The 72,089-nt window shown below is 42.7% G+C and overlaps 1 pseudogene; it reads right to left on the bottom strand.

Moving 5' to 3' along the window:
* Positions 1-20,876: 20,876 nt before the first annotated feature.
* On the bottom strand, positions 20,877-56,895 carry LOC133386886 (arylacetamide deacetylase-like 4; annotated as a pseudogene).
* Between the last annotated feature and the right edge of the window lie 15,194 nt (positions 56,896-72,089).

Genomic DNA, 72,089 nt, shown 5'->3' with positions numbered 1-72,089 from the left:
GGTGCCTTCTTTTATCTTGCTGCAGTCTATGGAGTAACAAAATAAACACGATTCTATTCTAGTAATCAGTCTGCCTCCACCGATGTGTTCCTAGGATTGCCATATCTCACATGAGCCTCCCTGTGTATTAGGATTTTCCTCAGAGTCCCTTCTCCAGGTTACCACCAACGTGAGAGGTGAATGCTACAAGGGACAGGGCCTTCTCGGTGGTGGTAGGATAGCCATTCAGAATGTTGCCCAAAAGAAAAGAAGACACAGATTAGCATATAATTTGTATGTGCTAATTTATATATGTAGTTACAAATTACTGTAATTTAAATAGAAATACAGTACATCTTGCCATAGTGAGGAAGACAGTGACCAGGTGACCTGCTCAGTTTGCTGTCCAGGTGCTAACTGTTGATGGCAACATCAAGGCCCTTACTCTCCCTTCTTTGGGTTCTTTATATTTAAATCAGACTGGAGCTGGACAGCCTGTTCTATGAAAGGTTGGGCACATGGCCACCCTATGGCACCCCAGGTTTGGATTTCTCTCCCTAATAAAGTTCTTCTGGTGCTTTGACAACCTTCTGGCATCATGATACATTCTTTTTTCTTTAATTTCTCAGACCCTTTCTGTGTCTTTATTTTATTTCTACCTTACCTTGGTTCACTGTTTGCTATGCTGTGTTTTTTCTATTTATTTTTTGGGATTTATTTTATTTTCAACAAGAAATTATTATTATTAATAATAATGAATGGTTCCTATGAAGTCATTTCACAATGCAATAAAACAGACAACCGCATATAGAAAACCAATAAAAATAATTACATATATAAAACAGTTAATATATTAGGGATGGTATAGAATATTCGCAAAATTGTATTTGGTATCAAATTCTGGGATAATCCACAAGTTCATCTCATCGTTGAGCAGGCTGCCACTCTGTGTGCTTTCACGGCTGTTAGCAACACCATAATTTTTAAATCCGCAGCGAGACTTATGTAATTATTTATGTAATTATTTTTGTAATCTGCTACTGCTGTATACATTATATAAATATACAGCAGCATAAGGAATAACAGAGAAAATTATGTAATTTTTCAGAAAAAATAACAACAAAGAAAGGGAGAAGCGGAAATCGCAATAACTAGTGGAACACAATTTGTAGTGAATAGGAACTGATACCTCATCTGACAAATTGAAAAATGGAACAGAATCATATAGCAAACCCCATCCCTATAATATATAAAAACAATTTCTAATGTGGTTGAAAACCACAATATCATTGATAAAACAATACCTCATAGGAAAGGCACAGCAGTTAAAACACCAGGTTTTAAAATCACCACCTGCCTAGCAAGGGAAAAGCCTGTCAGAATAAAAATGTCTTCACAAATCAATGGAAGACTATCAGAGAGTGGGCCACTGAAGCCTTATGGGCAAGGTGTTCCTCAATATTGGTACAGCCACTGGAAATGCCACATCTCTTGTCACCACCAGCCATGTCCACCTTCCTTTGTCAGACACAGAGAAGAACCTCCTGCTCAATCTTAGGGAGCAAGCAGGCAGGAATAGAAGGAGACAGTCCATCAGGTATCCTACACTGAAGTCATTTATGGATTTAAGTGTAATCATCAAGTTTCTGAATGGTACAAGAGGCGACCTGGCAATCAGTGCAGACACATCAAGATAGGTGTAAATGCCTTGTCATGGATATGCGTGCACTAGCATCTCTGCAGCCTCATTCGAGACCAAGTGAAGTTTCCAAAGACTTTTCCAAGGCAAGCCCCGTCTACAGTGCAACGATCTGAAGCCTATTTTGGCATTAAGTACGCTTGCCTTGCTAGCTGCCTGACCCCAGTGACAGACTCTAGATTATGGAATGCATATATAAATGAATAAAAATAAAGAAAATCTTGCTATAGCAATGGTATGTGTTACCATAGCCGTGGCTGTGCTAGCTGGAGCTGACAGGAGCTGTAATCCAAAACATCTGGAGGGCACCAGGTTGGTGAAGGTTCTCAGAGTGAGTAGATTCCATTTTCCTGGGGCAGAGTGGGAGAAATGATGTTATTTCAGCACTATCCACCAGGGACAAGTTTACATATTCACCGGAAGATAAAAATCAGTGTTTCTAAAGATTGTGATGGTGGCTTCTCCTCCCCCTCCCCCACCCATTCCCAATCTTCCTTTCTTTGTTGCGTTCAGTTTTGTGACTTCTCTCCAGACACATTTGGTGCTGATATTCTCTCTTAACAATATCAAGACGACCGTCATTCTGAAGTGAAATCCAAACTGCAATGGCTTTCACAACAAGCCACAATCACTCTTGTTGTTTTCGCATGTTCTCACTCTTGCCGGCTTCAGTCACACTGTGAAGTCTCAGTTCCTCAGTCCTCTGCCTTGGGCTAATAGTTTATAATAAAGCTCAGTCTCTAATATGACAAACATAAATGGAGGAAGGGATGTCATAAAAGAAAAAGATGAAACCATTTCCCCCTCCCCCTCCTGCATTCCACACTCTGGAGTCTCCCTCTGGGGTCTGCTGATTTATCAAGCAGCATGCAGGCACCTCTATGTAGTTCTTCTCTAGCTACCATTTGCTTGCTCCAGCACAACTGAGGTACCATTCATCAAAGGAGGCTGGCTTCAGAACAATGTAGTGTCGATGCCAGTAATCGATCCAAGGAACCAAGTCACTTCATCACCATGGGCCTACTCACCGCTATAACTAACTAACTAACTAATCTGTATAGTGATGGGCCTGGACACCTTTCTGCTCTTATTGTCACAGCGTAGAGGGCTGAAACAAAATATAACAGGTTGCATGTGAAGAGTTGGCAGACATCTCCTTTCTAGGAGAGCTGAAAATGCCCCAAAATTCTCCTCAGAATTCTCTTCAGCAAATACTATCACCAATATTTGCTGCATTATGAAATATTTGCTGATTTTTTTAACCACATATTTGATATATTTTAATATATTTTCTCTTTAAGCCAGAGGTAGCCTATATGGTGCCCTTCAGATGTTGGTAGATTACAGGTGCCATTGTTCCAGATCATTGACCATGCTGGCTGGAACTGATGGGAGGTGTAGTACAGCAGCTGAAGGGCACCACATTGGCTAGCCCCCTTTTAAAGATGCCACAGAAATCTTTGTTGTTTTTGCTAAAGAAAGATTCACATGGCCACTCCTCTAGAACTGTCAGATATTTGGCTGCTGTATGATATTGGGTTTTATTATTTGCTGACAGTATTTGACAATTGGTATGCAACAACATTTAGTGTTTGATAATGCTTAATAGGTGAAATAAAGTAATATTCACTGCTTCATAGTAATTGATACCTGACATGCAACAGTATCTAACTGACAGTACTGGGTAGCTGATACGCAGTGGCAGTAGGGATGGAGGGATCTGCCAGCTTTTGTTCTCTTGGTTCTCATTGTCCCAAACTTAAATTTAGTTCTCCACATTTCTTCAGCAATTAGCAATTAAAAAAAATCCTCATGAATTTTTTTTAGCAGTTTAGTGCAAATTTCTCCTAATAAATGCATTTTTATATGTAGTCTTGACTAATGTACACATTTGTGCAAGCAGTTTCTCCTAATATAAAGCATTTTGTATGTTGTTCTCACGAATATATTATTTTAAATGCACTTTCCCTCCTAATATATGCATTTTTGTAAACACTGGTTGGAGGCATGGCAAAACTCAGATAAGTGCAAATTATGGAGGATGGCCGTGTTGCAGTTATCATATTGTTTCATAAAATCTGTATTTGACAGATTCAGCTTTAAATGTGAACTGAATTAAATTTCTTCTCCATTCCTAAATGGCAATTACTATTTGATAGCTGGCATGTAATAATATTTACCTCTCAATGCATTTGGCATTTCTGGGAGTCCTCCTTAACAACTGGCAGAAACCATTCCACCCACACACCAGGAGTCTCTAGAACACTGACAAGAAACAGTATCCTCATTCTGAATGGCTCCATGGAGTTGGGAGTTGGAGGCACTGCTTGGCAGTGGTTCCGTTCCTACTTGGCGGATCGTCACCAGAAGGTAGTACTTGGGGAACATTGCTCAACTCCTTGGACTCTCCATTGTGGAGTCCCTCAGGGGTCAGTTTTGTCCCCCATGCTTTTTAACATCTACATGCAGCCTCTGGGTGCCGTCATCAGGAGTTTTGGAGTGCGTTGCCACCAGTACGCTGATGACACGCAGCTCTATTTCTCCTTTTCATCTTCTACAGGTGAGTCTGTGGATGTGCTGAATCACTGCCTGACCGCGATAATGGACTGGATGAGAGCTAATAAACTGAGACTCAATCCTGACAAGACTGAGACACTGTTGGTGAATGCCTTCCCTGCCCAGATGGTGGATGCTTACCCTGTTCTAGATGGGGTTACACTCCCCTTGAAGGAACAGGTTCGTAGTCTTGGGGTTCTTTTCGATCCTTCCTTGTCTCTGGAGGCGCAAGTGGCCACGGTGGCAAGGAATGCATTCTACCACCTTCGGTTGGTAGCCCAGCTACGCCCCTATCTGGACAGGGATGACCTCGCCTCAGTTGTTCATGCTCTGGTAACTTCTAGGTTGGATTACTGTAATGAGCTCTACGTAGGGCTGCCCTTGAAGACAGTTTGGAAGCTTCAGCTAGTGCAAAACGCAGCAGCCAGACTGCTGACGAGGACCAACCGGTCAGCGCATATAACACCTGTTCTGGCCCGTTTGCACTGGCTACCTATTTGCTTCCGAGCCAGATTCAAGGTGCTGGTTTTGACCTATAAAGCCGTACACGGCGTGGGACTGCAGTATCTTGTGGAACGCCTCTCCCGCTATGAACCGACCCGGTCACTTCGCTCAGCGTCTAAGGCCCTCCTCCGGGTACCAACCCATCGGGAAGCCCGGAGGACAGTTACTCGATCTAGGGCCTTTTCTGTAGTGGCCCCCGAATTGTGGAATAGCCTCCCCGAAGAAATACGCCTGGCGCCGACGCTTCTATCTTTTCGGCGCCAGGTTAAGACCTGGCTATGCTCCCAGGCATTTTAAAGCGTTTAATGTTACAATTTTAAATCTCTTTGTTTCAGTTTATTTATTGTGATATTTTGTATTTCTGTACTTTTAATCTTTTGTACACTGCCCAGAGAGCTATTCGCTATGGGCGGTTTAAAAATGAAATTAAATAAATAAATAAAATAAATGATGATTTAGTGACGCCATGAAGCCAGAGTGGGGGAAATGCTTCCTGTCCTTGCTCTAAGGCAAGGTTCGAAGGACCGTTGGGAGGAGATGAGTGTCCGCCACCAGGATTCCTAGGAGCTCTGTTGCCACCAAGACCATGAAAGTAGCAGTGGCAGTAAAAATACCACTTGGGGATGGTTTTGGGAAACCTTTAGGCCCCGCTGAACACCCAGGTTTTGGGTTGGAGCCACAAATGTTGGATAATGATCTTTCAACTCAGCCTTAGTTTGAATTATGCTGCTGTTATTATATTGTCTTACTGCCTCTAAATAGTTTAGTTCAGTGAGTGTTAGCTACCTTGAGAGGTCATTTTGAAATGAATGAATTAATGCACAATAATAGCATCTCCAAGCCTAGTTTTACCACAAAGGGAATGTCCTATTCCCTTCCTCCTCATTCCAGTTTCTGGCACTGTAAGAATGCTTCTTCAGAACATGACTCTGAAGCCTTGATTTTACAACAGTAGTAATCCTTTAGCAGCAATGATACAAGGAAAAGTCTTGTTCTATGAGAGTTTGCTTCTATATTCTAAAAACAGTGATGCTCATGATAGTCACAACTGAACAGATATGTGGTGGAAACTCCTGGTTGAAAAATGCTGAGCAGACTATGAGTACCAGCCTTTACAAGGTTATGCAGGACATAATGTAAACATAATGTTCCTGTCCGCCCTTAGCAATGGCAATATAATTGTATGTTCTCCACAGTGGGTAATGCTTGGATAAATGAATGAAAGCACCAGTAAAGGCAGTGTCATTCTAATTTGTCTTGTGGTGACTTCCATTGCTACGTTACTTAAGGCAGCTTCACATCAAACAAGTATACATTTATATTTTTAAAATTAGGAAGCACGATATATGAAATCGTGTCACTTCTCACTTTTGTTTTTTAAAAGGAGTGGATATTAATACTTTGAAGCATGAGCCAGATCCCCCTTCCCCAGGTAGAGGGTTGTTGTAACTAGGGATGGAAGAATCCGTCAGTTTTGTTTCCTTCAGTTTTTCAGTCTTAAATTAAGTTTTCTGCATTTCTGCAGCAATTTGCATTTTTTAAACAAAAATCCTCATGAAAATTCTTTAGCATTGTAATGCAAATTTTGTTGGAAGTGGGGCAAGAGCAACTCCTGTTTTGTTCTTGTGCTTGTGTTCCAGAAGGGAGTTAGGGTCCTCCAGATGGATAGATTACCTTTACCTGTGATGCTCTGACTGACTTCCTTCCATTGGTAGACTGATACGTCTTAAGGAAGCTTATCTGCCCCTCCTCCTCCTTCCCTTTCCTCTCTTCTCTTCTCCGACTGTCTGGGAGAGAGAAGACACCCTTTGTCTCTGCTCTTTCTCCTAGCCATGAGGGTAACTCCCACACCTGGGCGTTATACCTCCAACTTAGTCAGTTAGTTAGAACTAGGTATTCCTTTCTATCTACTATGTATTTCTATAAATAAACTAGCTTTTATTATTTTACTAAGTCTCCGGTCTCAGTCATCCTGATGCAGGGTAAAAGCCTGCTTTCTTAGGTAAACGCACACACACGCTGGCACACTCGCATTTCAACATCAGCTGTTACTCTCCTGCTGTGCTGCTTTAAACCAAATTGAGCACACAAACACAGCAACAAATTTCTCCCAATAAACACATTTGTGTATGCAGTTTTGACTAATGTACACATTTTTGCAAGCAATTTCCTCTAATATAATGCATTTTCATATGTTGTTTTCACCAATATATTCATTTTTGTGCATACTTTCCCCTAATATATTTATTTTTGTAGATACTGGTTGGAGAACCACATAGCAAAATTTGGAGAAATGTGAATTTTGAAGGATGGTTGTGCTTTGGTTCTCATATTTCCCCCCCAGAAAGTATGAATTTGACAAATTCGACTTTATATGTGAACGGAATTGAATTTCTCTCCCATCTCTAGTTGTAGCAGAGTTTTATAGATGTTCTCTATCTGCCATAAAAGCAGGACGCTAGCTTCTTATGAAGAAAACAAATGGTTTATGGATGTGACATTACAGAAGCACATCTCACGCCAACAGGCATCCCAATAAGCTCTCTCACAGCTTCCTCCTTCCCAGGCTGCACTAGGATACAGATGGCCCCTCCTCTACATTTCAGCTCTTCATTCTTCATCAGTAGCTGTTGTACACTCTTTGCAAGGAGAAAGGCTAATGATGTGAAGACCTGGGGAAAATATGTAAACAGGGAGGGGGAAACAGTTTTTAAAAAAATTTCCCCAAAAGCCTTGTTTTGTTTCAATTTCTTTTAAAAATTTTGTTTAAAAAATTGATTCTGATATATTTTCTTTATGAATGATGAATAAAATGTTTAAGACAAGGTGTTAATATATTTACTAACCCTCAATGATTTCAAAAACCAAGTAACAGGAGGAATTTGAAGTAAGACTATGTACAGCATCAGATCATTACAATTTCTCTTTACTGAGAATATGGTGGGGAATTTTATATATACATACATGTATAGCTAATGGGGAATTCAATATACATAAACAATTAGCAAAATACATTCTTTTATAAAGCTATAAAGGTTCGTAACATTTTAATAGTTTAGTAGGAAGCCAGATCTTTTTCTCTTTGGACCTGTCTCCCTGACTGCTGATTTGTTTGGAACTATTTGTACTCTGAACAATTGATAACACTGAACAAACACTGAACATCCCTGTACTCTCCAAGACGTAGAAAGGATTGCATTAACTAAAATACTTAGCTCATAGGTGAAAATGTACTTTCATGTAAAGTACTGAACATTGCCAAATTCATTAGAACACCAAATTCACTAGAACACGATGCAGAGAAGTACAGTACCTATGCAATGCCTATGCAAATTAACTGTGTAATACTGTAATGCCTATGTCATTCTGATGTGTTAAAGTACAATGTACCTATGCAAATGCCTGTGGAATACTATTGTGTCTATGGCATTCTGATGTGTTAAATCCTGATTGGTAGATGCTAAAGTCTTTGTCCTGAAATGTATAAAAACCCCAGGCAACCAGTGCCATGAGGCAGTTCTCCACTCACTAAGAGGGAGACTGACCAAGTGTACACTTGTCATCCAATAAAGGCCTACCTTTTTGCTGCAAGCCTGTGTCTTCAAATGTTTTATTCAAGGACCCCCAGCAAAAGAACCCAAGGAGAAATACAAAATTCTCCAACATTTGGAGAACATGGAGGCGTGGGTTTTTATACAAACCGTTGATTGTACACTGATCAAATGCAAGCAAAACGCATTTCTGCCTCTAGAAGGCACTGCCACTGACACAAAAGAAGGATCTGGTGCCTTCTTCACTTGTGAGCTTTCCCTTGTTGGTGTAGTTGGTAAATCTGTTTCTGCCCTTTTGTCTGGGCCTCAATGAACCAGGAGTGGGAGAAAGTACAGAGCAACACAAAAAAGCAGAAAATAATTGCGATAAAGAAAATGAGTCTGATTAAATTTCATGTAGTATTCTGAGACTTGGTTCCCCTGCCTTCTTTTTATCAGCTCTTTCTGTGGAAATGAATGCTTTATGTCTGCTTGACACTGAGGACTGGAGGAGCTGTAATAATTTTCACAACACCTAATAATTTTCTTTTTTTTTACATTTTAAAAGATGTTTTTAGATATTTTATTGGTTGGGTTCCTTTGAGATGAAGGGCAGGATATACGTTTAATAAGTAAATAATTATAATATTGGTGGTTTCTTCCAGGGCTTGGTTGGTACTCCAAAACTTCGACTCCGACTCCTCTATTTTTCTACTGTCTGACTCCGACTCCAACTCCACCCAAAATTGCTTCCAACTTCACAGCCGTGCAAAGGGCTGTAAATGTCTTTTTAAATTGAAAGCTGTCATAGGAGCATTTTTATCGCTGCCTGAATATGCGCTGATCTTGGCATCACAGCATTTGTTTTCATCTGGGTCCTGTGTCATACACTGACACACAAAATGTTTTTCATCTTGAGTTATGGTGAAATGCTCAACTACAGCTGACTTCATGGGAAGCTTCTTTGACATTTTGAATTTATAATTTTAAAAAATTGTCAATCAAAATTTATTTTGAAGCCGGAGTCGGAGTCGGTACATTTCTACCGACTCCGACTCCACCCAAAATTGCTTCCGACTCTGACTCTGACTCCACCCAAAATTGCTTCCGACTCCGAATCCACGACTCCGACGTCACAGCCCTGGTTTCTTCTGTTTTTATTGTTTTTGGCCTGCTCCTCATAAAACTGGCAAAACCAAATAGATACCAGGTCCCCTATAGTTCAGCAGCTTGTAGCTCAATTTGTAACAAAAAAATGGAAAAGTAAATTCAATTTGTAATTATTGTCTGAATAAACTGTACTTTGAAGATCCCGAATGCAATTTTATGGGCAAACTAAGTTATACATAATACAATTGATGTTCCTAGAGCTACAAAGTGACTTTTAGTATGTAAAGGGTGCAAAAAAAATTGCATGTTTTTCCATTTTCCTCAAAATTTTAGGTGTTTCTACTAAAAACAAACAAACCCCACCCACACATGGGTTTTACCTCCCACGGCTTCAAATCTCTGTCAATTTTTCATTTCTAGGAAAGGCATAGAATAGGAGAACAGGAAGCCCTGGGCCTATGGTAGCTGGGGTTAGATTCATCTTGATGAGACACAAGTTGTGCAGGCCTGAATTACGAGTCAAAAGCTTCCCAGGGCATGAGATGGGAAGGAAGATGCATATGTAATGTAGAGTGGCACTGTCTCATAGTTTGGGCCTGGTCTTTCGGCAGAAAGCCATGGAACATAAGTGCTAAATGCGGGTAAGGAATAATATTTTATACATTGCTGCTGCTGTTGTTGTTGTTGTCATCATTAGTATTTTACCCAGCTTTTTAGCCCAAAACTCCCAGAGCTGCTTCATAATTCCGATAATGACTAGCTTTTATGGGAAAAGGTTTGGGGAGAGACAGTGCCATACTAAGCTGGTCTGTCAGCAGAGTCAATGGGTCAGCCTGTGAGTAGCTGCATTTGCTCACATTCATCCCTTGTTACTCTTCCACATCCTTTCTCACCTCTTGTTTCCCTCCCTGTCAAATTTTAGACTGTAGACTCCTTGGGGGCAGGGACCTGTCTTTTTTCTTCTGTTATTCTACACACATTCCTGTGAATCAGGAAATAATAAATCTGTTAGGCAAGCCTCTGGCAGTGTAAAAGTGGTAAAACAGTGGTGGCTACTGCCCATTGGGACTGGTAGGGCAAAAGACAGGAAGCCGAAGATTAGGTGGCCAATAACAGGGGGAGTCAACTAGTACTAATTTTGTCCCCATCCTCCTCTTTGCTGAGTTCTGCAAGGGCAAAGCTGAGACTGAGGAGTAGGAGGTTGATAGGCGGTGCAACCCCCCACCCCGCTTGTAAGTAAGAAGTCAGGCAGGTAGGGGCTGGATGAGGACAGACTCAGGTTGGTGGGTCAGTGCCCCATTTGCCCTAATGGACCAACCACTAATGGTGGTAAATGTTGATCCTTCCTCCTCATTTTATAGTTCCAGAGTTCCAACTCCTTTACTGCACCAAAGGAAAAAAAAGCAACTTTTCAAAAAATCGCACTTATTGAAAGTATATTCTTCAGTATATGCTAAATGGGTAGATTAAACCATTGGGAAATGGAATGGTTTCCTTGGCACCAGGTTAGTCTACAATATGCTAAATGAAGCAAACTATGTGAATCAATAATACGAACAGAAGAAGTAAGGAAGGACCGTAAGGTCAGTGCTCTGCAGGCAGAAGTCCTGGCATCTCCAGTTAAACCCCCACAAAATTATACTCACTAATAGGCAAAAAAACCTTGTGGTCTAAGAATGCACCTATAGCCAACAGATATTTCTATCAACCTTTAAAAACAGGGAAATTGGGCAGCTATAGTGAATGCACCAGGGGATCAGGACACTTGACCTTCTCTTTGAGATATTGTACTGCCCTAGAAATTTGTAAAAATGCAAACGCATCATGAATTCAGTGGGATTTACTCCTGTGCAATCATGCTTAGGATAGGTGAAACTGACCTCACGGGCAGGGAGGGGGAGGGGGAAGGGGGAGAGAAGGGGAGGGATGGGGATGAAGGGGAGAGGGGGAGGAGGAGGGAGGGGAGGGGATTTGGTGGATGGACACTGGGCAGAGGGAAAGCCCTTTTCCTTTCCAAAAGGAAATCATTGTTAACAGTACCATTATTTTGCAGGGTTTCCACCACCTTTTTATTCTACAGCACATGTAGTCGCCCAAATTTAAACCAAAGCTGTCCCTGGCCACATCCACACCGGACATATATTCTACTTTAAACAGTCATGGATTCTTCCAAAGAATCCTGGGAAGTGTAGTTCGTGAAGGGTGCTGAGAGTTGTTAGGAGACTCTTATTCCCAACAGAGCTCCAGTGGCCAGAATGGTTTAACAGTCAGCACCTCTTCTGGGAATTGTAGCTCTGTGAGAGGAAAAGGGCATCTCCAGCAACTTTCAGCACTCTTCCCAAACTACACTTCCCAGGATTCTTTGGGGAAAGCCATGACTGTTTAAGTGGAATAAATGTCAGGTGTTGGCTATAGTCCCCTGATTAATCAAGCCAAACAGCTGTTAGTCTGGCTTTTAGAACACTGACAGTTGGTTCTTACTGAGCATGCCTGTGCTATCATAGACTCCAATTTTGAATTTCTTAAATTAATTAAAAATCAGCCATGCATTTTTTTTCAACTTTTAAACTGCAGAAGATGAAGGTCAGAGTATGGGGCAAGGCCAGTAATAGGAGTACAGGTACTCTGTGAACATGGTTGATTGATTTTTAATTAATTTCAACAAATTATGAGAACACTGACAGAAAAAAATCCAACAGCGGTCTGAACTTTTTTTCTTTTGTCTTATACTTTGAACTCTAGATTCTCTCTGAGTGTTCTGTGTATTGCCATGAAAACTTAGAAGGTTGTTAAGCAAGCATTTCAGGAATATAAGATTTGTAAGATTTTGTTTTGAAATGATTTTATGGGAAGCAGCAGAATGGCATATTTTCAATTTAACATGGCAGAAAGTGAAAAATCCAAGCTGGCTATAGTATACAGCCAATCTTGTGGCTGTATAATTACTGAAATGAAGAAAGCTTCAGGTAGCCAGGAGTCGATTTTTGTATAGAAGGACTGTAAGCTCATTTAAGTTCTGCTACTCAAAAGAAATTCGTTATTTTTTTACTTCCAAGTGTATGTCTTTGGCAAGAGGCTTTGGCTGGTGGATCTTAAAGTTCTAGGGAGGGGAAACACAAAGTAGATTGTGCAACCCTGAAGTCTGCCCATCCCCCTGGTTTATACTATCATTTCTTGAATTGTACTACTTCAGTTATTGCATGTTTGGATGCCCCCCACCACTGCATATAGGAAATGGTACATTAAGAGAAGGGTTAACATCTTGTCATGCTATTTTTGTTATTTGCAGATTAATGTGGACATGGGGCAGAAAAGACACATTTGAAAGTGACACAGAGCAGAAATAGACTGATTTGTCCATCCTTAAGAGTTAAATAATACTTAAGCAGTAACTAACGTGATACACTCTTATTGAAAATTCTTAGCTGCCTCAACACAGACTGCAACTAGGATGTTTTCTTTTTCTTTTTCTGTATTTTGCTGTTATTGCTAGAGGGCTTGAAAAATCTCAGATAATGAAAATCTCTATTCAATACTGCCTGCTGGGCATTTAACAAGGGTTCTTGTAAGAGGACCCAGTACAAGTACGTACATGAATGAAAAGTGCAGGGGCCAACGCAGCATCACAGGCTGCAAAGTAGCCAACTGGAGGTAGCCTGAGACAAACTGGAACATGTAGACAATGACTCCTAGTGCCTCAAGGCACTGCTTCAAAAGGTGTCAACACCAATTAAATTGTAAAGGCTCTGTCAGCTTCTGAAAACTTACCCAGACAGGGACAAGAGAGGACAGAATCAAAGCATGATTTTGTGTATTTCACAGTACATGAATGTCTTTGTGATCCAGATGTGATCCTCTTAAAACTGGGTATCTTTGTCAATGTGAAAGGGAAGTAGGCTACGAGTGAGAAGGATAGATTTTCTTAATGAAAACTTGGTTGAACTTTTCCTGGTAATCAGCAACATTAATGTTAACATTGAAAAATTCAAAATGCAATGTATATTGAGATCTATGTGAAAAGATTAACGATCTAGGCAAATGGTGTGAAAATCCAGAAACTCTAAAGGTACACTGTAAAATATTGCAAGTCTTCTAAATGAGACTGCCGTCTTTCATAAGTGTATTTCTGAAAACATATGGAAATGTTCATCTATTTTCAAGCATTCACAAAATTCACCTGAGATTGTCAGCATTTATGTGGGTGAATGTTAATATTCACCATACTTGGAGTATTCACAAGGGCCCCTTCTGCACTATACATTTAAAGCAGTATTATACTACTGTAAACACTCATGGCTTTTCCCATAGAATCCTGGAACTGTAGTTTGTTAAAGGTGCTGAGAGCTGTCAAGAGACTCCTGTTTCCCTTACAGATCTATAATTCCCAGAGCGCCGTAGGAAGAGTGACTGACTGTTAACTACTCTGAGAATTATAGCTCTGTGAGGGTAATAGGCATCTCCTAATAACTCTCAGAACTCTTTAACAAACTATAGTTCTCAGGATTCTTTGAGGGAAGCCCTGGCTGTTTACAGTGGTCTAATACTGCTTGAACTGTATAGCGCAGATGGGCTCTAACACAATACGCAACCTACCTTTTCACCTTCCTTGACTGAGGGGAGGCCGACCAGCAAAATAATCGAACCCATTGGAAAAATGGTATCTCCAAGTTTCCTCACTTAAGGGATTCTGCAGTTCCTCGAGGGAAGACTTCAGTAGTTAACTTCTCATGGCCTGATTATTCCCCCTACAAACAACAGTCCTGATGTTGATGGTTCACTCACACTCAGTTACTCACAGGGACAGCCACACACCCTTCACTTCTGCGATTTCTTTCCAGTTTCACTTTGATTGCCTCTTTCCACTTTTAGACTCCAAAAGAGATTTTCTGGAGAAGGAGATGCAAAACATATACTCTACCATCACCCTTCATTTTGGAACATAATTTCTTTTCAGCAACCCTTACAACAACCCTCTGAGGTAGGTGTCTGTTATTAAACTTCTAAAAGGTCCAATAAAACAGTTCTCTGCTTTTCTCTAATTTTCCATTCCCTGGGGATTCTTAAAATATTCTTAAAATATTTTGTCAAAGCTTTGTATCTCATCCTTGTTAAAATACTCGAGGCACTATGAATTAATGATACATACACCAGTTTCTTCTGAGCGTAATAACAAGTAAGCCTTTCAAAGCTCGTCATCATTGCATTAGGGGTTCTCTGGTGGCAGAAAGCTTTGTTGCATAGGTTTGTTTTATTCTGCTAATAAGCCTGCATGAATCTGAACATACAGCATCTGTATTTAAAAGCCACGCTCCTGCCTGCTAAAGTTGTGACAATGTGACAAAAATGTAAAACAAATAATTCCTGGTTTCCTTTTAAAATGGACTGCCTTCAAGTCGATTCCAACTTATTGCGACCCTATGAATAGAGTTTTCTTGGTAAGCAGTTTTCAGAGGGGGTTTATCATTACCTCCCTCTGAGGCTGAGAGGCAGTGACTGGCCCAAGGTCACCCAGTGAGCTTCATGGCTGTGTGGGATTCGGACCCTGGTCTCCCAGGTCGTAGTACAGCACCTTAACCACTACACCACACTCAAAACTCAAAAGCCCTCGTTTTCCAAGATGCAGTAGGTGTTTCTTTTTTGTCAACCCTTTGCTAGTAAATTAAACTTGCAGAATGCAGGCATAGACCCACAGTGCTGGTAATGCAAATGGAAGTGTCATTTCTCCCTTTGCAAGCCTTTACAGCCAATGGCACACACACAAACCAAACCTCTCACTTACTTGTGAGTAAAGCAGGTCTAGGGAACCTGTGTCTCTCCAGATGTTGGACTACAGTGCCCATCATCCCTGACTAGCACTGACAGGAGTTGGAGTCCAGCAATGCCTGAAGGGGCACAGGTTTCCTATCCCTGAAGTAAACGAACCACACGGCAGGTGGGACAGAGACCTGAGGAGACAAGTGCACTAGCTCTGTCTCCCATTACTTTTCTCTCCCCCCACCAAAAAAAATTGTAGGTCAGTCTTCTGAAGCAGGAAGCCTTCTGTACACATGGAAGTTCCAAGAAAGTTTTAAAACCCTGATTTTCCAGGGTTCTGAAAGTTTCACACTTCAATTCGCAGAGGGTGTACAATGCTTTGGGGTGGGAGGAGGTTAACACCCTTGTCCCTGCTCTTCCTGGTCACCTGTAGAGAATGAGGCACAAAATTTCTCAGAAAATAATATTACTGGCCATTCTTTTTTAAAAATTCCTTTTCAAGCTCCTCTTGAACTGATAGAAAATTTCACCTCCCCCCAAGAAGATTTACCAAAATGCTCCACTTTCCCTGGCCACAAATAGTGTGGAGAATTTTGGATGGCCATTTTGCCCAGCCCTTGCGGAGATGTGAATAAAAGAAATCTCAGGTCATGTGCGTGTGTGTTATGTATAGAGGCAAACTTTTAAAAAGGTAAAACAAGGTCAAAACAAGAACAGTCATTTATTTTTTTAACCTAGGGCAGGTGCCAGAAAACCAAGACTGTCTCTTCTGAAGATTTTTTTAAAAACATGTGCTCAGTTTACAAGTACTTTGCCCTACAGTCCTCTGCATATGCTCAGGAGAACTGTCTTCTTTATTATTACATCAGATATGCCGCAATTAAGTGCACATTTTCCTGCCATTAGGGACCTATTATTCTTCCTGCTCTTTTCATCACATAGCAGCAGAGAAAGAATGCCAGCTGATTCGTATTGTCAGCTGAATGTGTGTGGAGGGAAAGCTTTGGAAAACATACTGGTTTTCTAGGTAATTCCTGTTTGAGCGCAGTCCTTGGTAACATTAACAAAAGGCCTTATAAGAAAGTGGAATTAATTGGGGCAGGCCCGTTATGTGAGAAGAATAGCCCTGCATTTTGTCTGCAAGCCTTCTTCACTCCACCCCAGAGAAGCCACTACCATTTAGAAAGGGGGCGGGAGAGATGAAATATGGCCTCAACACAGACAATAATATTCTCTTCTGCATACCCCCAATTTTGTTTTCTCTTACACCAGAAACATTCCCCCAATATAACATTAATGCTCTTTCCAGCATAGCAACACCGAAACAATATCAGGTATGGCCGATATATATTATACTTCATTAAAAAGAAGACAGAGTCTCGATGGTTTACCAGATTGTGACTCTCCATGGTTACCTGTCATTCAAAAAGATCTAGCTCTGAGGAATGCTAATTGGTTGTGTTAAAGCAGTGGGATAACTGAACTGTGGATATAGGCTGTAGAAAGAGCTTTGGATTCTGCAGTCATCCAGCTATGGTTGCGGGGTGCGATGAGGGTGGAGAGATAAAAACATCACCAGGCCTGTAAGTTGTGTATACTAGAAATTGCATTACTGATGATCAGTCGCATCTTGAGGCTTTTGAGGAAGGGTCGTAGCTCAGTGGTAGAGCACATGATTTGCATGGGAAAAGACCCGCATTCTGTATCTCTGGCATCTCCAGGTAACTCTGGGAAAGACCCGTGGCTGAAACCCTGGACAGCAGCTGCCAGTCAGTGTCTACAACACTGAGCTAGATGGACCAGCGATCTGACTTGGTATGAGGCAGTTCCTTATGATCCTTACTTTGAGAAAGGGTTCATCTGGGGCCTGGGATCAAAATCTGTTCCTAATCTCAGGGGTTCAAGGATATGTAAGGTAATCATTGTTAGGACGAGGCTGAGGGTCAAATTTAGACCTGGATCCTGAAGTACAGCAAGACAAATGCACAGCTCAGTCATCCTGGCAAACGCCAGACTCTTAAGTGGCCTAACCCATTCAGAGGTTTCATATTGCCTGCCAGTCCCTGAGGATGATGTTGCACACTTCCAGTCTCTTTTGTGCTTACCAAAGCTCTGAGCCCACATAATCCATTGTAGATCATCAGGTTAGTAGGACCCTGTGAATCTGGGTTTAAGCCCTTGAATCCCTTCCTGAAAATAATAGAGATGAGAGCGTCCAAAGTGCCTTTCCCTTTTGGATCAACTCCGATCATCACCAATTTATTGATCTATTAATTACATTGATATCCCACCTTTCCTCCAAGGAGCTCATTGTATCCTTACAACAACCCTGTGAGGTAGGTTAGACTGAGAGTCAATGACTGGCCCAGTGGGGATTTGAACCCTGGTTCTCCTAGGACCTAGTCCAACATAGCATAAACCATAAAGTACGTTTTGCGCATTAAACCAAAGAAACAAACCAGGATTCTGTCCTGGAAAACTAAACTGGGATCCTCCACTAATTAGATGTCTCTGATAAGTGTGTGTGTATGTGCGAAACCTGTATATCATATTTACACTTTAAAATCTTAAGTGTTCACCTAAGAAACACATAATTTGTAAAGAGTCTCTAAGCCAGGGATGGTTAACCTGTGGCCCTCCAGATATTGTTGGATTACAACTCCCATCAGCCCCAACCGTCATGGCCAATGGTCAGGGATGATGGGAGTTGTAGTCCAGCAACATCTGGTGGGCCTCATGTTTCCAACCCCTGCCCTAAACTCTGCTGCTTTGCACTGACAGTAGTATAATTAACAGAAAAAAGTTTACTTATTGTGTTTTCCTGTTGCTTGGTAGGCTGTGGAGAGCTGTCTAAATTAGGGAGTTAAGCTGAACCTGAATAAAAAACTGGAAGGAACCTTTATTTTTATTTCCTAAACTGGCACAGAAGCTGAATCAATTATTTGAAAGCCTTTAGCCCCATTTGAGTATTTGCCTTTGCCCTGCCTGTGTTCCCTGGCAATTGACTCCAGCGGGGAAACTTCCTGTATTCATGAACATGTTGTGAAACCCTGGAAAATCACAATGCAGAGCGCATAAAGAGGGCAAAGGCATCAAGAATGGGGTGTGTGAAGCTACCACTCTGTTGTACACTCTCCCCTCCTCATGTGTTAACTGAAACTCTATTCAGAATTCCTGAATAAAGCTTTAGCCGAACCAGAATAGAACGGGGGGAAATTCAGAATAAGGGTTCATTCAAACAACCAGTAACGGACAGCATGGCAGGGGGTGAGGCAGTGGCAAGGCGCAAACACAGTGGCTTTGCTGGTGCATTTGCACTTTCCAACCTTGCAGCTGCCTTGCCCCCTCCCCCTCTACTCCTGGTAAGCAGCAGCAGTACCACGACTGACCTGATGACAGGTGTGTGATGTCACCCCACCACGTCATCAGCTAGTGCAAACAACAAAACACCTGAGGTGGTTCACTCACTGCCTCTGCCAGCATCAGAATGAGTTCATAAAATAAAAACCATTATCTGGGAGGATTTATTTATTTGGGGTTTGTAAGGCTTCTGTATTCTGCTCTCTTCAAGGGCTGGGCCTTGGATGCCTTAGACTGAGCTGAAGGGGCCTGCTTCCCTTTGTGGAGAGATTTGGTCAACATGACAAACATACCATATATATGTGAGGTGATAACAGCAATACAAGTCAGAAGACGTAGGACTTAGGGCATATTGGGTGTTTGTCAAATTGGTTTCACATTACCATACAATGACAACAGCTCTGGAAATCTAAAACGAAGCAGGAGTATGTTTAATCTGTGAACCCAAAATAGGGGCAGGAAAACAGAACGATTACCGGAAGAGCAGAGAGGCCAGAGACAAAACCCAATCAAATAATTAAGTGTGAACACAAATCTTGATGGGGTTTGCAGTAGGGTTGGCAGGTCAGAAGCACCACAAACCCTGAGATTTCAGGGGCGGGCCCTAGTGATGTCATTAAGTATGATATATTAAGCATCAACCACACTTGCTTGGAGCATACTACTCAAACAAAAAAATTCTCTGATTGGAAATTAAGATTAGCTAAATGAGGTTGTTTCCAGGTCCGGCTAAAGTGACAGGATCATTCTTTCTCACCTGCTGCTCTACATTATAGCAGGGCAATTACCATATCTAGGAGAGGGAGCTTTTAGGGCCAGGGTGTGGAATCTTTTTCATCCCGAGAGCTGCATTCCCTTCTGGGCAACATTCTGAGGGCCATGAGTCCTCAGTGGTGGGTAGAGTCAGAGGCAAAAATGGGCAGATGTGAGAGTTATCTTTGTACACTAGGCTAGTTTCTACACACTCTATACTGCTATACTCCATCCAGGGAAGCAAGAGGCATTATCAGTGTTTGATGAATGACATGCTCCAGACATACAAAAACTCTCAAGGAGGGTACAAAGCAGGTCCAGTAGGGGACATGGCTGGGGGTGGTCTGGGGAGAGGCCCAAAGGCCAGACTGAGAGGCTCGGAGGGCCACATCCATCCACTGGGCTTGAGGTTCCTCACTCGTATCTTAGGGTAATGGGTGGGGATGTGGTACAGTGAGTACTGTAGGGTCCCTGGGACTGAAGCTGAAAGGAAGCAGCCTTCAACAGATTAGAGTGGAATGGTGGCATGGGGATAGGTGCTGTGTCAATGTGATTGAGTGAAAGGTTGGTGAGGAATCCTGCTGTATGACGAGTCTTGTAATTGAAGTCAGAGAGACTGTGTGGGAGTGATTTGGGAGGGAGAGAGACTGTGTTATGAGGAATCAAATACTGGGGATTTTTAATCTTTGATTCACCTCAGTGAACCAGAGTTTGGAAAACTTGCAACAGCAAAGATTCCTGGGAAACAGCTTCTCTGTGACCTCTGAGTAGCTACATATCTTGAAAGCCTGAGGGTATAGACTTCCTGACTCATATGAAAATTTGGGGAATGTAGCCCAGTAAGAATCAAGCGCTCCTTTCAAACAAAGAAACCGTTTGCATAAGGTTTATGATAATGTTACCCTTTAGGAGGAGGCAGGATAATGATTATATGAAACATCAGGAATTAACACAGCTATTATCTGGGAACTTATTAGGAAATGGGTTCTAGAAAAAAACAGATTCCTTGACCAGTACTCCTAACCTCTTTCATTGTTCTTATCTGTCAAGTCCACATCTTCCTAGTTTTGGTCTTATAGTTTTGACTGTAGATTTTGTAGTTGCGTTTTTGATGTGTTTCCAAAGATACTGTTTTATATTTGTTTCTGTATGCTGTTTTAAGCATAATCATTATCGAAAAGTGGCATACACATTGAATTAATAACAACAATGCAACAACCATATCCACCTGCAATCCTTTGTACTGTCATTGGATGCTGTACTTCAGCATTATCGTCACATTTGAGTGGCTATTTGGAGCACACAGGAAGGGACATATGCAAAAACAACCTCATGGTGCTTTGGATCTATATTGTATTTTATTGTATTTACTGTATTTTATTGTATTGTATTGAAATTTGATATGTACGTCTCCCAGAGTGGCTTCGGCCAGATAGGCGACCTAAAAATTAAATTTACATTTACATTTACATTTGGATCTAGACTATATTAAAAGCTTCCTCCAGATAATGGTGAGGAAATAACTGGAAATGAAAGCACCACTGTACATTTTGGAACCATACAGAATAATAGCTACAGAATAATGTAAAAGTGAGTGTTCAGAATTTTCAGTTTCCCCTTCTACACCCACTTTATAACACTCTAATAAAATGAATCAAATCTTTATATGCTGCTTTTCTGCAGGAAAATTCAAACAGGCCACTTTCAATAAATACAAGTCCATGGAATCCATCCTTCTCATGGTTCCAGGCTACACGCACATCATTGTCCTCTAGTCGCTTCTTATACAACAGCCCATTGTCTCTTAATACATCATATTCGTAAGTTAAAATGTATGTCTCAGGGAGTTCTCGAAAAATGCCATCCTCATCTAGGACTGGCTACAGCAATGTCTCATCCAGTCTGGCTTTTGAAAAAAATATTTTGAAAATGGAACAGGCATCGGGGGTTTATAGCCTCTGACTTTAAATTTTTCTGGGATGAGATTGGCATTAATCCTTTCCTTGATTTTCATGGTCATGTCCTCAGGAACATGAGCATTGTTCAGAACATCATCTAAGTTTTCAACTTCCTCACTGACAAACTTGAAAGCAAATTTGACAACATATTTCAAGGTCAAACCAGGACCAAAACAGTTTTGCTGATGGGCTGGCAATAAAAGATTTGATATCTGGAGGAATGGGTTCAACAGGATTTGGGCTCAAAGCTCTGGGAGATGCTGGCTTTTCATGAGTTCTCGGGACACAGTAGCAACAAGTGTTCCTCTACTACTGTCCTCACAAAGGACAATAAGGTTAGGATTCACACCATAGTCTTTCATATTCTTCATAAAGTACATAGTGGCAGCGACACAATCTGACAACTGGGTTGGATGTTGGAATGAAATGAAACCTGAAACAATCAAAACATTGCTCCTCAGCTTGGTTAAAACTTTGGAATCTCCTCTGCAGGCCATTAGGCAAGTTGAGATGGCCCACATCAGGCAACAAATGCTGGAGTGCCATTAAAGGGAAACAACTTCCAAATTGTTGTTACATGTTTATTACTTAGGTAGGTGAGGAAAGATGTGCCATTTGGTACCATCTGGTACCACTGCTTGTTGGGTGTAAAAATTACTCTATCTCTAGTAGGAAAAACATCTCTTCCTTACCCTTCTCATTGCTTTTCTGTTTAGCTTAATTCCTCAAAGGCCCATGTTACTCCCCCACCCGCCTATGTTTCCTTCATCACCAATGACAGGTAGGCTAGGGTTATAGATCCACACAGAAAATAAAAAGCAAAATACTTTTTTGTATTATTATAGCACCAAGCCCAAAGGCGAATATTAGCAGGAAGGAGTGTGTAGTAGTGAGGACTCATGTTCAATAGAGCTGATGCAAGCATCTGAAAACTAGGCCTGAGTTTGCTTTCCCTGACTAAGCAGCAGCGTTTCATTGACCTCTTTTTAATGGGCAGAATGATCACTCTGCCGCCAGAGGGCATCAGTGGCTAGAGAACATGGTGGAACACACCCTGCTCCCGGCCATGCCTGTAGGCAACAGCAAGCTGAATGAATGACTAACATATACCTCTGTCCACTTTATGTAGATGCTGTCTCCTCTTTTAAGCTATCATGAAGCTTTAAATTAATATTGATGGACTTTTAACATTTATTGATTTTAAAATGTTTTGACATGTGTTGAAAGGCAGGATATAAATGTATAATTAATTTTAAAAAAACTATTAAATTCAATATTTGATGCCCAGATGACCCATGTTCTGCACCAAGAGAAGGGGAATTCATAGCACAGTTTTTAATCCTATTATGTTCAATGGGGCTTACTCCCAGGTAAGTAGGTACAGGATTGCAGCCTGTATGATCTTGCACATTTAGCAAATATGCATTATCTTCCATATTATACAGCCACAAGAATGGCTGTATACTATAGCTAGTGTGGATTTTTCACATTCCACAATGTTAAATTGAAAATACCCCATGCCATTCTGATGCTTCCCATAAGCTCATCTCAAAACAAAACCTTACAAAAATTTTAGTCCTGAATTTAGAAATGCTTGCTTAACAACCCTCTCAATTTTCATGGTGATACACAAAACAGTCAGATAGAATCGAGAGTTCAAAGTCTAAAAAGAGAGAAAAAAATCCCAGAGCCATTTTGGACTTTTTTGTGTGTCAGAGTTCTCGTAATCTGCTGAAATTCATTAAAAATCAGCCATGTTCACAGAGTACCTGTAATGCTAATACTGACCTTGCCCCATACTCTGACCTTCGTCTTCTGCAGTTTAAAAGCTAAAAAAATGCCTGGCTGATTTTTAATTAATTTAATAAATTTTGCATTGAACTGAATGATAATGTTGGGAATGCTCAGTAAGAACCAACTGTTACTGTTCTAAAAGCCAGACTCATAGCTTTTTGGCTTGGCTAATTGGGGCCACACCCACACCAGACTTTGATTTCACATGAGACAGTCATGGCTTCCCTCAGAAAATCCTGGGAAGTGTAGTTTGTGAAAGGTGCTGAGAGGAGACTCCTATTCCATTGACAGAGCCTCAGTGACCAGACTGGTTTAATAGTCAGCCACTCTGATTGAAGCTCTGTGAGGGGAACAGGGCATGTCCTAGCAACTCTCAGCACCATTCACTAACTACACTTCCCAGGATTCTTTGAGAGAAGCCATGACTGTCCAAAGTGAAATAAAGGCCTGGTGTGTATGTGGCCAGGGACAGCTTTGGTTTAAATTTGGTTGGACAGCTACATGTGTGTGCTGTACAATAAAAAGGTGGGGGAAACACTGAAAAGCAATGATACTGTTCACAATGTGTTCCTTTTGGAAAAGAAAGGGGCTTCCCCTCTGCCGAGTGCCTACACACCCAGTCTCCTCCCCTCCATGTCCCTCCCCTGGGTCAGTGTTGGACTATGACCTGGGAGACCAGGGTTTGAATCCCCACACAGCCCTGAAGCTCACTGGCCTGTCAGTCTCAGAGGAAGGCAATGGTAAAACCACCTCTGAATACTGTTTACCATGAAAATCCTATTCATAGGGTCTCCATAAGTCGAGATCGACTTGAAGGCAGTCCATTTCCATTTTCAAACATGTTTGCACAGAAATAAATCCCACTGAACTCAAAAAGTATGCAACTGATCAAACCCACCCTCCTTCTCCTCCCTCCTATCCCCTTCTTCTTGCCCCTTTCCTCGCCCTTCCTTTGCCCCTCCCCCCTCCCCATCCCCTTCCAATCCCCTCATTCCCCTTGCCCCTCCTCCCCCTCCCCTTCTTCTTCCCCATGGTCAGTTTTACCTATCGTAAGCATGATTGCATGGGAGTAAATACCATTGAACTCAATAAGCATGCAAATGATCAAACCTGCCCTCCCCTCCACCTTCCTTTGCCCCCTCCAATCCATTCCTTCCCCCTCTTCCTCCCCTCCCCTCTTCCTTCTTCCTCCTCCCTTGCCCACTCCAGCCCTCCCTCCCCCTGGTCAGTTTTATGTATCCTAAGCATAGAATCATAGAATAGTAGAGTTGGAACGGCCCTATAAGGCCATCAAGTCCAACAATGCACAATGCAGGAATCCAAATCAAAGCATTCCCGACAGATGGCTGTCCAGCTGCCTCTTGAATGCCTCCAGTGTTGGAGAGCCCACTACCTCTCTAGGTAATTGATTTCATTGTCATATGGCTCTGGAATGGCTGCATGGGAGTAAATCCCACTGAAATCAATAAACATGCAAATGATCAAACCTGTCCTCCTCCCCTCCCCCTCCTGCCTGCTCCCATCCCCCTTCTCCCCTCTGCCTTTCCTTCCTTCCCTCCTCCTCCTCACCTCCCCATCCCCTGTGGTCAGTTTCACCTATCCTAAGCATGATTGCAGGGGAGTAAATCCCATCTCATTTTTCTAATCTTAAATCATTTATTTATTTATTAAATTTATATCCCACCCTTCCCCCAAGTAGAAGTCCAGTTCTCCACATTTCTGCAGCAATTTGTGTAGGTTTTTTTTTAAAAAAACATCTTGTGAAAATTCTTTGGCATTTTAGTGTGAATTTCTCTTAATAAATACCTTATTGTATGCAGTTTGGGCTGATGTACACATTTTTGCAAGCAATTTCTCCCAATATAATGTATATTTGTATGTTATTTTCACCAATGTATTCATTTTGTTCACACTTTTCCCCAGTATATACATTTTTGTAAACATTGCTTGGTTGGAGAACTGCATCACAAAATTCAGATAAGGGCAAATTTCAAAGGATGGCTGTATTTTGGTTTTCACGTTGTTTCAGAAAGTGTGAATTTGATAAATTTGGCTTTAAATTTGAACTGAATTGAATTTCTCCCCCATCCCTAACTTACACTTCTCTATTTATACTTATCTGTTAATTTTGTATCCTGACTTTTCACCAAACGGTGCTCAAGGTGACTAATAGCAAAATACAAAGTAAAGTACAATATATCCTAAACATAAAAAGGCCTATAAAACACATCAATAACATCACTTATTCAGCATACACAATCACTGAATCACTTTCTCAAGCAAGATAGGAGCATATTCGGTCATTGGTTCCTGCGAAGACGAAAGTCTTAATATGATTAAAACCAGAGTTTGGAAAAGTTACTTTTTTTGAACTACAACTCCCATCAGCCCCAGCCAGCATGGCCACTGGATTGGGCTGATGGGAGTTGTAGTTCAAAAAAGTAACTTTTCCAAGCTCTGATTAAAACTCTTAAAGTCAAGTTGCTTCTCACTATAAAAGGTTCATGGAACAGCTTGAATGTTGATTTTACTTACTTTTAAAAAAATATTGTTATTGTTTAATGGTGGACAGAATTGATTTTTGTCAGGAGAAGGGGAACGTGAGTCTGAAATCAATGAACTATGTTTTTTCAATGAAAGTCCAAAATTTAGTGAATGTCAACATTCCCTGCTGATTACTTTCATCTTCTTCTGCTCAAAGTATTGGGACGCATGATCAGCAAGTATAGGTATGGCACGGCTATTTTCATTCATAGTAACAGGCATTCCTAATTGTTGGAGCAGCTCCTTTATTTTTTGGAGTAGGAATAGTTCTGGCCATAATCACATTCCATAGATGATACATTTTAAAATGACATGTTAAAATTACATGAAATGTCTTTCGCTTCCAAACATTGCACATCCTCCATGTAGGTACAGCAGTCTTCTTCCTAGCCCAATAGATGGACTTTTTGGCTGATAAATCCTTACTGGCAGATGTTCAGACTTTGAATCCCTGCTAGAGACCTCTGGATCCTTTGCTAATGGTAACAGCAAATCCATCACAAATCTGATGAACTGAATCTGGGTGCAGATCCTCAATTTCTCATAAATCTTCCCCTATTTTATGGTGAGATACACAAACAGCAGATCTGAAATTAGTACATGAAGTTTTAAATATCAACTTAAGTAGGCTTTCAATTCACTACACAACAGAAAGCAAAGCTTCTGTGTGCATAAAATTAGAGCCATTTGCAAATGGCCTCTCAAAATTCTACCCCCTCTCTGTGGGCAGAGAAGTTGGGGGGAGGGACCACACCACTGCATTTCTCCGGGGGAAGGTGAAATTCTCTAATAGTTTATCAGGGTGCAGCTCATGATTAGTAATGGAAGTAGAACTGCTTCCTTCCTTCCTGCTGCTGCTGCAGGTCACCACACACACACACACACACACACACACACACACACAGAGAGAGAGAGAGAGAGAGAGAGAGAGAGAGAGTGTTGGTGGCGAAATCTTTAAAGAAGTTTCTTCAGAGTGGCCTACTTTTTGTAGAGGGGGTGAGAAAAAGACAAATGTCAGCCATTTTCTCAGAAAACAAGTTTTGTTCCACACCTGATATCACCAGTGACACAACATATGGCATCAGGTGTGGGGCAGGTAAAGATGCAGCTGCAAAGGAACCAGAGCTTGGAAGTAATTCGTTGCAAGTAACTTTACTTGTAATTCATTACTTTTTTGAGGAATGCGTGGGTTATTTCTTTACATTTTGATTGTAATAGAACTAGGAGTAATTTCATTACTTTTGTGGAGTACTTTTGGGCATTACTTGGGGGGGAAGCAAGGGAAGTCTTCTGCTCTGATTTGTGGATGAAAATCATGTCTCAAACTGGGCTTCTGTGCAGCATCGCTGTTCCCTCATGCTCTGTGGGTGGGTAGGAGGCGATGAGGGAAGAGTGAGGTGGAGAGTGAGATGGGGTGGAATGGAGAAAACAATTGTTTTAAAAAATGGATGGTGGTGGTGAAGAATGGAGTGGAGGGAAAAAGGAGCCAGAGGGCAAGAACATGGATAAAGGAGTTCAAAAAAGTAACTTTTCCAAGCTCTGCTATGGTCTTATAATCAATTGCTCTCTTCCCAGCACTCACTGTGATGGCGCCTTCACCCTACTCTGTTCTTCCTTCTCAGAAATCTTACAGTGACACTCTGCTATCTCATCCAGGAGTTCTGGGTTTCTCCTGTTGGTCCTGTTCTTTTGGCTCCTGTTCAAGTTGCTGAACCAGCTCTACTGAACATATAGCAATTTGTTTTCCAGCAGTGGCTGCAGAGGAAAGTGTGGTGAAAACATATCATACAGAAAGTGGGACTGGACCAAGATGGAGGAGGTGTGAAAATTGGAGGGAGAAATATCAATAATTTAAGATATGCAGACGATACCATATTACTAGCAGAAACCAGTAATGATTTGAAACGAATGCTGTTGAAACTTAAAGAGGAGAGCACAAAAGCAGGATTACCGCTGAACGTCAAGAAGATTAAAGTAATGACAACAGAAGATTTATGTAACTTTAAAGTTGACAATGAGGACATTGAACTTGTCAAGGATTATCAGTTCACTAATAGGCAAAAGACCTTTCCCAGTCCAATCCATTTCCTGCGTTCCCTTGGCATAAGGAAAGGATACTACTCAACAAGGAAATTCTCCTGCTTGACTTTGGGCTGAACGAGATGTGACGCTATTCAAACAATTAGCAATTCTGTATGTGTATCTCTCCAGCACTGTGATTAGGCTAAGTGTGGTATGTGCCTGTGTGTATGTGCATGTATGTTTGTGAGAGTGTGCGATGTATGTCTCTGAGAGTGCTGTTTGCCTGCATGCGTATGAATGTGTATATTTGTGATCTGCATGAATGTGTATATTTGTGATCTGCATGTGTGGTATGTGATTTGTCCACAATCACTACTGACATGCAGCCCTTGGAGAATTGGCCAACCTTGAATCTGGACCTTGTGGCCATCACTGCCATGTAGTAGGCACAACTATGTGCTCTCAGCTGTGCTCATCTGCTTCACTATGAGACTTATGCTTCTTGCACTCAAGCCGTCGTCCTACTTGTTTAATCATCTGAAGCTCCTGAGTAAACCAGGGTACCATTCAGACTCCACAATGCCAGAGAGGACACTTGCGAGCAACCATGTAGATAGCCATCTCAGTCTCACAGTGAGACCAAAACATCAACAGGAGTGCCAGCCATGCCAACCAGAAACCCCCAAATGCATTCAGGAATCCCTGCCATTACCTACTGAGTTACAGACAGCAACAGTACTCTCCCTCTATATTCTTAGCTGAGGACATCCACAAACATGGCCAAACATGGCCAAACATTCTTTCACTCACTCTTCTGTTACAGTCCTGTGAAATTTTGGAGCTGTTCTCTGGAACCCTTTCAACTGGACAACATGAGCTTCAGTCCCCTGAACTGAGTGAGCAACTCAAAATGAGGCCTTACCTAGGGAGACCATAGCATCTGAAATCCATGCCAGATATTGAGGATTAATTCTGAGTGGGAGCTTAACTTGAGGGGTTCTTTTGAGCTGCAGTAAGCACCTAGGTCTCACTACACACATTTGGAACCCTTCATTACACTATGCAGACTACATACAGGGGAATCAATGTCATAATTCATAAGAGGCCTCTTTGACTGATTCATAAGCAGTTTCAGTGATAGCATGGCACACCTTAGAGACACCTGCAGGATGTACTAGAACTAGTTATACATTTCCCAAGTACAATGTATGAGGTCCATCTCATTCACATGAGGGGATCTATTGGCCAGAAATCAGTTTTTGTCACTCCTTAGCAGCTGGTTGGAAAACTGCAGGCATTTCAGGCCAGGCAATAGACAGCAGTGGCCAAAGCCAACAGTATAACAGCCAGTTCTATGTTCAATGTATGTTTCTGACTTTTTAAAAAAAGGTATTTTATTAGGATTATATATAAAATTACAATTATGTATGTGCAAAGATTTCAGTATCCATCTATATCTTTACATTCATTCATTCAAAATACTGTAAAGTCCAGAGTCACATATGTTGATAATCTGCGTATAATTTTACCCCAAAAGTTAAAAATATTTATAGCTTTCGTTGAATTGATTGCATCTTTATCTGCATTTTTAAATTCTAACTAGGGCTGAGCCAAAATGGCTGCCCCAATTGCCACCCTAATTGTTAGCAGTCCAAAAGCCACCAGGCCTAGTTCTATCGGAATTAATTTGGAAATTATGCCATATTCACACATTTTATTTTTCCATCTTTGTTGGTACTTGATTTTAACTCTCTCCCTCCCAAACTGAAATCAAGGCACGATAAGAGTGGCCATAACACTTTAAGAGTGCAGCTGTTTAGATAAGACTGCTTTCATAGTGCATAGGGTTAGCACATGTTCTCATAATGACCACAGTGCTATCAAATTCAACATATAAGTAATTGGCCATTTTACAGGAAAATCCAACACTGTCACATCTGACTTCAAAAGAGGAAACTTCCAAATATATTTATTTATTTATTTACAAGATTTCTTACTTGCACTTCATCACAACGTTCTGGGTGATTAGTATTGAAGGGATTGGTAAAGTGGGGGTTGGTAAAAAGGAATTTGACAGGGAAGATCAAAAGGGTCAAATCTCTCCAGAATGCCTGGGGGTTATTGAAAACTACAATACTAGAAGATCAAATGGAATTTATACTGCTGATCAGAAAATGTAAGACAAGGACTAAGAGGATGCCAAGGTGGCTAACCAGCAAAGTCAAGGAACCTATTGCAGTTTCTTTAAGAAAATGGAGGTATTTTCCAAATGAGGAGAACAAAAACAAACACAAACTTTGGCAAAATAAATGCAAACATAATAACAGATAAAAAAGAATGAGAGGAGCACATTGCAAAACCCATAAAGACTTAACAAAAAAAAAACCCTTTAAATACATTAGTAGCAGGAGACCAGCTAGGAAGGTAACTGGATGTTTGAATAAAAAGGAAGTCAAAAGTGAACTAAAGAAGGAAAAGAAGACAGCTGAGAAGTTGAATGAGATTTTTTTTGCATCTGTGTTCACAGTGGAAGATGTAGGTCAGACCTACAATTTCAGAATGATTTAACAATCAGTCTTGTTGCCCTGGGAACTCTAGCTTTGTGAGAGGAAGAGGAGTCTCCTAACAACTCTCATCCTTAATTAACTACAGTTCCCAGGATTCTTTGGTGGAAGCCATGACTGTTTAAAGTGGAATAATGGCGCTTTAAATGTAGGTTGGGGGTGTAGCCTTAATCCCATTTCCCCCCTCATAGTAAGGGGCTTGTAACCTTGGCTGCCTCTCCCCACCACCACCACCCAACTCACCCCACCCCATCCTACAACTAGTAGGTTTAGGCAAAGTATTTTTCCCTTGGCCCCTTCTTTCATGTCCTCCACATTTTTGTTACTCTCCCCCTACCTTTTCTCTACACTTCTCATTCATCAGCTTACTGCTAGATGCTGCTGAATAACATTTGGGCCCATGTGGCCTCTACGTGGGTCTGAGTTGTTCTGGCAAGCAAAAGATTCTTGGGGGGGAAATTGCTTGAGATGGTAGGGAAATCTCCCACATTGGTCTCTCTGGGCCTCACCATATTGTGCAAACATTATGACTCTATAATTTTGTTTTTAAAAGCACACGTGCGCGCACACACAGACACACCTTTCTGCCTGCCAGGCCCTGCCTCCAAGAGGTCTTCTGTATCTTTAATAGTTGTGCAGGTAGGGTTGCCATATTGCCCGGATAGCCGGGTTTTACCCGGATTCTATGCATGCCACCCGGTGCCCAGCTAGCCCCTTACGTGGCCCAGATTCCCAGCTTTAATTTAAAAAAAAAATAAGTTTCTAGGTGGTCCGGTTCTCGAGATATACATAAAAACGTCAGCCACCCCCTCGACTGTTAAATCTTTCTTTAAACAGTACTGTACTATAGCACTTTGTAGCTTTAATCCCGCCCGTTCAGCATTGCAGCCAATCAGGGATTGTGTTTCAGTTTTATTGACCTGAGGCAGTGTCTAGAAAACAAAATGGTGGTTTCACCCACCCACCTCCAGCTTATCTGAAAATCTCATAAATTGGGTAAGTATATACATTTCAGTTTTTTTTCCTCTTGTGTGCAGGAGTCAGAGCTTGGGCAGTGTTTTGAAAACCTTCCCAATACTTGCTTTTTGTAAAAGCAATGCTAATCCCATATGCCCAAAGTAAATCCCATTTAATTCAATAGGACTTACTTTGAGTAGACATGGTTATGAATGTGCTGAAAATCAATGGGACTTTGGAGTGAATGTAAAAAAGTATTATGTTTGTGTTCTAACTCTTTCTGTCTCCAGTCCTATTTTAAAGCAAGTAGGCAGGGCTTACTTAGGTATTACAGTTTTTATTCTGTAGGAAAGTAATACTGATTTTTTTTAAACTAATACTGATTTTTCTGCAATGACCAACTGGTTTGACAATAAACTATTATATGGGCTGTATGTATTTATACATCTGCAGTGTGTGCATGTGCGTGTATGGAGTCTTTCCAACACTCCTGTGAGGTAGGGTTGGAAACCAAGGCAGGTCACAACAAGAAATAAAGCCATTTAAAATCCAGTAACCATAAAACAAGTATAAACAGTTGCAAAACAGCGTAAAGTGGCATGATTCAGAATTTTGGGTTGTGTGAATGAAGTTGCTTATCACTTGAGGTTGCAGTTCTGTCCCTGTTTGAGTAAGCCCCACTGAATACGCTGGGACTTGCTTCTGAATAAATAAACTTAGGATTGCACTATAAATATCTTTACAGTTTGTGTAAATAATAAATATATTTGATAGTCATGCTTATATACATATTTCTTCATTTATCATATTTTTGGTTTTTGGTTAGGAATCCTGACTGGTTGTGAGATGCTTAGTTTTTTGCCTTACTCATAGGAATCTTGTTGTGGTTGGTATGGTATTACATTTAGGAAAGTGTTACTGCCTTCTGTGTTTTTTTTTCCTATTTGCATTTCACTTATCTTTAACCTCACTCCGTTACAGCCATAGAAGCAACAGCAGCATATGCAAGATAATTAACTCCCAGTAGTGATAACAGCAAGAATTTATAATTATTATTTCAATTAAAACAAGAGGCTTATCAATACTTTGAAGAGGACCAGATATTTATTTTCTTTCTGAGCCCAGGACTGGGTCTTTCAAGATGCCCGGTGTGTGTGGGGGAGCAGGAGAGTAGTCGATAAGACAGACATTCTGGCATTGGTAATCTAATTAGCAAGGTATGTGTGGGGTTGTTGCACACTTCCAGGCCCAGTTTCATTTTGAGTATGGAGGTGGAACCTGTGTAGATGTGGTTGAGAAATTTTGAGTTAAGCAAAGCTCTGCTTTTATAAAACCTAAGAAACATACAGATACTTTGAATGTCTGAGTGCCTGCACCAGTGGAATACTGGAGGAACTTGTAAAACTTGCTGCAACAGTATTTAGAACTGAGCATGTGGTGTGAAAGACTCCTTTTCCTAACATTTTGGCTTGTTTTTCTCTGAAATATATCGTATCTGTAATGGTTAACCATACTAAAAAATGTAAATAAGTTTATTTCGGTCAATGACCAGCAAAGGTAACCATATTGCTGCCCTGACTTATTTTATGTTTGTTGCTGTTTTGTGTTTTTATTATGTTTTTATATTGATTGTGTATTTTTATTGTTTTTATTATATTTGTAAGCTGTGCTGAGCTCTGTTTTTAACAGCAGAAGGGCAGGATATAAATTCTCTTAATCAATCAATAAATACTCCATAGTGTTGGAAACTAGAGTCTAGGCATTTAAGGCTGAAAATGTTGCTTTAAAAAAAAAGATTTCTCACATCTTTCCCCAGTTTTTGGTGGTAATTCCTAGGCACAAAAACAAAACAACTGGACAATCCAAATATTAATATGCAAATATTTGCATAACATGCAAATAATATGCAAATAATTTGCATAATATGCAAATTAACCTGCCCGGATTTGTGGAACTGGAATATGGCAACCCTATGTGCAGGGGGAAGGGAGAATTCCACCTTGTGGTTTTTCCTATTACAGTGTTGCAAGAACACCTGCACTTGGCTGACTTTCTCTTCTCCTAAAGATACAGGATCAGTCTCAGGCCCTGAGCCTGGCAACCCTACTGGCACAAGATGAAGATAAAAATGAGCCATTTTTTCTGACTATACTCCTCTATAAAACACTCTTCTAGCGAATAACATCCTGCATGGGCTGTGTCTTACAGTGACACTTTCAAATTTCAAGGGCAGAAGTAAGACCCTCAGCAAAGTTAAAAGGCTCACGTGTGACTACATCCAAGATAAATTGCAAAAACAGTGTATTTTAAGTATTTGTTGTGATTAACTTTTATTATTTCACAATAGCCACAATGAGCATATGTGAAACAGTTGTCTGTGGGCTGTTGGAATGTACTTGGTATGTAGGCCCATTTAATTGTATCGAACTATAGTCATTCAGGCACAAAATGCATATATTAACATAATCCTGTTTGCTAGCTGACAAGTAATCATAGTATTCCCATCCCTCCGTCCCCACCCATCTCATGGAAAGCATGCTTAATTGTGGGACTGAACTGCCCTCCTTCTCCCCTACAGCCTTCTGTGCACCCTCAAAAACAGCTCTGGAAGGTTGGGGGACCCTTTGGAACAGATGAGGGGGAGAGACAAGAGGAAGGGGAAACTGTTACGCAAGCCGAGTTCCGCACCTGGATCATTGCATACAACCCTAAGTATTTCAACAGGATGGACAGCTTATCTCTCATACTTGAAGCCTGCCCAAAGATGCCAACTCAGAAGCATTCAGTTTAAAATGCTGAATTTTAAGTTTGTCAGTCAAAATTGAATGGGTCTTCATTTATTCATTTTTTAAAATTTTTTGGCCATATAACTTAGTTCCCAGGATTCTTTGGAAGAAGCCATGACTGTTTAAAAACGGTATCATACTGCTTTAAATGTATAGCCCCCTCTCATTGCATTTAATAATAGTGAAAAGTACTTAACTTTTACTCAGTCAAAGCCTAAATAAGTGGGTTTATTTTTCATAGAGAACACAACTTATTTTTATAGTTTATTAAAGTTAATTTAAATTTATTTACTAAGCTTTTTGGTCTTTTATTGTCCTAACCTATTTAGACACTCTGCCCCTTCAGAGCTTCTTTGTCTACAAAATGTCTTGTGTGCCACATTAAAGCTGAAACAATAGTCTATGATGTGTAACCAATTATCCATCATATTTAGTTCATAAAACTAAAGCTGACAACTTGTGTCCCATCCAGGTGCCCAGCTTTCCTCAACGGGCCATTGCACTCATGGACTGGTTTTTATTTTATTTATTTGGAAACCACCACCCCCTCAGTGTTCCACTGTTGTTATGGCGACGTATTTCTGGTATAATGCACTTCTTTCTTCAGCATGGCCCTTTTCCCTGGCATGCACTTCTGTTACCATGGTGATGGTTGGGCATTCCTTTTGCCGTTCCTTTCAACAGTAGAGCACCTTCTGCTGTCATGAGCGACTGTGTGAGATGACAATAGATGCTGCGGGCTCTGAAAAAAATTAATAAAATCTTACAACCCGCTCCAGCCTGCCAGCTAATCAATCTACTAAACCAATACTGTGCTATGTGGTAGTGTGCATGTGTGCATACGTGCATCAGGGGGTGGGGAATAAGGATCAGACTCAAGATATCTAGCAGCAAGTAAGTGCTACGCTTGGTAAATGTTTGGCCATGGCCATGGCATGCTAGGAGACCACAGGCCTCTTCAGATTAGGGATGGGATAGGGAAACTCGAAATAGTTTCCATAAGGTGATCTTATGTATTTGCACATTCAGAAACAATACACGAACTGAACCCAAGCCATCTTTTAACATTTGCAGTTCTCCAAATTTTGCAAGGTAGTTCTCCAGCCAGGTGATGTGTGCAAAAATACACAGGGTTAAGCGTGCATAAAATTGCATATATTAGTGAAAATAACATTATAAATAAATGCATTATATTAGGGGAAATTGCACAACTAATATGTGTATGTTAGGCAAAACTGCATATAAACATGCATATATTAGAAGAAATTCACACTAAAATGCTGATGAATTTTCATGGGAACTTGTTTTATTTTTTTACAAACATTGTGAACTGAAATGTGGACATGCAGAAAACCAGACTTAAGAATGGAAAAAGGAGAAAAAGAGAAAAACTGAAATTATTATTGTTTATTAGATTTTACCTAAGGGTCTCCAGGCAACTTATAACATATTAAAAACATAAAAATAAATATATGATACATAAGAGCAGAATAAACAACTCCCATAACAGCCAGAGGAAACTTGGCAGCACACTAATAACATAACAGATTTGCCCGTCTGATAAGGTGCTGGCGAAAAGAGCAAAATGTTCCTTCTCTCCCATCCAGCAAGTTCCTTGCTCCATACAATGTGGAGAACAGATGTGGCTCTTATCGTGTGACTCAGCCTTAGTGGGATTGATGTAGCCAACTGGACTATCATTAAACTACTGTCTCTGAATGCATGCTCTTTTTCTGAGTTAAAATTGGAGGAACATTTTATTCTTGTACCCTCAAAAGGTTGACTTTTTGAGTGTGCAAGAATAAGAATGGAATGGTCATAGAGATGCTTACTCTCTCATACAGATAGGGGCAGCCAGTGGGGAGGAGTGAGGTACCCCCCTCTTTGGAGGTACATCAGTGTGGCTGATTGGAGGTGTGTGGTGGGAGATGACATCACTCCCTGCTGGCTGCCCCTGCACATGCGAGGACACACAGACACACAAACACATTAGTCAGATTCAGATTTGTTTATATGTATTTAGTCATCAGGACATCACAAAACAAAGGTTTAACAGTATGAAAGCAACACAAGATAACATCAGTACAAGTTACCTCATATGCAAATAACCTACACCATAAACCAACTTCAAATGCTAAATTTTCCTGGCAGATTACAATATGCCCCTTGAAAAAGGAAATATTGCTTTCCTTTTAAGAAAGGTTAAATAAAATGGGATGAAATAAAATGAATTTATGCAACTCTGAACCAAATGATCTAAAATCAGGCGTGGCGCCAGTGGGCAGACAGGTTGGGCACTAGCTGAGGGCCCCTGGCACTGAGAGGAGCCCCTGCTGTTGGGGCTGGACAGGTATAGCTCCTGCTCTGCGATCCATATTAGGATCAGGTTGCAGAGCATGCTGCTCATGACCAAATGTTGATGCAGATTATAGAGTGGCAGCCACCCTCCCAGGAACCCCTCCCCAGGCACCAGTGCAGACTACACAACTTCCTGAGGTGCTGCAACACCACAGCAGCATGCTACACACGCATGCTTCTCGTCACTCAAGATGGCGGGAGGGGTGTTAACATCTCCCCACAATCTTGGGCGATGGCCAGCATCAGCACTCTGCATGTGCATGCTTGCCATCACCCAAGATGGTGGCAGGGGCGTCAACATGCCCTCTACCAATTTGGGTGATGCCAGGGGTGTACACACAGCACACTAATCCGTGATCCAGCTAGCCTATTTAAGCTCCTGGCTGCGGCAGTAGTACCGTTGCCGAGGGCCCCTGCAGTCTGGTGCCCGAGGGCCCACTACAGACTGGTGCTGGCCCTGTGTAAAACCTAATGAATGAAAGCATAAAAGAAACTTAAAATTCTCAATCTCCCTGGCAAGACACAGCATAAGAAGATTCTTCTTTCATCAGCTGTATTCTCTGTAGATAGAAAATGTGCAGTCTTCGGAGTTGTATATGTAGCTTTTCCAGCCAGTGGATAAATTACAGGATCATGGATAGACCTCACCCCATCTCTCCCTAACATTTATCCCAGTATTGCTCTCTCAGTGTGTTATATAAAGGGCAATATGTAATGATATGCATCATTCCATTCACTTTCCTCTGCCTCTCAGCCCAATTAGCATCACTTGAGAGAGAGAGAGAGAGAGAGCGCAAGGTGTGTTGACATTACTGTTCCTTTGCCTTATTCCTCTCACTGCTTGCTAACTCAGAGAGGTCAGGTAAATAGGCGGCAACAGGAAGGGAGAGAAATGGCAGTGTCAGGAGTCTCTAGAGATTGGAAGTGGGCCTCGGCAGATGCCTGACAATGCCAACGGCTGGGGGTGCTCCCACCACTGCGATCAAAGACTTTAAATATTTCAACAACTAGTTGGAACTGGTTTCAACAACTAGTAAAGAAATTCTTCAGCCCACACTAAAGTAGGGATGGGAAAGGAATTCACTTTATTCTAATATAAAACTGGATTTCCCTACAATTCGCACCTTTGGTATCTATTACAGATTGACCTTGTATATCTGTGAACTTCTGTGACCTTTCCATCACAGTGTTTTTTTCAAAAAAGCATAGAATATAATGATGTTGCTATCTGTGCTCAGAGAGGGGAGTCTGTGAAGGTGGTGGAGGAGCAAACACAATAGTCCATGCACAAGTCCATGCACAAGGGAGATTCCATTCAGATGAGCAAGAGGCATTGTCAGAGTTCAAGGACATATTCCGGTCAGGCAAAAATCTTAAGGAAAGTGCAAAGCAAAGTTGGTAAGGCGTGGTGGTGGCCTGAAGAAATGGTGTATGACTATGGACAAGGTATAACATACTGTATTGTCTGGGGAGAGTTCCAAGGGCAAGAGAGAGAGGCCTGAAGGGCTGCATTTCGCACCTGCGCCTGAGGTTCTCCATCCCTACATAAACATTGGGAAACTAAGGTAGTTGGGGTGAACAAACACATACAGCAAAATTAAATCTGGGCATGCTTGAGGAAATGCTAGTAGAATCAGCCACTATTGCATACATAAATCTCACTGCAAAATAGATTGCCCCTTACCTTGCAACTTTGCTATTACTAAAATGACTTGGTTGCTCTTGAAATCAACATACAAGGTTCTTGATATTATATTGTTGAACCATTGTGTTTCAAATATAGAGAAGCTTTCTTTGATGCACAACTTTCTCTCAAGGAAATCTTAAAAACCAATTTGCAGCCTTGCCCCCCCCCCTTGAGCTGTCACTCTGCTAGAGGCACATGGGACACTGTGTTAAAGAAAGATGGCCACCCCGCACACGGGGCTCCCTAAAAGGAATAGCAATAAAACACTTTTTAAAAATGCATTTCACAGCTTATCCTTCGTGAGAATTGCTTCTTTCACCACGAACCTGCATGCTGCTAGGTGAAGCGGAGCAAGGGCAGTTTCCCTACAAGGCTTCCCTTTGTTGGACTAAAGGAGGGTTTTTTATAATAGGGAGAGTCCAGCTTGTTAGATGAACTTCACTGAAAGTGAAAATGGAGTTCTAATAAGGATGCCTGGCCTGTGACTTCTTTCAGAACGGAACAACAAATGTGCCCTTCTCTTGTTGAACACCATCTCGCTGTAAGCATCTGATGATATGTTACACACATCATCTTCTTTTAACACACCTGGTGAAACCCAAATGGGTTCTTTTTTTTTCTTTCCTGGTGCAAAACGGTAGCACATCACATGATTACACAGCAGCTGGGTTCAATGGGGGACCTGACACATCTGAAGGCTTTATCAGGAAAAATAGAAAGTCCTGGCATTGTCATCACAGGAAGAACTAAGCCCACGGCCGCACCATACATTTCAAGCACTATTATACCACTTTAAATAGTCATGGCTTCTCCCAAAGAATCCTGGGAACTGTAGTTTGTTAAGAGTGCTGCATGTTGTTAAGTGACCCATAGTCCCCTCATAGAGCTACAAGTCACAGAGTTCCTTGGGAAGAGGGTCTGCTTCTTAAACCACTCTGGGAATTGTGGTACCATACTCCTTTATATGTAAGGTGTGGACATGGCCCAGGAAGTGGCAACTGGCAGTCTTTGAGCCAGATCTGACTAGCATAACAAATGTATCCCCCACCCCCAACTAGTGACTGATGGACCATTCTATTTCCAGTCCATCTCAGTTTTGCATGTGTACATTTGTAAGTCTGTCCTGTCCTGTTTCTGCATTAATCTGCAAATCGTCATGAAAATTCATAATCAAGCAGGTATTTAAATATATATCACAAAATGGCATAATTACACATGTATTTTCTCTTTAATGTACAGCCATTTTTAATGCAATTTAGTACTTTTAAACTTTTTTTTTTTACTGTCATTGCAAATTGATCTGGGAATCAGGTCAAGTCACATCAGAACTGACAGCATCTGGATTTCTCTCAAGCATCCCTTTCCTTAGCAACCTGAGCAAATGTTAATAAAAGTATGATGCATTTTTTATTTTTCTATAAATGGTTTATTTTTCAATTCTAATATACATAAAGAAGCAAGAAAAATCCAGATCATCAGTGATATTTTAAAAATCATATGCAGTGATGCAGTTTCTTCTCCTAAACTCACCACTGTATAGATCTCAAATATGTATGTTTGTGCGCGCGCATGTGCGTGGCATGTGTATAACAAATTTATAGACTGCTTCACAGCATAAAGCCATTGAAGCAGTGTACAAGATAACAACAGAATAAAACACACAAACACAAGCTCTAAAAATAATAAAATCAATTCAACAAACTCTAAAAACAACAAAATGATTTCATCAGATATAAAATCTATAATTCCACAACTGGCTCGGTTATACCTCAGGGGAAGCCTTCCTAAACAAAAATGGCTTCAGTAGGTGCCTAAACATCATCATGCTAGACATTTGTCTGATTTTGGCTGGTAATTGTTTTCAGAGAGTAGGAGCTACAACACTAAAAGCCTGATTTCCAGTACAGGGAAAGTGCACCTCTGGGGCATATGGTACACTCAGCAGTGTGCCATCTGAGGAGTGCAGTTTCCAGAAAGGGATATAGTGAGTGAACCGGTCCCTTAGGGTTCCTTAAATATCATAAATGTATTTTCCTCCACACAACTGGTAAAAATGTATCAATATCATACAAAAATATAAATAATTAATAAAAATATAAATATAAATTCAATAACATATTTATAAATATTTAACTTCTTAGAGAAGCTGGGTTATATTTATTGATCATACTTAAAATCAGTTATAATCTATTTCAGTTACTGATATTTGGATCAGTAAGTCTTTGTTGATGTGATGTGATGCAATTTAGCCTCTAGTTCCATAGAAATCTGGTTTTCAAAGTTTCAAGAGATAAGGTATTCCATATTTTAATGTCATATCTCTGGGGTTTCTGGTAGATAATGTCTATTATTTACAATGGACTCTGCTATTCCTGAGCACATTTATTCTGTAAATGTCAAGCCTTACTGATAGGTGGCACACCAACTTAATTATAGAGGGGTGTTAGTGTCAGGTTGTGTAGCAGTATATACTTGTGGTTCCCACCCTGCTATCTGGAGAATTGATTGGTACTGGAGGCTGCAGAAGTTGGCTGTCCCTAACTAAGCATGACTAATATGCATGCTTCCTCAAAAGTAAGAGCCATAGAATGCCAGCCTTTCTTTGAAAGCAAATGTACTTAGAATTGCAATTTAGCAGCTGATTCTGGTCACTAATATGCCTCTCTTGTGATGGAACAAGCTAGTTAGTATCCACACTAGCACAGTAATAAAGTGAAAAAAATATTAGCAGTGTGATCCTAAGAACATAAGAACATAAGAAGAGCATGCTGGATCAGGCCAGTGGCCCATCTAGTCCAGCATCCTGTTCTCACAGTGACCAACCAGGTGCCTGGGGGAAGCCCGCAAGCAGGACCCGAGTGCAAGAACACTCTCCCCTCCTGAGGCTTCCGGCAACTGGTTTTCAGAAGCATGCTGCCTCTGACTAGGGCGGCAGAGCACAGCCATCACGGCTAGTAGCCATTGATAGCCCTGTTCTCCATGAATTTGTCTAATCTTCTTTTAAAGCCATCCAAGCTGGTGGCCATTACTGCATCTTGTGGGAGCAAATTCCATAGTTTAACTATGCGCTGAGTAAAGAAGTACTTCCTTTTGTCTGTCCTGAATCTTCCAACATTCAGCTTCTTTGAATGTCCACGAGTTCTAGTATTATGAGGGAGAAGAACTTTTCTCTATCCACTTTCTCAATGCCATGCATAATTTTATACACTTCTATCATGTCTCCTCTGACCCGCCTTTTCTCTAAACTAAAAAGCCCCAAATGCTGCAACCTTTCCTCGTAAGGGAGTCGCTCCATTCCCTTGATCATTCTGGTTGCCCTCTTCTGAACCTTTTCCAGCTCCATAATATCCTTTTTGAGATGAGGCGACCAGAACTGTACACAGTATTCCAAATGTGGCTGCACCATAGATTTATACAACGGCATTATGATATCGGCTGTTTTATTTTCAATACCTTTCCTAATTATCGCTAGCATGGAATTTGCCTTTTTCACAGCTGCCGCACACTGGGTCGACATTTTCATCATGCTGTCCACTACAACCCCGAGGTCTCTCTCCTGGTCGGTCACTGCCAGTTCAGACCCCATGAGCGTATATGTGAAATGAAGATTTTTTGCTCCAATATGCATAATTTTACACTTGTTTATATTGAATTGCATTTGCCATTTTTCTGCCCATTCACTCAGTTTGGAGAGGTCTTTTTGGAGCTCTTCGCAATCCCTTTTTGTTTTAACAACCCTGAACAATTTAGTGTCATCAGCAAACTTGGCCACTTCACTGCTCACTCCTAATTCTAGGTCATTAATGAACAAGTTGAAAAGTACAGGTCCCAATACCGATCCTTGAGGGACTCCACTTTCTACAATTCTCCATTGGGAGAACTGTCCGTTTATTGCTACTCTCTGCTTTCTGCTTCTTATCCAATTCCTTATCCACCAGAGGACCTCTCCTCTTATTCCATGACTGCTAAGCTTCCTCAGAAGTCTTTGGTGAAGTACCTTGTCAAACACTTTTTGAAAGTCTAAGTACACTATGTCCACTGGATCACCTCTATCTATATGCTTGTTGACACTCTCAAAGAATTCTAATAGGTTACTGAGACAGGACTTTTCCTTGCAGAAGCCATGCTGGCTCTGCTTCAGCAAGGCTTGTTCTTCTATGTGCTTAGTTAATCTAGCTTTAATAATACTATCTACCAGTTTTCCAGGGACAGAAGTTAAGCTAACTGGCCTGTAATTTCCGGAATCCCCTCTGGATCCCTTTTGAATATTGACATTACATTTGCCACTTTCCAGTCCTCAGGCACGGAGGAGGACCCAAGGGACAAGTTACATATTTTAGTTAGCAGATCAGCAATTTCATATTTGAGTTCTTTGAGAACTCTCAGGTGGATGCCATCCAGGCCTGGTGATTTGTCAGTTTTTATATTGTCCATTAAGCTTAGAACTTCCTCTCTCGTTACCACTATTTGTCTCAGTTCCTCAGAATCCCTTCCTGCAAATGTTAGTTCAGGTTCAGGGATCTGCCCTATATCTTCCACTGTGAAGACAGATGCAAAGAATTCACTTAGCTTCTCTGCAATCTCCTTATCGTTCTTTAGTACACCTTTGACTCCCTTATCATCCAAGGGTCCAATCGCCTCCCTAGATGGTCTCCTGCTTTGAATGTATTTATAGAATTTTTTGTTGTTGGTTTTTATGTTCTTAGCAATGTGCTCCTCGAATTCTTTTTTAGCATCCCTTATTGTCTTCTTGCATTTCTTTTGCCAGAGTTTGTGTTCTTTTTTATTTTCTTCATTTGGACAAGACTTCCATTTTCTGAAGCATATTTTACTCAGAAATGAGTCACATTGAATTCATTTGGCCTTAATTCCTTGTAAATATTCGTTAACGTATGCTATCTCTGCTGCAGTGGCATATTCCTTGTAACATCTATTATTATTATTATTATTTCATTTATATCTAACCTTTCCTCTAAGGAGCCCAAGGTGGCATACATAGGCCCCCCCCATTTTATCCTTCTGACAACCATGCAAGGTAGGTTAGGCTGAGACAGTGACTGGCCCAAGGCCACCCAGTGAATGTCATGGCTGAGGAGGGGGGGAGTGGAGAGAATAAAATCCAGGTCTCCTGGGTCCTAATCTAATCAATAGACTACACTCAAGGTCATGGCTCGTTATGAGCTGTAAAGAGAGACTGGGCAATGGTAAATGCATCCTTGGAGGAGGGTGTAATGCCATTAGCCCTCAAGGAGGCAGTGATAAGACCTCTTCTGAAAAAGCCCTCCTTGGATCCCCAAGATTTAAACAACTTTCGCCCAGTCTCCAATTTACCGTTCTTGGGCAAGGTGATTGAGCGTGTGGTGGCAAAGCAGCTACAGACACACTTGGAGGAAGCAGATTATTTAGATCCTTTCCAGTCGGGATTCAGGACTGGACACGGAACTGACACAGCCTTGGTCGCTCTGGTGGATGATATGAGGAGGGCGTTGGATAGGGGAGAACATACCTTCCTCGTCCTCCTGGACCTCTCAGCGGCTTTCGATACCGTCGACCACGGTATCCTGTTGAGTCGCCTGGAGGGATTGGGAATAGGAGGCACTGTTTTACTGTGGTTCCGTTCCTATCTCTCCGGTAGATATCAATGGGTAGTGTTGGGGGATGAGGTTTCAGACCCTTGGCCCCTCAACTGTGGTGTGCCACAGGGTTCTATCCTCTCTCCCATGCTATTTAACATTTATATGAAACCGCTGGGAGCCATCATCAGGGGTTTTGGGCTGCAGTGTCACCAATATGCGGATGACACGCAGCTCTATCTCTCATTTAAATCTTCACCAGAGTTGGCTGTGGATACCTTGTCCAAGTGCCTGGAGTCCGTAAGTGGATGGATGGGAGAGAACAGGGTGAAGCTGAACCCCGATAAGACCGAGGTATTACTAGTGGGGGACAAGGGAAGGTTGGGTGATTTTGACCTGATACTTAATGGGGTGAGTTTGCCCCTGAAGGACCAGGTCCGCAGTCTCGGGGTCATCTTAGACTCCCAGCTGTCTATGGAGGCTCAGGTTTCTGCAGTGAGCCGGGCAGCTTGGTACCAACTTCATCTAGTACAGAGGCTGCAACCCTATCTTCCCATACATCTGCTCCCACGAGTGATACATGCCCTGATCTCCTCTCGATTAGACTACTGTAATGTGCTCTACGTGGGGTTACCCTTGAAGACGATCTGGAAACTTCAGCTGGTACAAAATGCGGCGGCACGCTTAATAAAGCAGACCCGCCGCCACGATCATATCACCCCAGTGTTGATTGAATTACACTGGTTGCCAGTTGTATACCGGGCCCAATTCAGGGTGTTGGTTTTAACCTTTAAAACCCTATACGGTTCCGGCCCAGTTTATCTGAAGGAGCGCCTCCAGTATCACCAAATATGCCGCCAAACAAGATCAGCCTCACAGGACCTTCTCTCGGTCCCACCGACTAAGACAACTAGGTTGGTGCGGACCAGGGAGAGGGCTTTTTCGATCGTGGCCCCCACCCTCTGGAACTTACTTCCCTTTGACCTTCGGCATGCCCCCTCCCTGTTGACTTTTTGCCGAGCCTTGAAGACCTGGCTCTTCAGGCAGGCCTATGGGATCTCTGGGGTGGGTTAGGTTTTACACTGTATCAGTGTAAGATGGTCTTTAGATGAGATGTTATGACATTAATAATGTGATGATTATGTATATAAGGAGATTGTATTTTATATTGTATTTTATATTGTACGTCGCCCAGAGTGTCTGTTCAGTCGGACAGATGGGCGTCTGCTAAATAAAATTTTATTATTATTATTATTATAAATTTGGTCTTGAGTTGTGTGGATGAGTGAAGATTTGAGCACACATCTTTCCAGACCAAGGGCAAAACATCTGTCTACCATGCCAACCAGCCAACCAGACTCATTCTAAATAATTTGTTTTTGAAAAATGTCATCTACATATTATAAGTACACCGGGAAAAAGCTACCTGGCCATGTAGAACTCAGTCACTGAAAATATGCAGAGAGCGAAAAATACAGGAAATACAGATGACAAAAATATAAAATATAATAACAGTGTTGCTGCTCACCATTATCACCACTTCACAGCAGTGTATGTCAGCATAGCACTTGTTTTTTAGCTTCAGTTTATTTTTTATTTTTTAAAAAGTATTCCCCAGTCCTTTTCTGCTGAACATGATATTCAAAGTGGCTTAAATGAATCTTAAAAACAACCACTACCAAACAATCAGAGTATCAAACAATAAATTCAGGGCCAGCTCAAGTCTTTGTGTTTCCTGAGGCAAAGAGTAAGATGACACCCCTTCCGTGTTCCCAGTACAGAACCTGACTGAACTTGCAATTGGATCTTACTTCAACAGTAGTGACAGATACCATCCTCCACAGCACCTGCGGCAGAAAGCCAGATTAGGGGCTCCAGGTGTGGCCATGTGGCAACAGAGTGGAATGGCTGGGGCCTCAGAAGGAACAGTCATTGAATGCTGTTTCTGCTCCACCCAGCATCTGTTGCCTGAGGCGATTGCCTCACTCTGCCTAATAATATATTAGCCCATAATATATTAGCCCACCCATAACATTAGATACTAGCAGCCTTGTACCCAGTGGGAATTCTAACAAACCAAAAAACCAGTGCAGTTTTGACATCAGTGGTTAAAATCATTGCAGCTTAAAAATGTTCAGCCCACCATCTTGATTCAAAATGGGATCCAGTTGTGTCCAAACATAGAAAAAAACCCTGCTCCCTGATTTCAGGAACTATCATGCAAATTTTGTTTATGGTATCTTCACGGTTCACATAGCAAACAACTCCAAGATATACAGCAGATAAGTTAGTGTTAAAACCAACTGAGGGAGTAATCAATGGTAGCTATGTTGACAACTGATTCACTGTATTATCTGTGGAAGCTTTGCCATTGCAAAGGAGGTGGACTGCACCTTGTGCAGTTGATCTGTTATCACAGGAGTATATGCTCTAGACACAGGTTTTCCATCTTGCTGAGAAATACATACTGCCTGTATATCTATATTAACATTAGAAACTACACACACACAAACACACACACGGATATATATATATATATATATATATATATATATAATTTGTTAAGTGTTCAGGGGTCCTCTTTCAGAAAGGTTTGGAGGGTGGCAATAAAGGAGAGGGCCTTTATGGTTGTGGTCCCCCATTTATGGAACTCTATTTCTAGTGAGACCTGCCTGGTGCCAACTTACTATTGTTTCAGCACCAGGTTTCTCTACTCCCAGGCATCTGATGGTATTTGATAGGCTGAATATTAATTTTTGATCTGTATTTGTTTAACTGACCGCTGTGTCGATGATTATTTCAATTTTTATGGGATGGTGTGGTTTTACCATTTAATATAGCGCGTGAATGTTTGTTTGTTGTAGCTGCACTATAAAGTGCACTATAAAGCAGGGATTTTTTGTGTTCTACCATGTTAAATGAAAATACCCCCCTCACCCCTTTCTGGTGCTTTGTATAGTCCCAATTCAAACCAAAAACTTACAAGTCTTATACTGTTGGATTCAGAATCGCTTGCTCTACAGCTCTGGGGAATCCACAGGTTAAAGTGAAAAACGGGAGGAAAAAAACCTTGAAGCCGTTTGGACTTTTTTTTGAGAAATTGACATAATCTGTTGAAATTCATTAAAAATCAGAGATGACTGTAAGGTATCCCTAATCAAATCCCTGAGCTTGCCCCATACACAGTACTTCATCTGTAGTAGGTTTAAATTTAAAAAACAGCATGGTTTATTTTTAATTAATTTATTAAAAAATGCATTAAAGTGGATGATAACGTACCGCATGCGTAGAAGAGTTCTTTTGTTTCACTTTCTCACCCCCTTCCCTTCCCCTTCCAGTTACTTGGAGGAAGCAGGGGAAGTCTGCTCCTGTGATTGGTGGGCAACAGCCATGTGACTCACACTGGCCTTCTGCTGAGCTTGCTCTGTGTGAGGAAGCACGTGAGAGAGAGAGAGAGAGAGAGAGAGAGAGAGAGAAAATGGCCAATGGAGGGAGAAAGCAGCAGCAGAATGGAGGTAAGTGGGAAAGTTTAGAATATTTTTTTCCAGTCTGATGTGCTTCAGAGTGAACAAATAAGAAGACCTAGAGCCCATCTAAGAACAGATTTAGGGGGTGCACAGGGGGAGGAGAGGGGGGATTGTTCCATTGCGCATGAAGAAATCCTTGAAATGATGGAATTATTTGCTTAGCGCTACATTGAATACAATCCACTCATGATATTCTTGTGTCTTCTGTTACAGAAGGAAAAAGTAGGGTTTGGAAGTGGTGTTAGTTTACAGGTGGGTCCCAAAGGGTGAGGTTCACAGGTGAGTCTTGTTGGCTTGTGTGCGTTGTTGTGTGAAACAGCAACATTACGTTGGAGTTAAGTTGAGCAAGAAAAACATCCTCAGAGCATGTTAAGAGTCTTTATTGAAGGACATTAAGGCCAGAGGCTTAAGAGTAAATACATGTAGACATTCTTCAGTCACCCCCCCCCCTTCTGGTACATCTCTCTCCATAGCTAAACACAAAAGACAGCCTCTCAGCTCAGAGGCATAATTCAGAAGAACAACAACTCACATAGACTCTGTTACAACTTTCCCAGCTGTTATCAGATGGCTACCATAGCAACGACCCTGGCAGTCCGTTCCCAGACAGAGCATAGACATAACTCCCCCTTAACCACAGTTACGTCTTCAAACTTGCAGGCTTCATGGAAAACTACTAGAGACAGTAATGCCTACTGGTCGCCAGCCCAACAGCTTCCCTTTTTTCCATTAAGACTGCAAAATACACATGAAATACATCTCCATAATACATAGTCATACAGTCATACATTTCTACAATACCTCTTGCAATACATTTCAGTACATTGCATTTTCAGTTCAGTACAGTTCAAACTTACATCTCAGTACATAGCAGTACATTTCAGAAACTCTCTGTACATTTAGCTAAAACGTTGTTCAATCAAACTTTGGTTCAACCCATGTCAAATAAAGTGTCTCAGGATCCATGTCCACAACTTTATTCATTCCAGGACTTGTTATTAATCCCACAGTAAATCTGTCAGGCGGTTTGCCTAAATTCGCTCTTGTGGAGCGTCTTAAAGGAACCAGAGCCTCGGCTCTCTCTGCCCCCCCATTTGTGCTTGTGCTTGGCACAACCTGCACAGGAGCTTCCATTTCCTCTGCTTTTCGTTTCTTTGATCTGCGTTTTCCAGAAATGAGCTCATTCAAAGCATCTCTGAGAGGAATTTGTGTACCTTCCACTTTAATGTCAACATCTGGCCTAAATTGTGTTCGTGTTTCATTTGTTCCTGTAAGAAGGACTGTCTCTCTTTGATCCCAAGGCTTTTCTGAGACTTTAATGCTTCTGCTCAGAAGTAACTGCTGTGTTTCTGGACACCAAACTCTGAAATATGCATTCTCTTGTGCTCTAGGTGCACGTTTGCCACGTCTCTTACCCTGTGGCTTGTAAACTCGGCTGCGATGCACTCTTTCAGGCATCAGCCTGACTGCATTACATGAATACTGTGGCTGTGTGCTTTTAACAGCTGTCTTCTTACAGCTCTGGCGGTCATTCCCTTTCCGCCCCATTAAACTCAAGGCATCAGCACACTTCACACCCACGGTCATTTTAAACTGCCCTTGTGTCATGAAACCCTGACAGACAACATTTTCTCCTCTTTGCACCCAACATTTTCCTTTATCAAACCAGACTGAAAATTGACAACTCACCAGTTCGCCCACTGATAAAATATTATGAGCCAAGGCCGGAACGAACAAACAGTTAGACATTAGTCCAAGTTTGTCAAATTTAACCAGACCATGAGCTTTTATGGATTTCCGTGATCCATCAGCAAGTAAAACAAAGTCCTGCTCATCTGTAGATGTGTAAAACAGACTCCTGTCTTTAATTAATATATGGCTTGCTCCGCTGTCGACAATAAAGTTAATTTGTTCCAAGTCTTTAGACTTCTGTTTACAAACAAAGTTCACACTTCCCTGCTTCAAGCCTCCGTCCCTGGAGTTTCACTTGACTGGACAACCCTTACGGAGATGCCCACGGGCCCCATAGGCAAAACAAGACTTCAGCCATTGCTGCTCCCGCTTGTTTTCCTGTCTGCTTTCGATAGCCTGCTCCGGTTCGGCACATTTCTCCTCCTTGCTTCTGACAGCCTCCACCGGCTGGGCTCTCTGCGCCTCCTGCCTCCGCTGCCATTCCTGGGACAAATCCTGCAACGCGTTCCACGTCTGTTTAGCCGACGGCTCATCTCTCACACACATCAGTTGAGAATCCGATAGAGCCAAGATTATAAATGCCTGCGCCCTCTGGTCTCGACGCTTCCAGGCCGCGGTCAGTACCGCCGGGAGTTTTTTTTCAATCACGTCCCATAAATCCTCTGTTATCAGCAAAGCCCTCATCTTCGGCTTCCAGCTGCCAAAATTCTTTTCATTAAGTCGTTCCATCGGCAAGCCTCCCCCAGACAGGTTTACAGCCATGTTGCTCACCTCCGTCTGGTTCAATCAATCAAGCTGCCCTCTCTGGAACTCTGTCTGCCATTCAGACCAGCAACTTACTCCCGTGTAATGCGCTGTGGAGCGTAACCATCCTCTGCTACCACTGTTGGCTTGTGTGCGTTGTTGTGTGAAACAGCAACATTACGTTGGAGTTAAGTTGAGCAAGAAAAACATCCTCAGAGCATGTTAAGAGTCTTTATTGAAGGACATTAAGGCCAGAGGCTTAAGAGTAAATACATGTAGAGATTCTTCAGTCACCCCCCTTTCTGGTACATCTCTCTCCATAGCTAAACACAAAAGACAGCCTCTCAGCTCAGAGGCATAATTCAGAAGAACAACAACTCACATAGACTCTGTTACAACTTTCCCAGCTGTTATCAGATGGCTACCATAGCAACGACCCTGGCAGTCCGTTCCCAGACAGAGCATAGACATAACTCCCCCTTAACCACAGTTACGTCTTCAAACTTGCAGGCTTCATGGAAAACTACTAGAGACAGTAATGCCTACTGGTCGCCAGCCCAACAAGTCTCACATCAAAATTGGATCCATGTGCACAGCACGTTTTTGTTAATAATAATAATAATGAGGTTCCAGTACTCATATCTTGATAAATGTATCAAGCACTAAATGGCTGCCATGGGCAGCAAAAAAAGAGGTGCCAGACCAGTACTCTGTACTGGTGAGCACTGTCACACACAAAAAAGCCCTGCCTGTGCAAGCTATGTACTTGAACAACAGCCTTCTTCCTTTCGAGCCATTAAGGTAATGAAAAGAGGCCTTGCTCCAAACTCCTTATTCTTTAGAGGTAAAAAAAAAAGAGAGAGCAAAAATTAAAGGGTGGTGAGATGACAAACCAGGACATTTTCCATGATGGCACCTGTGCTGCAGAACTTCCTTCCTAGAGAGACTCACCAGATAGCCTATCATGTTGCAACAATATGAAAGAGTGATTAGAAGCAGCCTGGTTGTGTTGTGCTTCCTGGGAGGAACCAACTAATTAAGAGCAACACTTACTTCCTGTGGCCACCAGGAGAAAGAGAGGCCACAGATTGACAGAGCTCTCTAAAACCTAGGGGTATAGTCATCTGGGGTTGTGGGGGGTTGTAGACCATTACTTTTTTGGGAGCAGAGTCCAAGCCACGTCCCTATGTATGAGCCAATCAGCATGACAACGGACCTTGTTGGCTACTGAGAAGAATCCTATCAGTAGCTAACACGCAGCCTCCCTTTTCATGATGATTAGCTCCTAGGGACATCTGTTGTAATGGAGTGTGGATTCACAAGATGACCGGGAGAGCAAGGGAGATGAGGGAAAGTGGAAAAGGGAGCTTGTCTGTGATAGGGTATGATGTGATTATCACGAAAGGACCCCTACACTTCTGAATTTGCCACTAAGCTATTACTAAAACCTTTATTTAAATAAAAAAAATAAACAAACCAAGCATGGGGAATCTGTAACCCAACACATGTTGATAGACTACAACTCCCGTCATCGCTGACCTTTAACCATTGGGTAGAAGAGGGAATTTTAGCAGGTGTATCTTGCATGACAAGTTACACCTACTGAAATCCTCTCTACCATACAACTATTAAAGGTCCAGGAATCCTGCCTTCTTGCCTTCTTAAGTACTGAAATTCTCTGTGAGGTGAGTGACTGTTTATCTGTATATTTTTATTGTGTTGTTGTAGTAAAGGTGTGTCTTTCATTGTAATAATATACTGAGCTGTTTTTGAACAATTGGGTTTTTCTGTTGCCGTGAGCTACCCTGAGGGTCTGTTTAGCCAAAGGGCAGCACAGACGTTTAATAAATGAAAATAAGTGAATGAAATAAAAATGAACTAATGTGAAAGGGAGGAAATCTTTTCTTTGTTTTAAAAAGTGACTGTTTGACCTATGCTGATCACATTATAATTATGAGATATAAAATATTAATAGTTACAAATGTTCTTAAAATACACATTCCCTTCGCCCTTTCGATATAATCTTAAATATATACAGAAACAGGTCTTGGAACCTTGCTCTGAATCATTCTTTCCCTACTGAAGTGTTTTTGCCTGTACTCCTGACTGAAACCATTCTGGTCCTATGTCTACCATGAGGAGGAAATAATGGATTTTCCTTCTTATTCAGCATAATGGAACTGGGTGGGGTCCAATGCTGTCCTGCTGCTGATAGAAGTCTCTCTGACCCAACAAAGGTCACAGCCACATGCTACATTTAAAGCACTCTTATACCACATTAATTGTCACGGTTCTCCCCAAAGAATCTTGGGAACCATAGTTTGCTAAGGGTGCTGACCTCACGGAACTGCAGTTCCCAGCACCCTCAACAAGCTTCAGTTCCCAGGATTCTCCATGACAAAGTGGTATAATAATTCTTTAAATGTATGCTATGCATATGACCAAAGACTTCCATCAATGGAATGGAGAGGGATGCTTTTTTTGGCCAGTTCATGCCTCCTCGACTTTCTCACACTACGTCTTGTGCTGTTCCAAAAGTCTGCTAAACATCTGGAGCAGATTTGTGGGGAGGTGATGGGGGGCTGCCTGGGTGATGGTGAATTTGCAAACATTGCTTTCCTTCTTTGCTCCTTTTAAAAAATTATTATTATTATTTCTTTAACAGAATTACCAGTTGATTGTAGTAAAACCTCTAAGCGGTTTGCAAACTGCTTCCATCAGAGGGACACAATTGATACAAACCACTGCTCCTAGCACATCCTATGTGCACATACTCAAAAGTGAGTCCCATTGAGTACAACCGACAAGTGTGTACAGGATTGCATGCACACATCTCTCTTTTTTTGGTCATGCCAGCTTGGTGTCAGTATAGTCACAGTGTAATGGTAGGAGACTAATCCTAGCTAGCCAAAGTCTTGTCAATAGATCCCCACCATGTGTTTCCCTCATACCATTTTTAAACTGAAGGTTAACATTCTGAAGGAACATTCTTTCCCGCAAATCCTGTCTGTTCCCTCCCACAGACCTGAGCAATTGAGACGGGCTGCTTCAATTAAAACATAATAAAACATGGTGTCATCTTTGTTAATCAGATCGGGGGCCTGGCCTAGCGATGGTGGTGACTCAATGCTTTTGGGTTGGGATGACTTAGGATCCCTCTGATGTTTAACCTTTTTTTTTTTTTTGCAGGTGGGAAGGGGGGCTATTCAGCAGTATGCGTGGCCTCATTAGGACAAGGACAGTTCCCCATGAGACAATTTCTAAAGAGAATTTGTTCACTGCATTCCTCCCTTTCATTACATTTTCTGTCTTTCACAATCATGGGCAACAAGTTTACCATCACTCTGTTTCCCTTGGGGTGATGAATGAAAATTCAAAGGAGACTCTGATACAATTGGAAGAAATTAACACTCTGCATATTGTACAGCTTTCAACTATATGCCTCTTTTTAAATCTAGAACAGGGACATTAAATGCATCTTGGAGATTTTTCTAGGGTTAAAGCTAAAATGATGGAATGCAACAGTGCTAGTTATTACAATTATGTGATGTCACAAAAATCCCGAGATGCAAAGGGATACAGTTAACTTATAAGTGTCAGTGTTGTGATATGAGACTCTGATGAAGACTTGAGGAAAAATTCTAGGCGCGGAGAAGAGGGCAGAAATCCTCGAAGTAACAGATGGGCAGAAGGGAGTCACACACCTACATTGTGCAGTGGGAAAGTGCGAAGCGTACGTTTTTGAAGACAGCACAGTCTGATGGTGGGCGAGCTTTTCTTGCATATTGTTTGGCACCTATGCAAGAAACACGCTTCCTCTTACACTTGACTTCAGTGGGTGATGTGTATGTGCAAGTGTGTTTTTGTGGAGGAAGGGAGGCTAAGGAAAGCTAGGTAGGAAGAGACAGGAGCTATTTTGCCAGCATAATAAAGATCTTCGGTGCCGAGGTCTGAGTAAGCTACCCATTGAACTGAATGAGCTCTCTGGGAAGATGGAAGACACAAAACCGTGGCTGTGTACACACCAGACATTTAAGATATGTACCTTATATCTTAAGATACTCCAGAAAGAATCCTGGGAACTGTAGTTCATCCCTCCCAGCATGATTAACAAACTAAAGTTCCCAGGATTCTTTGGGGGAAGTCCTGTGCTTTAAATGAATGGCCAGATTGGTAACAGGGACCAGATGGTCCGAACATATAAAACCGATTCTGGCCCGCTTGCATTGGCTGCCTGTATGTTTCCGAGCTCGATTCAAGGTGCTGGTTTTGACCTATAAAGCCTTATACGGCTTGGAACCACAATACCTATCTGGACAGCGACGACCTCGCCTCAGTTGTGCATGCTCTGGTAACCTCTAGATTGGACTACTGCAACGCGCTCTACGTGGGGCTGCCTTTGAAAACAGTCCGGAAACTACAGCTAGTGCAAAACGCAGCAGCCAGACTGCTGACGAGGACCAGAAGGTCCGCACATATAACACCTGTTCTGGCGCATTTGCACTGGCTACCTATCTGTTTCCGGGCCAAATTCAAAGTGCTAGTTCTGACTTATAAAGCCTTACACGGTGTGGGACCACAATACCTGGCGGAACGCCTCTCCCGATATGAACCTACCCGTTCACTACGTTCAACATCAAAGGCCCTCCTCCGAGTTCCGACTCACAGAGAGGCTCGGAGGGTTGTAACGAGATCTAGGGCCTTTTCAGTGGTGGCCCCCGAACTATGGAATAGTCCCTCCGACGAGATGCGCCTGGCGCCTACACTTTTATCTTTTCGGTGCCAGGTTAAAACCTTTTTATTTTCCCAGGCATTTTAATATATTTTATTGTTGTTAATATATACTAGGCTGTTAATGCTTAAAGTGTATGTTTTTAGTGTCCTACTGCTATTTTATTGTATTTATTGTATTGTATTTACTCTATGCTGTGCACCGCCCAGAGAGCCTCTGGCTTTGGTCGGTATAAAAATCGAATAAAATAAATAAATAAAATAATAAATACCTGATGGAGCACCTCTCCCGATATGAACCCATCCGTACACTACGTTCAAGATCAAAGGCCCTCCTCCGGATGCGTACTCCAAGGGAAGCTCGGAGGGTGGCAGCAAGGGAGAGGGCCTTCTCGGTGGCCCCCAAATTATGGAAAGATCTTCCTGATGAGGTGCACCTGACGCCAACACTATTATCTTTTCGGCACCAGGTCAAGACTTTCCTCTTCTCCCAGGCATTTTAGCATGTGTTTTAAATTGTTTTAAATTGTTTTACATTTTTAAATTGTGTTTTAAATTGTTTTTAACATATGTGTTTTAAATTGTATATTTGTTTTAATGTTTTTGGTTGCTGTAAACCGCCCAGAGAGCTTCGGCTATGGGGCGGTATACAAGTGCAATCAATCAATCAATCAATCAATCAATCAATCAATAGTTCAGTAAATCTTTTAAGTGGGAGACCGCTGTATCTCAAAGACTGCTTGCTGATTGCATTCCTTCCAAGTGATCTCTTGCATTCTGGTCTTCTCCACATCAATATAAGTACATTCTTCTGATGCTTGTTGAGCTATGTAGAGCAGCTAAACCACACAGAATATAACTAAGGCTATAATAAATAATAATAATAATAAATTTTATTTTTCAGTCGCCTATCTGTCCGGGTTAGGGACACTCTAGGCGACGTACAACAGAAATAAAAACAATACATATATATATCAACACAACCAAATTTAAGCTAAAAAAACATCCTTCAGTTCATATAGCATACAATTAATCTGTCCCAATCTTGTAGGCCTGCCTGAATCCTGAGAATGACTCTTATTGAATTCAGTAGGGCTTACTTCTGAATAAACTTGCATAGAATTGTGCCATTCAGCTTTGGTTTCCAACACGGTTTAGTAGAATACGGGGTCAACCCCATGTGGAGGCAGAGCCTAAGGGTGGTTCCAAACAGAGACTTAATTTGCAAATGATTCACTGAGATATCACAAATGGGATGTTGGCAGTAGGGCGATTTCTTTCTTTTTCTTTTTTCTTTATTGGATTTTCCCTGAAATGGGTAAATTGGGATTAAATCAGAAAAAAATATGGGCTGACATCTGGATGCTAATGACAGAAGTAGCTCACTGGGTGAAGTTGCTTCCCAGAAGGGAGATAGAGAGGAGGGAGGTGGCAGGGAGTTAGCCCCAGTGCCAATGCACCAGCAGAGCCAAAACAGTGCTCTGGCTGGTGCATTTGAACCATGGTGACCATCTCACTGACTCCCCCCTCCAGGAATAGCTCCCCACCTGCCAGGAAGTGAGTGTAGCAGCTCCACCCCACCCTGTGAGCCACTTCTGGTCACTGGTGTCATCTGGGTGTTGCATGAGGAGCACCCATCCGACGATAAACACTCTATGAAATAGAATGGAATGCATAAACTCAGGTCTGAGGCTAAAACCAAGCACTACAAGGAGTTCATGGCATCCCCTTGCTTTAAAAAAAGGGGCTGTGAGGAAGGACGATGGGTGGCTGCTAAAACCTTTCCCCTCTGGAGGCTTTTCAGCTCATAATTAGATTAGCTTGTGAATTACAAATGCCCTGCGACCAAGATGGCGGCATAGGAGGCTGACGCTTTAGTCAGAGCCGTATTTTAACATCCAAAATCTACCACTTTAAAACACCTAAAACCTTTTGGGGGACTTGTATGAGAACTGCCCTACCCCCCCTTTTTATTTGATGAGGTTTTCCTTTACTGCAGCGGTGAGAGAGCATTGTGGGGGCTGTCTGAACACTGGACCTGCCTCCCTCCCTGCCTCCTGTCTCCTGCCTCTGGCGCCGAGAACCCGGTGGTGAGAGCGCCAAGTTTGGGGTGCTAAGGTGAGCGATCGGGTGCCCTGGTGGCGGTGGCAGCGCCACACGAGACGCCCGGCAGTTGGTGCCGAAGAAGTGAGGGGACATTGCAGAGGCTGGCCTTTCTTACCTTCCTGCCTCCCCCTCCGGCCCCGAGAACATCAGCCCCGGCGGTGGTGAGAGCGCCGAGCTGGTGCACGAGGGAGAGCGGCTGGGCGCGAGGAGATCGTGAAGGATCTTGGCCTCGTCTGGTGGTGGTGGCAGCGCCGCAGGAAACGCCCGGGAAACGCCGAAAAACTGAAGGGAATGCTACGGAGGCTGGCCTTCTCACCCCTGCGCTTAATACGGAGAGCCGGGAGGAATATTGGCCCGACAGAGGTGAGAGCATCGAGGGAGGATAGGTGTGGGGCGTGGCCCGGTGGTGGAGAAGCGGCTGGGCGTTAAGAGTGTGGCTTGGCGGCGGCAGCGTTGGGCAGACGTGGGGGAGAACAGCAGTGGAGGAGCGTGAGAGAGAGCGGCTAGGTGTGGAGGGCCGTGAAGAAGCGCTGGTCCGGTGGCAGCGAGAGAATGCCGCAGTGGAACAGCTGGAGTGTGGGCGCAGTTTGAAACGACAGGGGAACATCACAGAAGGCGGCCAGAGACTGGATATGATCTCCCCCCTCGCCTCAGCAAGTAACTTGGACACAGCTTGGACAGCCGGGGGATTGGGGAGTACTGGCCTGGTGGATGCTCAGACCCACGCCTCCGGTTGCTGCTGGCATTCTACATTGCTGGTTCTCACAGGGGGGATAAGGGGAAATTTTGGCACTTTACGTGGTCTTGTCTGGAAGTGGGGGGACTTGGGTCCCGGCGGAAGGGAGGCATGTGCTTGGCGGAGAAGGTTCTTGTGGGGAGGGCGGAAGGCCACGACATTGAGAGGCTAGGCGGCAGATGCTGGAGGGGTATGAGGCACAGGCCATGCCAGCTTAGGGGAACAAGGGATAGATGCATAATATCCATCCCCCGTTCTGGGCCTGCGCACCACCAGAAGACAACTGGGAGATGTACGACTCCACCCAATCTTCGACTGCTGTTATGTAACGCCAGGTCTGTGGTGCAAAAAACATCGCTCATCCATGACATGATCATGGATGAGCATGCAGACCTGGTGTGCATTACGGAGACCTGGCTGGATGAGGCAGCAGCGCCTGTGCTTCAGGCCATGTGTCCAGCGGGTTTCCGATATGCACAGCAGCCGAGGATTGGTAGGCGGGGAGGGGGTGTGGCAGTCATTTATCGGGAGTCCTTGAGTTTTGCCAGACTCCCTCTCCACGAGACCAAGTTTGTTGATTGCATGTACTGGAGGTTGGGCCCTAAGGGCAGTTTAGGGATTCTTCTTGTGTACCGCCCGCCCCGCTACACAAATGACTCCCTGACCGAGGTGCTCAAGGTCGTCTCGAGCGTGCGGGTTCTCTCCCCTGACCTTTTAATCTTGGGGGATTTTAACTTGCATGCCGAGGCGGCTCTCATAGGAGCTCCTCGGGATTTCATGGAAACCATGACTTCCTGGGAACTGCACCTTTGTAATTTTGGACCCACCCATGTAGCCAGTCATGCTCTTGACCTTGTGTTTGCCTCGGGAGGGGAAGGAAGTGCTCTGAAAATGGGGGCTGTTTCCCTGCACCCCGTGTCATGGTCAGATCACTATCTGGTGAACATGGACTTCTCACTGCCACATACCCTCCGCAGGGGTAAGGGTCCTATTAAGATGGTCCGCCCCAGACGCTTGATGGAGCCAAAAGGATTCCTGATTGCGCTGGGAGATGTGGAGCCGTCAGAAAGTAGCCCAGTCAAAACCCTGGTGACGGAGTGGAATAGGGAGATCACCAGAGCAATAGACTGGGTGGCTCCAAAATGTCCTCTCCCGCTGAATAGAACTCAGATTGCACCCTGGTACACACCACGCTTACGGGGTCTGAGGCAGGAGGTGAGACGGCTAGAGCGCCGGTGGCGGAAATCTCGTTCTGAAGACGATCGGACACTTGTTAGAGCAGCAATAGCTGCCTATCAAGTGGCAACGAAGGCAACAAAGAGAGAATTCTTTGCTGCCTCCATTGCGTCTGCAGAGTGTTGTCCCAGGAGGTTGTTCCAAGTGGTCCGAAGCCTGGTCGGTCCTGTTGCACAGGAACCCTTGGAACATTCTAAAGCCTCCTGTGACAAATTTGCCAAACACTTTGCTGATAAAATCGAGCGCCTGAAGAGCATGATTCCGTACGCCGTGGATACAGGTAGTGGGCCAGAGCTGGCCAATTGCACTCTGGTCCGGTGGGATCGGTTTCAGCCCCTTCCCTCTGAGGAAGTGGACAAGGTGCTCTCTAATGTGAGGCCAACCACATGCTTGCTTGACCCTTGCCCTACGTGGCTCATTGTGAGCTGCAAAGAGAAATTGAGCGAAGGGATCAAGGCAATGGTGAATGCTTCCTTGGAAGAGGGTGCAATGCCATTAGCCCTCAAGGAGGCGATAATAAAGCCCATTCTGAAAAAGTCCTCCTTGGATCCCCAAGAGTTGAACAACTTTCGCCCAATTTCCAATTTACCATTTTTGGGCAAGGTGATCGAGCGGGTGGTGGCCACTCAGTTACAGACATACTTGGATGAAGCGGATTATTTGGATCCATTCCAATCGGGCTTCAGGACTGGACATGGAACTGAAACAGCCTTGGTCGCTCTGGTGGATGATTTGAGGAGGGCGTTGGACAGGGGTGAACATACATTCCTCGTCCTCCTGGACCTCTCAGCGGCTTTTGATACCGTTGACCACAGTATCCTCCTGGATTGCCTGAGGGGAATGGGAATAGGAGGCACTGTTTTACAGTGGTTCCGATCCTATCTCTCTGATAGGCACGAGCGGGTGGCATTGGGGGATGAGGTTTCAGACCCTTGGCCTCTCAATTGTGGAGTGCCACAGGGTTCTATCCTCTCTCCCATGCTATTCAACATCTATATAAAGCCGCTGGGGGGCATCATCAGGAGATTTGGGCTGCAGTGAAACCAATATGCGGATGACACTCAGCTCTATCTCTCATTTAAGTCCTCACCAGAGATGGCTGTGGATACCATTTCCAAGTGCCTGGAGGCCGTAAGTGAATGGATGGGAGGAAACAGGCTGAAGCTGAACCCCGACAAGACCGAGGTACTGCTTGTGGGAGATAGGAGAAGGTTGGGTGATTTTGACCTGGTGTTGAATGGGGTAAGATTGCCCCTGAAGGACCAGGTTCGCAGCCTCGTTGTTGTTCTTGATTCCCAGCTGTCCATGGAGGCTCAGGTGGTGGCGGTGAGCCGGGCAGCTTGGTATCAACTACATTTGATACAAAGGATGCGACCCTACCTCCCTGTCCATCTGCTCCCATGGGTGGTACATGCCCTGGTCTCCTCTCGCTTAGACTATTGTAATGCGCTCTACGTGGGGCTACCCTTGAAGACGGTCCGGAAATTACAGCTGGTACAGAACGCGGCGGCACGTCTGATCAAGAACAGCCACCGCCGAGACCATATCACTCCAGTACTTAAAGATCTGCACTGGCTACCAGTTGTTTACCGGGCCCAATTCAAGGTGTTGGTTTTAACCTTTAAAGCCCTACACGGTTTTGGTCCAGTTTATCTAAAGGAACGCCTTCAGCATCACCAGATAGGCCGCCAAACGAGATCAGCCTCCCAAGACCTTCTCTCGGTCCCACCAGTCAAAATAGCTAAGCTGGTGCAGACCAGAGAGAGGGCATTTTCAATTGTGGCCCCCGCCCTCTGGAACTCTCTGCCTTATGATCTCCGCCATGCCCCTTCCCTGACAGGCTTCCGCCGAGGACTGAAAACATGGCTTTTTAGGCAGGCATTTGAGACCTCTGTTTAATTTAATTTAAATTTTGTAAGATGTGGGTAGGTTTGGATTGAGTATGCTTATTGTTGTCTTGTATTATATGTTATATTTTACTCTATGTTATATTTTAGTCTATGTACGCCGCCTAGAGTGGCCGTTAACTCGGCCAGATAGGCGGCCTAGAAATAAAATTTTATTTATTATTATTATTATTATAATTCTACTCCATTAGATACTTTTTATTAATTTAAACAGTGGAGAGAAGGATATGAATATCCCATATCTTCCTCTCCATTGCTGAAAGAGCCATTTGGGGAGGGTAATTTTCAGCTGGGGGGGGGACCCTTTTCTGTTGGTTCCAGAGAAAGAAGGCAGAGATGTTGGGATGGAAAGTTCTCATTCTATGCTTGGATATGAACATGACCACCCAGATCTGGGTAATAGCATTCAACCATTTTTCTCATGGCACTGAACAGCAGGATTGACAGTGAAACTCCTACCTGGAGCTCATTTCTGCAGGTCTCCACTGTTACATCGCTGTGAGTTATGGCATCCCTTTCTTTCAGCAGCAAGTTGAAGGATGCCAGTCCAGGAATGGATGCAACTTCCCAACTTCTCCTACTACCTTATGGAAGACTACAGAATAAAGCAGTTGCTCCTCATTTCTGATGTCATTTGATTAAAAACACACACATTTTTAAAAATTTTTGATAACTCCCAACATCCACTGCAGACATCATGATCAACTGCCCCCCCCATTTTGCATAATGTTAGCACTTAGCTTTTCTTTAATGCTCTAAGCATTTCATATACATTATCTCAGTAATCCTTCTTAGATCAGCTGCTATTCCCTTAACCCCATTTTACAGACAAGGTGGTGGCGGCTGGGCACTTGAAGTTCTGATGCAGTGAGTGGCTCATCTAAAGTCACCCAAAGGTCTGAAGGCAGAGCTGATATTTCAACAAGGGATCTCCTGACTCACAGCTGATTCTTGTTGGCTGCAGTCCTATACCCACTTACCTAGGAGTATGCCTCATTAAACTCATTGGGACTTACTCCTGAGTAGATATGTACAGGATTGCACCAGCATAATTCTAAATACAATTTGGGATCCCAAAGTGTCTCCAAATGTCTGTTCTGATTCTCCACAACCTCTTTAAGATTACCCAAAGAGCCCACAATTATCGGCAGGATAATTGTCAATTGCCAGATTACCTTGGCAACCACAAGACCCCAATGTTTGTTGTTTTCTAACATAGTAGGGTCGAAATATATCTATAAGGTAAGACAGCATGGCCTAGTTGTTACAGAGGTGCTAAATGTGTGTCCCACTTCTGACTACAGGCAGAGGCTCACATGCATGAATACTTATGCATGCATACCTACCTACATACGGAGAGGGGGATCCTGCACATGGATAACTAGACACCAGGAGAAGAGATCTAGCTTAGCCTTATCCCTGATGTGCTACTTTTCTGCATAAGGAGATGCATTTCTTTGCTTGAAGTCTGAATAAAAACAGCCTAGGCACAGGTTCATCACCTCAGTGAGACCTAGGCAGAAGCACCTTGCTGGGTGGGGTGGAGCTGCAACATTAGCTTCCTGGTAGGTGGGTTGCTATTGTTTACCGGGAGGGAGAAGGATCATGTGGTGGGGAGATCAGTGCCATGCAAATGCACAGGCAGGAGGGCTGGATTGGCTCCACTTGTGTGTGTGCACCACACTGACCTCCCCGCTGCCACCTTCATGATGTGGTTTTTATCATATTCTGAAGACACATTCCTTTCCCCTGACCTTTGACATCTAAGACACATTTTAAGGATCCATTTTATACTTTTGACTGTAATTTGTTTTAAACTGATTTCAACACTGGATTTTTAATTTCCTGAAACCCACCCTGGGACCTCATGGATAAGAAATCTGATGATGATGGTGATGATGATATCTACAGACCATTTCTCTCCTTGCCTTTGAAAGAGATGCCAGGGGGAGAGGCTGTCAGATCTTAAATCTGGCTCTCCACATTTCTGCAGCAATCTGCAATTTTTGTTTTTTAAAAAAATCCTAATGAAAATAGCATTAATCATTTTAAATGTGAATTTCTCATAGTAAATACATTTTTGTATGCAGGTTTGACTAATGTACACATATTTGCAAGCAATTTATGCTAATATAATGCATTTTTGTATGTTATTTTTGTCAATATACCCATTTTGCACACACATTAACATATGCCTGTTCGTAAATATTGCTTGGTTGGAGAAGCGCAATATTCAGGTAAGTGCGAATTTTGAAAGATGGTTGTGTTTCGGCTCTCGCATTGTTTTGGAAAGTGTGGATTTGACACATTCAGCCTTAAATGTGAACTGAATTGAATTTCTCCCCCATCCCTACTCCGTGGTGAAAAAAATATATATAATCACAACTGACTTTTTTATGCCTTTTAACTCCCAGACCTTCAGCCAAAGGGCATTCCTAGTCAAGAGGCATTGTTTTCATCAGCTGATCCAGTCTCTCTTAGTCATGACATTTAGTAAGAGGTCCAGGATTAAGGATGGGAGATAAATTTGTGTTGGTTCACATTTTAAAGCAAATCAACCTAGGTTTGCGTGAAGTTCCTTCAAATTTTGCACTTCTCCAAATCTGGCAACACTGTTCTCCAGTGAAAAAATGTGTACGAAAATGTGTCTATCAAGGGGAAAGTATGCATACAAATGCATAGGGTTGGAAATTTGTTGCAGGAACGTGTATATTAGGCAAAGATGCATATAAAATATATTAGAAACATGTGTACTAAAATCATAGCCCTGGGCTCCTTTGGGCGGAAGGGTGGGATATAAATGTAATCGATAAAAGAATAAATAAAATCCTAGTGATTTTTGTGAGCATTTAAAAGATATATATATATATACGTATTCACAAACGCAGGTGGAAACATGGTTAATTGAACTTATATAACAATGGACTGTCTTCAAGTCAATTCTGACTTATGGCGACCCTATGAATAGGGTTTTCATGGTAAGTGGTATTCAGATTTACCAATGGATTTACCATTGCCTCACTCTGAGGCTGAGAGGCAGTGACTGGCCCAAGGTCACCCAGTGAGCTTCATGGCTGGGTGAGGATTCAAATCCTGGTCTCCCAGGTTGTAGTCCAACACTCAAATGACTACACATTCTGGCTCTCAATTGAACTTAAGATTGGGGAAAAACAAGGAACCAAGAGAAATGGAAATGGACAGATTTGTCCACCCTGATCAGGATACTATCACAATGAGAAAGCAAATGTCATAACTTTTCTATGGTCATGTCCCACTTCAGGAAGTGCCTCCCTCTGCTATTCCATTTCGTGGGGTGGGAACTCATCTCCTACAGATCTAACCAAGAGGGAAGGGACAGAACTAGAAATGTGGCTCTAAAGGTCAGAAAACAAAACAGGTGACCAAGAAGATAGTCAGTGGCTGTTTAGGTATAGCAGGTGTTGAGAACCTCATTGCTACAAATCCACCACATGAAATGGCCAGAATTTGTGTGTGTGTGTATGATTAGAAACCTGGCACCACAGAGATTCATTTCGTAATTTATACATGTCAAAATATGTCAAATCAGTATATAATTTTTAAAATATCCTCTTCTTTCTTTTGGTTAAATTGACACAGCTGATGAGGAGTTTCTATGGCTTTTGCTAAATCCGCAGCGCCATCTAATGGTGAATTGTAGTATTTAGTTCTGTTTGCTCCTTATGTGTGAGAAGAAAAAAAATTGAGAAAAAGCACTTCACTTCATCTACAGGTAGGGGTGTGTCATGTGTATATATTAGGGGAGAAATAAGACTATAAGATATGAATAGAGTAGAGATGGTTGTTCTCTGTATTTCTCAAGGAAGGCAATTGCCACCTGTGTAAGTGTTGCAAATACTCTCTAGAGAAGAGAGGCAAAGATAGTGATGTGGGAAGATACACTCATAATGCAGCAGAAACAGGAAATAAGTCCAAGGACAAGGAAGGGGAGGAGAGAATCATGAAGTAGCAGCAGAAATATTTGCTCAGGAAATATTAGTTCTGCTTCGAATAACATGTTTGTTTCAAAGTAACCATGAAAGACAGAGAGCATTTGACACAGTCTTCAATACTGCACGCCCATCCTTTTAATGATTCAGCATCTTGTTCTTTTTGAGAGTTGCTGGCTTTTCTTTTTCTTTTACTTCTCGGGTCTCATGCTGGGCCTTGCCTTGCCTTATCCTTCAGGCCCACCTTCAGTGCTCCAAGGGAGGCGGGAGGTCATCCCACTTTTTCTCACACTGACATCACCGAATCTGCCCTAACCAAGTCACTTCCCTTTTCTCCCACTTTGAAACCATCATGCAGAAGGTTGGCATCTCCAGGGAGATCTGGGCGAGACCCTGGCCTGAAAACCTGGAGAGCTGCTGCCTGTCAGTGCTGCCATTACTTAGTCAGATAGACTAATGGTCTGACTCAGTATAAGGCAGACTCCCGTGTCCCTATCCCACTTTCTTCTCCCCCACAAACTTGGAGCACTGCCTGCCACTGTGTTGAGGTCCTTTTTCCTCCCAGTTGTTCTGTCTGGTGGGATCAGGAAATCAGGATTGCTGGTAAGTCACTACTCTCCAGATGTTGTTACAACATTTTTAATGGATCCTCTTCTGATCCTCAGTGCAGTGCAGGCTGTATGAAAGGCTGGCTTTTCGTATTGTAGCATAGGTGCTTCTGGCAGTGAGCGTGGTGCCTTTTATATGTTTGCATTCATTTCACACACACCCCATCCCATGTGGTTCAAAGTAATGTACGATATTTAAGAAGACAGACAAAATGAGAGTTAGCACTGATACATTAAATTACACTTTTGAAAAATTAGGCATTGTCGTGAGGCAGGCGCTTTCACTGTACTCTTTTCAGTGCCTGCTAAACACTTGTTTGTTTAGGCAAGCCTGCCCAGACATACAAAGTTGGTGTGTCTTTTAATCTGTAATTCTAGCTGATAATGTCTATTTTAACTGTTGATTTGGTGTATATTTTGATTTTTCAAAATTTGTTTTAACCTTGACCTTTATGTGTATTTGAACCAGTGTGGTGTAGTGGTTAAGGTGTTGGACTATGACCTGGGAGACCAGGGTTCGAATCCCACACAACCATGAAGCTCACTGGGTGACCTTGGGCCAGTCACTGCCTCTCAGCCTCAGAGGAATGGGAAACCCCCTCTGAATACCGCTTACCATGAAAACCCTATTCATAGGGTCGCCATCAGTCGGGATTGACTTGAAGGCAGTCCATTTCCATTTTTTAATGTGTATATTGTGACATGGTTAGAAGTTTTATTTAAAATTCAGCAGGATACAAATTCTGTTAAATACAATACAATTTTAAAAATTGCCATGAACCTTAAGTGAACCTGTGCCATAGGCACCACCACAATACCAAAGGCAACTGTTAAGTGGGCGCAGGAAGCGGTTTTTAAAAATACCGCATTGATTCCAGTTGTTAGCAGCTGCAATGAAAGAGGCCATCTTCTGCAAAGTCAGAAAGTTAGGAAAGCTGCAGGACTGGCCCTAACATTAGGCAGGGTGAGGCGACTGCCTCAGGCGGCAGATGCTGGAGGGCAGCAGTAGCAGCTCCCCAGCTGTTGCTCCTGAGTCCCCTCCCCTCATTGGCCAACATTGGCCTTAGTAGGAGGACAGACCTGCACATTCCACAAAGCCCTAAAATAGTCTGCTGCCTCAGGAGCAGTGGAGGATGCTGTGATGCAAGCCTCATTTAAGCCAACCTGTCATTTTAAGATCTTATTCTCCATACCCGCCCAAACCAGAATTCACATCTCCTCTTGGATACACAAAGTACAGAATAGGTTCTGTCTGGCAGGGATATGGTGAAATCCAGTGGAACGTAACGCAATAACCCACCTCCCAGCTTCCAAAAGGCAGCAAATCATCTCTCTGATGAACATGGCTGACTTATGATTGACTGGCTACAGCCACCTGAGTCCCACCTGAGTCAGGAACTCTTTAAAGCTGGACTGTAGCTAACGGTCCTTTGTCTTTCAATGTCCCCAGCATCCTCACCTGATCATCAATGCTGCTACTCATGAGTAGGGATCTTGGAGAATTCTGTTGAAATATGAAATAGTACCAGAAATTGCATCAGTTTGTGTCTGCAAACAGGAACAGAAATCAGGCAGGCCAATTTGATAGGAATTCACTGTTGTCATTTTTCATTCGAGTCTGCAATTTGCTGTCATTTTTTTCAGTACATTATTGATGACGTTCCTCCTCCTTTGACACGAATAGTGTGGAATCATGCAACAATAACGTAATAAATTACTTTATTAAATTTGGCCACAGCAAAAAGTGAGCTGAATAACACTGTGTTGTATGCAAACCCAAACTGCAGCGGAACATAGAATCATAGAATAGTAGAGTTGGAAGGGGCCTATAAGTCCATCAAGTCCAACCCCTTGCTCAATGCAGGAATCTAAATCAAAGCATCCCCGACAGATGGCTGTCCAGCTGCTTCTTGAATGTCTCCAGTGTCGGAGAGCCCACTACCTCTCTAGGTAATTGGTTCCATTGTTGTATGGTTCTAACAGTTAGGAAGTTTTTCCTGATGTCCAGTCGAAATCTGGCTTCCTGCAACTTGAGCCCATTATTCCATGTCCTGCACTCTGGGATGATCGAGAAGCGATCCCGGCCCTCCTGTGTGAACAGAAATGGCACTGCATGTGATGGATACGGGTGGAATGGAAAAAGATTCCTTTCTATATCCCTACTTGTGATGAGGCCAGAAGCCTTTTTGTAAGTAACTATCAAATTCTTTATTGCATAGTCCACAGACCTCCGCAATTGAACGAATAAAACATACATACAAATAAAACATAACAGCAACAATGCATAAAATCAGGACTTAGGCTTAACCAAGTTCTTCCTTATCTGCATGGCCTGAGTTAAAAATTTGCCTACACATAAGGTAACAGATTCATCGGAGCCCTGAAGAAGAACAGTTAAAAGTGTATTTTTAGACCGATAAAAGATAAAAGAATAGGAGATAAAAGATCATTTCTGAGACAATCATAAAAATTACAGTAAAATAGGACATGCGAGGCGGTCTCAATGTCGTGTGCGTTACATGGGCAATACTTGAGGTTTCTTGGGGTCTTATCAAACCTACCCTCGAAAAGTCTTGACGGGAGGGCATCAAAGCGAGCCAAAGTAAAAGCCCTCCTGTATTTTGGGATGGTAAGCCAGTATAAGTAACGCATCCCATCGGCATGAGGTAAAACACTCAGGCCCAATGCCCGAGGAGAGCAAGGGCCGGATGCCTTAACCAAAAGCTCTTGATTGTCAATATCTGTTAATCTGCATTTTACCAGAGCCTTGGCTGCTGTAAATTCCATGTTTAATAGTTCTAGAGGGGAGAGACCAGCTAAAAGAACTTTTTCCATGACCAATTTGGGCCATGCAACGTTGTAAGTAACTAGAAAAGGATAGATTGACTTGCTTTTTAAAGTATTCTGTTTTTGCCTTTGTCTGCCTGTCTTTTTATTCCAAATAACCTTCATAACATTTGTCTTGGGATCTTGGGTACATTTGTGCCCGACTCCAAGGAAGTTTTCCTATCAGGCATGTGCCTAGATCGACTTCATTCGTGCGACAAATGTGGATAATTGGGGTTTAACAGAGAAAAACAAACTTTCTTGGGGCTTGTTCACATGGCAGGTTATTGGAAGATCAAGCCTCTCTGCATCCCTGTTTAATTCACAGCAATCACATGACATTTTTTTGAAAAGGGAAGGTGTATAACTGCATTTCCCTTTAAATGCAAATCAAACCAACCTGCTGAAAATCCAAAAAGTAAGGAAAAAACGTCTCTGCTTCGCAGTGTTCCTCCCATGTAGTTGCCTTACCCTGATGTTTCCTGCTGGGGGGAGTGGATCGTAACTTGCAGATACTCCCCTTTCTCCACCCACTAAACTTGCCAAGAATTCTATTTCACTTCCATCGCCTTAACCAGCCACTTCTGGCCGCTCTAGCCTTCTTTTTCCCTGCCCTTTCCCCCTGTTAACATTAATGCAAGTTTGTGGATGTGCAAAAGGGCAACATTAATGCCCTCCCCAAGTGTAAACAAAATAAACGTCTGGGTTGTTTCAGGCTGGGAGGAAAAGAACACAACTTATAGTGCATGCGCTCACATGCACACGCACACACACACAGACAGACATCTGTCTGCCTGGAGGGAGTGACCTGATCTCCCCTTCCTCACGTATCCCGATTTTTAGCTCCCCCTCCCATCCCCATCAGCTGTTGGGCAGGAAAAGAGAGGCATTGCCTGCTGCTGGATCAGCTTGCTTTCACTCACTCCCCCGCATTTCATGTCAATTTCATCCCCAGCTCTCCCACTAGAGGGAGAGGCATGCAATTGACAAGAAACAACGAAACTGCTCCTGTTAATGAAACAGAAATGCCTCTTGATTGAGGGATGTAGGAAGGTGGGGGAGAGAGAGAGAGAGAGAGAAGGGTGGTAATGACTGGAGGGATTTGGGGCTTACTTCTGAGTAGACATGTTTTGGACTGCAGCCTTAGATATAAAAAGAAAAAACCATGGAGAAAAATAACATTTTTGAAAACACAGCCGGTGTGTATGTGAGCACATGTGCAGCAACATCCCTCTTCCTTACGCAAGGAGAAGTGGCTGGGGGTAAAGGGGGCAGCTGGGAGAAACAGGTAAGTTATGGGAGGGAGAGAGGGACTGGGTAGTTGTTTGAGGCTGCAGCCTGCACACTTAGGCAGGGGAGTAAATCCCACTAGACACCATGGCGTGAACAAAGTTTTTTGTGTCAATTGCACCCCACCCCCACTCTCCTGGCTTCGAGGGAGCCCAGAGTGCATAGCAACTTTGATGGACTATCTGTTGGGAGGAACTTCTCTATTTAATTTTTTTTAATTGTGTTTTTAAATTGTTTTTTGTCTTTTAAAATCTGTATATTTGTTTTTATTGTTTTTAATTGCTGTAAACTGCCCAGAGAGCTTCGGCTATGGGGCGGTATATAAATGTAATGAATGAATGAATAAATAAATAAATATTGTTAGTAGTGATGAGCCCTGAGCGAAGGGTAAGCCCTTTTGAGGCTTACTTCTGAGTAAATAAGGACCGGGTAGTCACTTGAAGCTGCAGAAGGTGCACACGCACGCACACATGCGCAGTCACACACATTCTTCCAAAGCATTTCATATAGGGTTGACAGGTTCAGGGCCTGAGACTGATCCTGTATCTTTAGGAGAAGAGAAAGTCAGGCCGGGCCTCCATGAGGTCTTCTGTATCTTTAAAAGTTGTGCAGGGGGAAGGGAGAATTCCACCTTGTGGTTTTTCCCATTAGAGTGTTGCAAGAACACCTGCACTTGGCTGACTTTCTCTTCTCCTAAAGATACAGGATCAGTCTCAGGCCCTGAGCCTGGCAATGCTACTCCTGGGAGAGACATGTATGCCGGATGCTCTCTCTGCTTCTCCTTGTAAGTACTTGCCTTGGGTCCCTGGGAAACCCTCCCATCCAGGCATAGAGGGATCCTAAGGGGAGTGTGGTGGTGGCCTGTCTGAGAGCATCTGATGCAACTGGCCTATCCAGACCAGCAACTGTGGAGGCAAGGGAGTGAAAGTCCCCCTTCCATTACAGATGCTGTCTCATTGCTTGGGTTGAAGTGAGATTTAACTGCCAGTCCAGTTGTCTTCCATATATGGATTGGGGAGGACATCCCATCTTGTCCTTCAGCTCAGGCAGAAAACTTCACATGGCTGTGCTGTCCTATGATAAGTGCAAAAATCAGACCGATCATATTGGCTGCTTAACTGAGCCTGAGCATATTTGCAGGAAGATATTGACAGCTAAAGAAGCTTAGTGGGCACCTCGCCAGCTCTCTACAAAAGGATGCTTAGGATGCCAGGGCAACTGTCCCTCCCTGTTCTGATGACTGGCTCAGGCAGGCTTGAAGGTTACACTGCAATCACTCACATTCTGAAGGTGTCAAGTTATAGGAAGCTGCCAGTTCACTCCAAAAGGATGTGGGACCAATTAACATACTAATCAGAGCTAGCAGGGATTCTGGAGCAGTGAGAGGATAAATGCACAAGCAAGCAAGGAAGGAAGAAAAACAGAAAGAGAAAACGTATGGCAGGCCTGCAAATAATAGCAGTTTAAATTTAGAAGACCAAGTTTTAACAGGCAAGGAATCCTTTTAAAAAAGAAGACATTATGGCACAAGGGTTTACATTTATTTCTGATGTGGAAGTCCTTTAAGCGTCTGATCAAATTACAGGTGCCTATATATTTTTCTCCCGACTATGATGTATATATAATATAGGCCTTTTATGTGATAGTTAGTGTGCTTCTCCTTAGGCTGTTTTGCTGCAGTTGTCCCACAAGCCTGATATAGTAAAGATTTTTAGTCCTTTTGCTATCTTGCTGTAGTGCTCTGTGTCTGTGTGTTTTGTTGCCTTCATTTTAAGCTTTATTTCAAAATACTAAGGAGTATTGCTTTGCTTGCCAATCCTGCCTACCATTGTCAAAGCCTCCCTTCCCCCCATGGGTTGCTGAACCTATCCCACCAATCCACTCCCCTGGGGTCACCAGAGCTCCCCACCCTTGCCCCCCACAGGTCACCAGACCTCTTCTTCCTTTCCTTCCTGCATAGATGCTTGCCAGACCTCTTCTTCCTTTTTCCCTCAGAGGTCACCAGACCTCTCCTCTCTTTCCACCTATGGGTCATCAGATCTCCCATCCCTTCCATCCGATGGACTGCCAAGGCCAGCCTCCCACCCGCTGAGCTTTGGGCCTCCCACACGGGCCTGATGAGCTGTGGGGCTTGCACCACTGAGCCCTGGGCTTTCTGCTGCTGCCAAGCTCGGGGCCTCCTCCCACCACTGCACTCCTGGCCTCCTGCATGCACCTGTTGAGCTCCAGACCTGCTGCTGCCATTGCCCCTGGATGATGTAACCATCTTTTATTTTAAAGACTGTTTGCTGCTGCATCCCCACATCATACTGCATGATGTCATGACAGTATGATGGTGTAACATCTTACAAAAATATGGTATAGAGAGAAAACTCCATGGTATTGCTATACAAGTAGTGGATGGCAGGGTAGGGTGCTGGTGCTTGCCTGATCTCTCAGCAGTTTTCTGGGAGGGAAAGTGAGTGGGTCAAGTTGTCAAGGAGGTTGGTGCTGTGCAAATGTGCCAGTGGAGCAAATACAACACTCTTATCTGTGCACTTGTACAGCGTTGACCATCCTCCTACCGTGCCCCTCCCATTCTTCCTCCTGGTAAACAGCAGCGACTCTGTTGCTGGGAGGTCAGGTAAGCGCTGCTGCCTCACCTTGTCATCCGCTAGTGGTTACATGCAACACAATTTTATTGAAGTATGGTGTATATTGCAGTAAAGTTCAGAAGGGAATAATCTGGTAAGACCAGTGGTTGAAAGAATAAAGAAACATAGGGTTTACTACTACTGGGAAATAAAGCCATTCTGAGTACAGGCATACATATGGCCAATATAGACTCATGAGGCTAGAATTCACACATGCTATCTAACTAACAAGATGAAGGAGGAAGCAAAGCCCAAGAAAAGCAATCTACATATCAACAAGCGGTTTACTAAAGAAGGAATCAGCGAGGGAAAAATAGGTTGCCTTTCTGTTTATTGCCACCCCCACCAAGTTCCTATTACTTGTTACAAGTGTTGGTGCTTTATTCTCAAAAAATCTGTGAGTGGTGAGAGATTTCAGAGGTGCCAGTACATACCTCAGGTTTGATTTCCTTAGGATGAAGGCCACTGGGGACTGTGGTGTCTTTGTGATGCATGGTTTTATTTATACAGTGAGAGGCAGTTGCCTTCACATCCTTGGCAAGAGCTTTTGTAGAGAGCTGGCTAGGGGTCAAGAAAGGTTCTTTAGCTGGAAATGTT

Source organism: Rhineura floridana, chromosome 6, assembly GCF_030035675.1.
Source record: "Rhineura floridana isolate rRhiFlo1 chromosome 6, rRhiFlo1.hap2, whole genome shotgun sequence".
Lineage (NCBI taxonomy): Eukaryota > Metazoa > Chordata > Lepidosauria > Squamata > Rhineuridae > Rhineura > Rhineura floridana.
The sequence above is the reverse complement of the archived record's forward strand: the minus strand, read 5'-3'. Positions and strand labels throughout refer to the sequence as shown.